Source organism: Ruditapes philippinarum, unplaced genomic scaffold, assembly GCF_026571515.1.
Source record: "Ruditapes philippinarum isolate M1 unplaced genomic scaffold, ASM2657151v2 ctg3621_1_1_1_1, whole genome shotgun sequence".
In the NCBI taxonomy this organism is placed as follows: Eukaryota; Metazoa; Mollusca; class Bivalvia; order Venerida; family Veneridae; genus Ruditapes; species Ruditapes philippinarum.
The window spans coordinates 8,027-80,115 of NW_026857481.1; the positions used below are offsets into that span (position 1 = coordinate 8,027).

General features: G+C 32.5%; 4 protein-coding genes across 4 annotated transcripts; 2 read left to right on the forward strand and 2 right to left on the reverse strand.

The window, feature by feature from the left end:
- Positions 1-3,874: 3,874 nt before the first annotated feature.
- On the forward strand, positions 3,875-4,684 carry LOC132749878 (monocarboxylate transporter 14-like). The gene has a single exon (XM_060739791.1). The coding sequence runs from the start codon at positions 3,875-3,877 to the stop codon at positions 4,682-4,684; it is 810 nt and encodes a 269-aa protein (XP_060595774.1).
- Positions 4,685-5,398: 714 nt separating this feature from the next.
- On the forward strand, positions 5,399-8,170 carry LOC132749880 (monocarboxylate transporter 12-B-like). The gene is made up of 3 exons (XM_060739793.1): positions 5,399-5,555; positions 5,706-5,831; positions 7,863-8,170. Exons 1-3 carry the CDS (start codon positions 5,423-5,425, stop codon positions 8,012-8,014), a joined length of 411 nt encoding a protein of 136 aa, XP_060595776.1. The 5' UTR covers positions 5,399-5,422; the 3' UTR covers positions 8,015-8,170.
- Positions 8,171-11,350: 3,180 nt separating this feature from the next.
- LOC132749879 (uncharacterized) lies at positions 11,351-34,839 on the reverse strand. The gene is made up of 21 exons (XM_060739792.1): positions 34,746-34,839; positions 34,578-34,616; positions 34,182-34,261; positions 33,919-33,987; positions 33,519-33,654; positions 32,797-32,925; positions 31,911-32,081; positions 30,822-30,992; positions 29,059-29,232; positions 26,230-26,670; positions 24,944-25,031; positions 17,821-17,852; positions 17,656-17,694; positions 17,189-17,268; positions 16,425-16,493; positions 16,108-16,243; positions 15,448-15,576; positions 15,000-15,170; positions 12,502-12,672; positions 12,008-12,181; positions 11,351-11,781 (listed from the first exon to the last, which is right to left on the reverse strand). Exons 1-21 carry the CDS (start codon positions 34,759-34,761, stop codon positions 11,351-11,353), a joined length of 2,946 nt encoding a protein of 981 aa, XP_060595775.1. The 5' UTR covers positions 34,762-34,839.
- A 23,404-nt stretch (positions 34,840-58,243) lies between these two features.
- On the reverse strand, positions 58,244-65,862 carry LOC132749881 (IgGFc-binding protein-like). The gene is made up of 8 exons (XM_060739794.1): positions 64,699-65,862; positions 63,412-63,512; positions 63,053-63,124; positions 60,250-60,340; positions 59,992-60,092; positions 59,668-59,736; positions 59,124-59,250; positions 58,244-58,768 (listed from the first exon to the last, which is right to left on the reverse strand). Exons 1-8 carry the CDS (start codon positions 65,855-65,857, stop codon positions 58,764-58,766), a joined length of 1,725 nt encoding a protein of 574 aa, XP_060595777.1. The 5' UTR covers positions 65,858-65,862; the 3' UTR covers positions 58,244-58,763.
- Between the last annotated feature and the right edge of the window lie 6,227 nt (positions 65,863-72,089).

The following is a 72,089-nucleotide window of genomic DNA, read 5'->3' on the forward strand; positions in this document are numbered from 1 at the left end:
ATGTTGAATACTTATTGACGATAATTTAGCATTATAATCTTCGGTCAAAAATGTGTGTATAATTGTAAAAATGATTATATGAATAATGAAAAAAGTCCTTTAATTACTGTTTAATATATAAATGGTAAAGAGTCTTTGCATGATTATAAATCAACAAATGTAAGCAATTTGTAACTTTTTCAACCTGGACATGGTTGGAGTGTGCAACGCTGAGTTTCTTCAGAATTTCCTTGACAATTTTGACCCCCTCCTGCAGGGACTGGCTCTGTACACGCCCTTTTACGCGACTGGTGTCCGTCTCCACAGGTTACGTCACAGCCAGACCAGGATAGCCATGATGCCCACTGACCATCAACTGTTTAAATACAGGACTGGGAATCAGAACTGCGCCGTATCATATTTTATTTTCAATTGCATCTTATCATTTCGTACAAAAAAAAATCTTGGAAAATAAACATGTGTTTTACAGAAATTGTAGTTGATGCAGAATTATATTTGGAAAACTCTGAAACGACTATTCTGTAGATTTGACTGAAAAACCAATGGATAAAGCAAAATGAGTTGCGTTGTATCCACAAAACTTCATAACAATTCTAGCCCGCTTCGAGTTGTAAATTTGTTATAACTTTTGTTTTACCAAACAGTTCTGCTAGTTACATTTACCAAATGAAACGGAAAATTATTGAGCGTGTTAATACATATATCGGGTTTTCAGTCATTTCCAACAAAACGAATTATACACCAAAATATTTATTTTTCATCCAAAGATGGCGGTGTTTCTTTACAAATTGAAGGATACGACTCAGCCCTGAAATAGTGACTTAATAAAGTTACAGAATTATCAGTTGTTTCAATTCAAATGTTCCGACAATATTGCCCATTTTCTAATTGTATATATATAGTCTTTAAAAACCTTGAATTGTTATAGAACCTTCAAGTTTTAGTGTTCATAAATCTTCGACCTTCCAATATATAAAAAGGAAACATACGAATAATAAAACATATATTATATTGAAATTGTCGTGTTTTATTTGTGGAATTTAAGAAAAATTAATTTGACCAAACAAACCATACCGTAGCTACATAATCCACAAAATCGTCGACAAACTGACAAAGCTCTCTGTGTATCTGCACATATATTTGCAAAATTGTTCTCAGGGGGTGGCACAGCCTACGTTTTCTCTATCTGAACACTCTTTTAGCGAATCTTGAAATTACAATCGAACAATATCTATTATTACAACCTATAAATGACATGTCGACGTTGGATATCTCGCTTACATTTTTTCCTGACATATTGTAAAATATAGTGACTGATATATATTTTAATTAATTTTATGTTTGAATACATTTCTGCGAAATACTCAAAGTGATTTAGCCTAACATCGTATATGTAGTGAAATGTGATTCATTTTTTGACAAGGGTAGGTCCGTGCCCAATGCGATTAAGGTCATTGCCTTCAAAAGCTTTTGTCTTTCATCGCTGTAGGTTCGAGCCGCACAAGAGTCTATGGATTATTTCATGTGAGAAAGCTATCTAAATAGCTTACGGAACGTAGTTGGTTCTAAACAGGTGCCTGTTAGTGCCTGAAGTAACGCACAGAGATACACTTACTCAACCAGTAAAGCTGAAAATGCCATTTGACTTATACCAGTACGCCCTAAACCCCAAAAAAAACAAAAAAATTTGACAACAAAATGTAGGGTCGTGGCAACAAGGGACAAGAAAGTGTTCCTTAAAATTTTGCCCTTTCAACATTTTTGGGGATCACGAAACTACTTTTTGTTGGCATATAGTCTATTCAATGATGCTCTTGCAGCACTGGGGAACATGGTGACCAGTAAAAGAACCCCTAAATGACGTCCTTTGTCATTTTTCCGTATTTGAAACAACTGATGTACAGTTCTGAAATATACATTCAAGTGAAAAACTAAAATTTCAATACACGAATTAATCAGAACTTCCAGGTAATTTGATTCAAGTAATTTATTAACCTTTAGCAGTTCATATTAAGAATACAAAATTATCATGAAATTATTTATGAAATCTGAGGTAATCTACTAAATCATTAAAAATAACATCAGTCTGAACATTTTTATTTATTGCAGTAGGGGACATATAAATAAAGTCTGAAAGTTTTAAATATGTACACATTTGAAAATTGTAAAGTCCACTTACTGTCTCAGATCGACATCCAAATGAATACAGTGTCCCGTTTCCTTGTGGTCGGAAGTCAGTAAAGCATATCTAAAATAAAGAGGTAAATAGCAAGAAATTAAGTGCTACAGTAATTAAGACAGTACTTTCTGATTACCAAGTATTTGGCCATGGAACAATAGCACTAGTATCAATTTGTTGTTGCTATGGCATTTCAGTTATCATATTTACAACATTGATATAACAGAGCATTTCAATTTGTTTGTTTGTAAGAAATTTACCTCATCAGCGTTGCACGTTTTTGTAGTCTTACATTCAGCAACTGTCTGGACACTGCTACAGGCAAAACACTCAGTTGCCGCTAAATGGAAATAAATGTATAATTCCATAAGAAATCGACCACAACCCTCACATAAGTTTAAATATATTACAGATTTGTACTGACAAAATATCTTTTCTTGGTTTTGTATTGTTTTGAATTTCTGTTAGTTCTGTGCAGCCTTAACGTTAATTTATAACAATTCTTTTGATGTATACACCAAAAGTATCATTTTTAAAAGTAACGTCAATGAATATTGAATTATTGTAAAGCAATATAGTTAAGAATCTTCAAATCTAGCGTAATATATCATATTATATATTTGTGCCAAAGCTATTGACAGGTACAATTAAACTTACAAGATGTCGAAATAACACCAACAAGAATGATGCAGATTACTGAAAAAGAAAATTAAATGTTACAGTTTAAATAGCTAATAAAAGTATATTAGACAGTATGTAAAATACGTAAATAAGACAACTTCATAATTTTTAACATAATATTTTTAAATATTATTAATTCTATTTACCAAAAGAGATCTGCATCGCTTCGTTATTTCTTGTACAATGTCATTCAATTTTAATGCGTCTTTGATAAGAGCCGTTTAATGTAAAATGTTTCCTAATCAGTAACAAATTAAGATCATAAAATATGTCATTCCGGTCATTTACAATTAACATTTGAAATTAGTAGGTTATTGCGTTGATTATGATAAAATGTGTCAGTTGAATACGGATCGTTTGTTTAAACATATTTTATTGTATGTATAGGTTATATGTTAAATATATAGTTTTAAGAAATTAATTTTCGAGCGAACGAGATGAAGCGAGAAAATTGGTTTCCTCAAACTCATGCAATTAATCTTTAACCAACAACACATTTAGCCACGGATTCAATTTAAGTGCATTTAAATAGGCTATTAACGTAATCAATTTTTTTTATACATTACAGTTGACTTACAGCACATGCCGTAGAAATTTTCAAATCATTATCCTTAAATCCCTTTACCCTTATCCCATTTTCCCTTCAAAATAATTCTTTTTGGCAAATTGGCCCTCAAAATGTGTCAAAGCGGGCATAAAGAACTATAAAAACTTTATATTCATTAATAGAATTTAGTTTTAATTACCATTTGAAGATTTTTTCACTTTTATTGCTTTCGTTGATCTGACTTCTTTAAAGAATGTCAAATTTTATGCCCTTTTAGACTTTTACCTAAAAGTGGACATTTAACAAGTACAGTTTGTCTTGTAAATGGCTAAAAATAAAATTCATATGCATTTTATCAAGAACATATAGTATATAATTTAAATATACTTATTTTACGCTAGCTTGATTGTCCGAGATAATGCATTATTTTTATACATTATCATCAATTTCAAGATATTGGATTTGGAATGGTTTTCCTGTCCGGATTTGTTGCTACCGGGAAATATTTCAGAAAAAGGAGGACATTTGCTGTAGGGATTAGTTTCTCCGGGGGAGGTGTAGGAACATTTGCATTCATTCCTTTTGCAAGACTGATAATTGATACATTTGGATGGCGAGGGTCTGTGTTTGTATTAGCTGGTGTAACTTTAAATGGATTTGTGTTTTCATCGTTTTTAAGACCATTTATAGACGATGAATCAGGACTCGAAGTTGTAGAAGAAATTGAACAAAAATCTGCGTCAAATAAAGAGAATGGTAAAGATGACACGAAATCAGTGATAAGAGAAATATCAAATACAATGGACGAGCATGATAAAGCCGGTAATAAAGAAAAACAAACTATTTCCTTGGCTGTCATGAAAACATCTGAACTAAATACGGACACTGTTATCACACATTTAGAGTCGTCACAATCTCAACATTTGTCTAATGCTCAGGATTATGGTCAGGATATTTCAAAAGAAGTTACGATAGGACCATTAAGATATGAAACCGACACGTTTAAAGATAATGAAGAATCAAAAGAACTTAATCTAAAGACCCCGCAAGGTGATAATAGCGAACAAGACGGGTTTAGAAATGCTTTCATAGAAAAGTTTTGTCCAAAAAGGCTAGTGACAAATAGTAATTTTATTATTCTTATGCTATCTATCGTGTTTATAGCTTTGCCAGAGTTTGTACCATTCAGTATGTTACCAGACTTTGCATTAAATGTAAACTGTAGTTCAGCACAAAGTACCTGGATGTTGTCGGCAGTTGGTGTAGGAGGTAGGTAACTTTAAAAATTAAACCATTTGTTGTACCAAGAACTTTGGTTATTACGTTGGACGAAAATAAGATAGTACAAATTATTGACAAACAACGCAAAGGAGCTTGAAAACACACACTTTTTTCATAATGCTGTCGTGGTTTGTCCTAATAAACGAAATGTACAGTATATACATGTATGTAGATAAATAAATAAATAGTTAAATGAACCTTTTTACAAGACAGTTTATATGACACAGACATTTTCAAAGTGCGGCCGTCTCAATGAACAAAGTAAATTTTCATTCATGTAATACATGTGTATTGTAGTTGGTTATCAGGTTCTGTCTTCTTTGTGTGAGTTATGTAAATAACAAATGAACGTGTGGGTTTGGTTTGTGTATCAATATTTTGTGTCAGAAAATTAATTAATTATACACAAAAGCGGATGAAACATAACTTACATTTGCTACAAGAATCAGTAGAGATAAAACTTCACAAAAACTTACATAAAAACAAAATAGATTTCTAGATATCTTTATTGATTCATTTTTCTGTAAGCTTTCTGTCTATGAGTCAAATGTCTTGACTTAATTTGAACCGTTGCCTAGTAACATTAGGTTTTGAGTACGTCAACTTAAAATATAAATGCAAACTTCAAAATAAACTTACAATTATAGGTTTAATTTCCCCTTTAATACTAAATTCGTTTTATCCACATATTCACAGGATTAATAACCCAAACTGGTGCCGGATGCGTAGCTGATATGAAATGTGTTCATAAACTGAGTCTTTTAGGTGGTTGTCTTTTATCACTCGGTGTAACTACAATGACTGTTGCTGTTATCCCAATGTTTTGGACGCTCAGAACATATTCTGTTCTTTATGGAATGCTTTCAGGTGCGTAATTTACACAGCGTTTGATTATTTTTTTTTGTATGCAAGCATTTAAGAATTTCAATAGTTTATTTACATATGTGTAGGACTATTATTATTTTATGCTGCTGGAAATAATATTTCTCTCTGTAGGAAATTTTATATTTTCACCAGGAGCTATGTACACGGTTCAGCCAATTGTATTATTGGAGTATATAGATGAAAAGTATATGGCGACAATGCAAGGGTTGACCATGTGGGTGTACGGTATTTCAGGATTAATTGGAAGTCCCGCCGCTGGTAAGTGTGTTTTATTACATACAACAAGAGGGGTGGGGTTAATCTCGTGGTAAACGTTCTGCCTGTCTACCCAGCGTTAAGGGGATAAGGCGTTGCTCTTGTCACGACATACATCCTTAATAAACACCAATACTTGTTTGTTTCAGGAAGCGGACTCGAAAGTGACTGCAATACCTTGTATCACAATCGTCCTTCAACAGATACATTTGAACTAATTACAATGAACACTTCATTTGAAGATATAAATCATCAAGTACACGAAGACATACCAGATATACTGTTCAAAATATTGTTTAGTAAAATTTGGTATTTGAAAATTTTGATACATTTAAAAAATTCCACACCGTAGGGAAACACAGAATGAAGACATAGTGTCATTAAAACTGGTATTTGTTCTAAGTAAGGACCAAATTAACTTGACATGTAATTAGAAATGCAGCCTCCCAAATAGAATTTGTGCAGTTTCTTATTCAAATTAACACCTATTCAGTAAGAGTTTCCTTGATTCCACTTAATTTCTGCATTATAAATTTTTAAGTTATTTACTCAAATATGAAAACATAGGATATCTTTAAACCAGTTAACTGTTAAATACGTACTTTATGAGTAAAAAGGTAAAGTCACAAAAATATTGTATTCAGGTTTGATGAAGAAAAACAAAAATCAACAAAATTAAAATAAATCATAAATAAATAAATAAATAAACAACCTCTCTCTGAAATTGAAATAGGCACGGGCATACTACAGAATCCAAATGTGTAACTGTTAAATGTGCTCTGTGGCCTACCACTAATGCATAAATTGCGCATGTGAACGTTGTTTTCATTTGATTGACTGTAATGTTTTAATGTGCTATTTGGTTTTAACATGTTTGGTTTCAACAATTATAAGCTAGTATATTGATTTCAATCAATGAAAGTTATTCTTCAGTATTATGTTTAGTTACAAGGAGTTTTGTTGGCAGTTTCTATGACCAATTATAAACAGTTAAAATCTTACATATGTAACTCGAGCTTCCGGGGGGGAATGTACGTGGGCTATATCATAAATTCGTAAACAGCTTAAAGCCATTATATTCACAGGTAACACTTCAAATGTTGTGGTGTACCTATACATAAGAACTGTTACTGTGTCGCCTGATGCATACGATTTTCTCGTACTTGATACGCATCAGTTGAACTTGTGCTAATGCATATTTTAGCATGCTAAAACATGGCGGATGTTTTTGTTAGAGCAAATGGTATACTGTGCTATTCTGAAACCAATATCCATGCAGGTTTACAAATAGTTTATGAAGACAATGTATTATAATATGGTGCTGTTGCAAAATGGGTCCGTTGATTTAAATAAGTGCGCGAGTCAGTTGAAGTTTATGAAAGACGAGGTCGTCCAATCTTAGCTTCATCGGAAAAAACTGATGGAGGAATTGATTGATACTGATTCCAGATATACACTGGAAGAATTCTATTAGTTTTTTTATATATGCATGGTTCAGTTCTTTAGTTAGTACTTAAGTACCACGGACAGACACACGTGACCTTTACCTACTCCACGCCAATACGCGCGCTCGTAAGCACACATCTTGCAGGAAATCAATCTTAATGTCAAGTTGCTTCCACTTTATAGATCTAACCTTGCTCCGTGTGACTTTTGATTGTTTCCAAAGTTTAAAGAAATGCTGGTAGGTCATCATTATTTTCTTATCAATATACGCAACATACATCCGTTTCAGGATCTTTGTGACGTTTTCCGAATACGGATAAACTTTGTATACAGGTATTTTCTACAAAGGGGAACTACTTTGAGAGACTTACAGAAAAATAAGTATTTTGAAACACGTACAGGAAACTATGGCTGTTTTATGAATTTATGAAATGTACATTTTGTATATTGCAAATATGTCGTTCATAGAAGTTTTGTTATGTATATTTATTTTTGTGTGTGATTGTAAAATGCTACCTGATATTATTTTTGTATTTTGTTTACAGAAAACTATACATGTATGACGCAGAAGTTATTTTTGTATTATAGGTTGGTTGTTTGACGCTACCGGAAGTTATACATCAAGTTTCTTGGCAGCTGGCGGTTGTTTTGTACTAAGTGGTTGTATCAACTTTCTAGTCTTGTGTACAAAACGTAGCAGAACAGCTAGAAAACTTAAGAAACTAAAATCTGATCCATGAGATGACCTAAGGATTCTGATATTGATTCATGACATTCTTTACAAAGGTTCAACGGACCATTTTAGTACAATACCAATTGATATTTCAACTTCAAATCTTGAGGACTAAGTTTAAAGTGTATAAAGCTATATATCTGATACAAAAATTATTGTTTGATTAATAAAAGAGAATACTTCCAAAAGGTATGTATGAAATCAATATGGCAATAAATTGCCTTAAAGCGTGTGGTACATGCACACAGTCATTGTTAAACGGATAAAAACCCTACTTAAAATAGCAAAATAATATTTTGTTCCGTAACGTTTTATTCTGTCTACGTACAATATTCATATGCGTTAATAAATTATGTAACAGAGACATTCTACAACGTTTTAGGGAATCAGTCCAATTATAATGGAACCAATATAATTTGTCTGTTAATACATTTATAAAAAATATTTCTTAGGATATAGATTTATACACTTTAAGTTATTGAATTAATTGTTAACGTTAAGTTATACGATTTTTTTTAATACGTGGAAAAAGAACAAAATATGACTTATATATCATGTTGATTTACTCCATATATTATCTAGACCTTTATGGTCAAATGATTGAAATTAGTCATTAATTTATTCATTTACAGATTTGATTTATAATCATAAAAAGGAAACATGCTATTAGTCTCCTATCGGTACCCTGAGGGATCTTTGAGTTTACCCTCCCTCCCTCCAGCCATCTGTCTGTCTGTTTGTCCGTCAACAAAACTGGATCCCATGATAACGCAAAACGTACTTAAAATATCTTTATGAAATTTGAGATATAGATAGATGGCAGTCTGGAAATTATGCACATCTCTTTCCCTTTCTTCCATGTTGTAAACTTGGTTGCTATGGCAACAAGTAGACTGAGAATATGGCGAAGTCAACGCATAATTTGGATCCAGTTACAAGACAAAGCGCACTGAAAATATTTTTATTAAACTTGAAATATTGATAGATGACCTGGATATTATGAACGTCTTTCTTTCCTTCATATGCCGAACAATTTGGTTGCTTTGACAACCAATATGCTTAAAATATGATATATTTAACAATATTTGTGATAACTCCTGAAAAGTCCTGACAATATTTCTATGAATAATTGATAGATGGCAGTATGGATATTATGCACATTATTTAAAGATTGACTGTAGGGAGTACATTTAGAGCTGTTCTACTCACCCAGCATCGGCTACTATGTCAAGATTTTTTATTCAAGTTTTTACGCAGTTAAATCTTTTTCATTATAACTTCTTTGTTTATAAGGTATTTACTTCAAACTTGAAATATACTTTTGTGATCATCAAACAAATCATTTGTGATTAGAAAGATAAGTCTAGTTCCTTGGTTTCCATGATTATTTTTCATTTTAAAATTCAATTTTATTATAAAATTGTATAATCTTTTTTTAAGTTCTCTTCTTTGTTACTATAAATGGTATATATTTGTAAATTGTTATTTTTCACTTTTCTTCTTTGTCCCTAAATGGTGTCTTCTTTAAACTTAAGAAAAGTGTTCTTTGTTACAATAACACGTTATGTATGAAAATGTACTGTCATCTTTATTTCAAGAGTTAATTCCCCTTTCGTTTAACAAATTTGCTTGTAAAATTGTGTATGTTTGTAACAACTAGGGATGTTTAAAGTTTAACCCTAAGTGTGTCATTCAGTCCGTCTGTCTGTCCATTTTAAACTATTTCTACTTAATTTTGTCTTCTGACTTATTATCTGTGATATGCAGGCTTCATTCTGCGGATGTTTCAAAATTCTAAATTTTACGAGTTCATGTTAAATGTTGAATTCTGCTAAAGCCGGTGCTAGGGGGTGTGGACGGTAGTTTGCACTTGACAAGACCGTCCATGAACAGGCTCAATCAAACTGAGCCTGCAATATTTTTAATTTTGCCGCTTTGAGCTTTCTTTAGAGATTCTTATTTCACTCTATTTTATGATCACTGAACCTTCCATTTTATTTAGTTTTGCCCATTATTTTGTACGTACTTGTTTACTTGGAGACCATATGCCGCTTTTTATGGAATAGCACTCATGTCATATCAAAGGTTCATTGATAACATCTGCGCATGTCGATAATTCAATCTGCTTACGCCTATGTTAGGGGCATGGTCGGTAGCTTGCAATTACCTCTACGGTCCATGAACAGGTTGAAATCGAGCTTGCATCATTTTTAATTTTGCCGACAGGGATTCTGTTTTTCTCTGTTGTATTGGTACAAGAACTGAAACATTAAAACAAATGAACGGGATTTTTGATGGGTGCATCCATAGTGTGTTATTAAAATATGTACTATGTTCAAAGCAGACAATTTACACTCATTTATATCATTTAACTATTGAATTATTTTATATTGGACAGTGACCTCCGCTTATGACTGAGGGGGTTGCATTTTAGGGTAGAGGCATCAGAATGAAAGCCACTGGTTTTCCCTGCCTATCGAAAGAGGCGACTTAATGGGTTCAAACTAGTATAGGCATCTCTTAGCTTCGGCAGGTGTTTCTTTAAATTTACAACACCCAAGGTTAGGCAAAATATTTAATTTCATGTTGCCGTGCCAAATGACATTAGGTGTGTTGATCCGCCGAAAAAACGAACAAAACAAAAAATGGACGGTAACAAGTTGATATTGATCTGTAAAATCTGCAGCATCTAGAGAGTAAATAAACACATGTTTATAAACTTTAACAATGATAGACTAAAATTTTCTTTTGAATTAAAGAAACCGATTTGTCCACATATTACATCATAAGCAAAAAGTGATCCATCGGAAGGATTAAAGCAGCACGCCTTCAGATTTATGTTAATTTTTATGAAAGTTTTAGAATGTATTTGAAAGTAAAATATTTGTGAGGTGAACAAAAATAGTAATTTAAATACTGCAATCGGCACTTACAATCCAAGAAAATTACCAAAAAGTGGTCAACATATGCAAAAAGAGCCCTTACTGCGTTCGTTACACATAATAAAAATCGAGATAAATACTGCAAAATCAGTCTTAAACCGCACATAACATGTTAAATACATGTATAACTTAGATCTTGACTGTTTTTACTTTTTCAAAATTTTAGTACATTTTTCTCAATATTGATTTTCTTGAAATATTTTGGCTCCTCTGGAGGCTTGCAACTTAAAAACACCAAAATTACATGGAAATTGTGTAGACTTGGTTATGAACATGCTATGCTAGCGACGTTAGATAGCCGATATGAAAATTTTGAGACTTTCGTTCATTTTTCGTCATTTGTATGCCACTTTTAGAAATTCATAAGGAGCTAGATTGGAAGTCATTTTAATCTTATGTTTTTAAGTTGAAGATGGCTCTAAATGGTCAGACAAATGCTGACAAAACAAGGAAATCTTATCACGAAGCTGGAGTTGTAATGTTATCGTTGCAAATCCAAACACTATAGTCTCTGACTGATTCTTGATAATTCTTGCAATGGTGTGATCGTTCTTTGATATATCACAATCAATTGTAGATCCAGCAGAACTGATTACCGAAGCCGTAAAAACATAAACACCTGGATAAGAGCACGTAAAGTCGCCAGTCGTACTGTTGTAGGAAGACCCTTCTTCAAATATTTTACTGGTAAATGCAATGGTAGAACATGTAGGTAAATGTATTGATGAACCAATTACAGTGAACTCATAACACACCATTGACCCTTTTTTACCCCCGTATTGCAAATGCCCAACACTTACTGGATGAGAGTACGAAAATGACGAAAGCTTTCCTGAAAATATATTTTGTTATAATCATTGCTGTACGTATATCATTATACACAATTCTCAAGAAAAACAGAACTATTTTGTTTCAAGAATTACTGTTCATCTTTAAATGATGCCAATTTTTGAAGAAAATAATGTGTATAGGAAATCGTTGTTTTATTATCTTAATAATACATTCTCTAAGACATATAACTACTACACATTTAAAAGATTAAAACCAATGGAACTTACGGGGGCAATTTTGCTGATTGCATGCAGTCATTTCTTGTTGAAGCCCAGTACAAAGTCTTCCTCCTGCAGATGGCATAGGATTGTTACAATCCCTATAGTGAGACTTTACCCCTCCCCCACAACTTGCTGTACATGTTGACCATGAGGTCCACTTGCTCCAAGCACCGTCAGTAACTATGTAACAAAGGTACAGTAGTATGTCTTATTTTGTATATTAAACTTACTATATTGCCTGGTGAGCCTCTAAATAGAAAATAGATCTACAGTGTTTTTTTTTTTACATTTAGGCGATTTGCCCTCTGCATAAGTCTGACAAGCTAATGCAGCTAATTGTTAAATCGCCATCCATCAATCAAGATCCGGAACTTCTTCGACTAGTATTTTTATACATCTTGTTAAATAATATGGCTTGGAGGGGGTGACAGTTTGTTATTTTTGAATATTAGTACACCTTTTTTGTTTCACTAGCTAATGAAATACATGTATCATATTACCAGGACAAACTGCATCTACACATAATCTATCATCTCTTGAATCACCATAACAATGGTCTCCAAAACGTGCAGGATAGGGATTTGAACATGTTCGGTCTCTACGTTGCATTCCAATACCGCATGTTGTACTGCAGCTTCCCCAGTCACTCCATGTTGACCAGTGACCATGAACTAAAATATGAAGTATGCTATTTAGCGTGTTTCTGCAGCTGTAACGCTGTTTCGAAATTGCATTAAATATTCCCTAACATTTTCTGTTACCATGGCAACGAAGGGACATCTCAAAATGCCAAAAATCACTATTTTGCGTTGATTTTTTCCATCAAAATTGATTTCAAAGTGCTGCAACTTCTCAATGGATTGAGATAGAGTCAAATGCTTTTCAGCGTTGTTTACACGTTACCTTATGATCGATCTGGGGTCATTTATAGCCTCTCACAAGTCCAAAATTGTCTTGGCGATAAGGGGGACTCTGCCCCCTTCAAACCTCCTAAACAGAAGGGGGCACATCCCCCTTCTGGCAACCCCCTGATGTATCTTTTGGTTGAGGGCCGCGCCGAAAAAGAGGTCACTTTTTTTAACAACATTTCTCAAACAAAAACAAGTGTTGGGGACCTAAATAAGGCATTTTTTTCACCATTTGAGACAACAAAAAGGGGGGGGGGGAGTCGAAAAAGGCGTTAAAAGGCGAGTATATCACGTAATGGGTTAACAGAAAATGATGAAAATACTTGAAATTACCGTTAATCGCGTTTTTCCATGTTTAAACATGGCCTGTCATATAAATTTGAAGAAAAATTGTTGTTTTGTAGATTTTTTTGATTTTTTTCATTAACCCATTACTTCATGAGCATTTTGTGAAAAATGGCTGTTTTCATTGAAAAGTCTCCCGTTACAAGTTCAAATTGCTATAATACTATAAAAACTGCTTCACACTAATCAAACTTGGCACAAATGTTGACTGGACCCTTGCCCTTGCAACAACATGCTCAGGCTCAAATTTTCTGTTACCATGGCAATGAGGGGACATCTCAAAATTGCCAAAAATCACTATTTTGCGTTGATTTTTTCCATCAAAATTGATTTCAAAGTGCTGCAACTTCTAAATGGATTGAGATAGAGTCAAATGCTTTTCAGCGTTGCTTACACGTTACCTTATGATCAATCTGGGGTCATTTATAGCCTCTTGCAAGTCCAAAATTTTCTTGGCGATGAGGGGGACTCCGCCCCCTTCAAACCCCCCAAACAGAAGGGGGCACATTCCCCTTCTGGCAACCCCCTGATGTATCTTTTGGTTGGGGGGCCGCGCCGAAAAAGAGGTCACTTTTTTTAACAACATTTCTCAAACAAAAACAAGTGTTGGGGACCTAAATAAGGCATTTTTTCACCATTTGAGACAACAAAAAGGGGGGGGGGGGGTGAAAAAGGCGTTAAAAGGCGAGTATATAACGTAATGGGTTAACAGAAAATACATGAAAATACCCTAAATCGCGTTTTTCCATGTTTAAACATGGCCTGTCATATAAATTTGAAGAAAAATTGTTGTTTTGTAGATTTTTTTGATTTTTTTCATTAATAGAAAAAGATGAAAACACTTGAAATTACCCTAGATCGCGTTTTTCCATGTTTAAACATGGCCTGTCACATAAATTTGAAGAAAAATTGTTGTTTTGTAGATTTTTTTATTTTTTTCATTAACCCATTACTTCATGAGCATTTTGTGAAAAATGGCTGTTTTCATTGAAAAGTCTCCCGTTACAAGTTCAAATTGCTATAATACTATAAAAACTGCTTCAACACTAATCAAACTTGGCACAAATGTTGACTGGACCCTTGCCCTTGCAACAACATGCTCAGGCTCAAATTTTCTGTTACCATGGCAATGAGGGGACATCTCAAAATTGCCAAAAATCACTATTTTGCGTTGATTTTTTCCATCAAAATTGATTTCAAAGTGCTGCAACTTCTCAATGGATTGAGATAGAGTCAAATGCTTTTCAGCGTTGCTTACCCGTTACCTTATGATCAATTTGGGGTCATTTATAGCCTCTTGCAAGTCCAAAATTTTCTTGGCGATGAGGGGGACTCCGCCCCCCTTCAAACCCTCAAACAAGAGAAGGCACATCCCCCTTCTGGCAACCCCCTGATGTATCTTTTGGTTGGGGGCCGCGCCGAAAAAGAGGTCACTTTTTTTAACAACATTTCTCAAACAAAAACAAGTGTTGGGGCCTAAATAAGGCATTTTTTCACCATTTGAGACAACAAAGGGGGGGGGGGGGTGAAAAAGGCGTTAAAAGGCGTGTATATAACGTAACGGGTTAAGATGTTTTAGAGTTATTATTTTGTCAAATATGTGTGTGTATGCATGTAAATGATTTTATGAATACTAAAAAAGATAAAAGTTCCTATAATTACTGTATCATATATAAATAGTTTAACAGTTTAGAGCCGTTGTAAGATAACTTTAAGAAATATTGGCATCTTGTAACTTATATTACCGGGACATGGCTGAAGAGTGCACCTCTGAGTTTCGTCAGAGTGTCCTTGACAATTATGACCCCTTCCTGCAGGGACTGGCTCTGTACACGTTCTTTTACGCGACTGATTCCCGTCTCCACAGGTTACGTCACAGCTGGACCAGGCTAGCCATGAGGCCCACTGACCATCCACTGTCAAAATAATGACTCAGTAGGGTTATAGAAATATCATTTATTTCAATCGAACGCATCGAATCTAGCGTATCTTCCGACAATATTGTTCGTTTTCTAATTGTATAGTTTTTTAAAACAATAAAGTTGTAGTGTTACAGTACATAAAAATTCGACCTTTTATTTTATGGAAAAGGAAACATACGAATAATAAAAACATATCAATAGATTTATATTGAAATTGTCGTGTTTCATTCGTGGATCGTTAGAAACATTAATTTGTTGAAACAAATCATACCGTATCTACATAATCCGCAGAATCGCCGACAAACTGACAAAGCTCTGTGTGTATCTGCACATATATCTGCATATTGTTCAAGGGTTGCACAGCCTACGTTTTCTCTATCTGAACACTCTTTAAGCGAATCTTGAAATTACAATCGAACAACAATAATATATTATTATAACCTTATAATGTCATATCAATTTGATATCTCGTTACATTTAAATTTCCCCCTTGACATATCGTTATAAAACTTTGAAATGATACACATTTTGTGATATATTATGTTTGAACACATTTCTGCGAAATACTTAATTGATTTTGGTCTTACGTCGTTTATGCCTCTCATCGCTCTCGGTTCGAGCCGCGCAAGAGTATAAGAATTCTTTACTTTGATAGCTTGCGGAACGTCTTTGGCTCTTCTCAGGTGCCCGTTTTTGCCTGAAATAACGCACATTGGAGCACTTAAGGTATTCATCTACCAGTAAAGCTGGAAACTCGCCATATGACTTATACTGTTTTAGTGCGACGAAACACCTATTAAAACAAACAACAAAACAGGCAAAATTGACAACGAATTGTAGCCTCATTTTACTCGTGATGAGAAAGAGGATCAAGAAAGTATTACATATAAAATGATTCTTTTCAAGTATTATTGGGAAAACGGTAACTCACATGTTTCTTGGCACATATGTCTATTACAGTGATGCTCTTTGCAGCACTCGGAACATGATGACGTAGGCAAAGAGCGTCCTACCAATAACGCTCCATTAGTCATATTTCCTGAATATGAAACAACTGATGAACAGTTCTGAAATATACATTAAAATCAATACTGAAATTTCACTACATGAATTAATTTGACATATCACATACTTTGACACAAGAAATAAATGAACCCTCAGCACCATTTGATATCTAGTACAGAATATTATATACTTATATAAGTCTGAAGCACATTTGATAAACGAGTGAAAGAGAACTTCATTTACTGTCTCAGATCGACATCCGAATGAATACAGTGTCGCGTTTCCTTGTAGTAGGAAGTCAGTATAACATATCTGAAATATATCAAGGGGTAAATAGCAATGAAATTTAGTATAATTCAGACATTACTGTTAATAAGCTAGTATATGTTCGTAGAACAATATCACTAGAATCTATTATGTTTTTTTGCTGTATAAAACGATAAGGCATTTCAATAATCATATTTACAACATTTATATAATAGAGCATTAGGACTAAAGTTCAGATTTATGTATTTTAACATGTAGATCTGATTACCACCGCATATGTTTCGCCTTCATTATGATTCGGATTTCTTTAAGCCATGCAATCAAACCGGTTTGTTAAGATAGACATTAAAAGAAGTATAAAAATATCGTTGTCCGTGGAAGTAAAACAATTTGTTGATTTTTGTTAGAAGAAAAAATGCTTGAAGTTATTAAAAACATAATAGACCAAAGTTTTTATGGGCAAGATTGTTTTGCCAGTTTACCTGCATAGTATATGGAAAATGTCGTGTTGCTTCTTTTGAAATCGTGAAAACTACCTACTCAGTATTGGTTTTCCAGCGGTTAAAATTGAAAAAACGAATCGCTTTCAAAATTGTGAAAGCTCGCCGATGATTGGCTGTTTGAAAAATCACGAGAAGGTTGCAACCTATTGGTGATCGTCAGATCCTAATGTGTAGTGTTACTTAGGAGCCGGTTTTAATCAGATTGATAACAGAGCATTTGAATTTGCAAAAATATACCTCATCAGCATTGCACGTTTTCGTAGTCTTACATTCAGCAACAGTTTGGACACTGCTACAGGCAAAACACTCGATTGCCGCTAAATCGAAATAAGTGTATAGTTGCATAAGAAATCGACCACAACCATCATACAAGTATAAAACATATAGTCAATATTGGCACAATTATTCCAGAAATATAAATCACATTAGAAATTTGAATCGACAAAACATCTTTTCTTAGTTTTGTATTGTTTTGAATATCTGTTAGTCATTGGCAGCTTGACCTTCCATTTATATCCTTTCTTGTGATGTATATACCTAAAGTATCATTTCAACAGTAACGTTAATGAATATTCAATAATTGTAAAGCAAGAAAGTAAAGAATTAACTGATCACATCTTCAAATCTAGCATAATAAATTGTAATACATGTATATCATATTATATATTTTTGCAAAAAATATTGAAAGGTACAATCAAACTTACCAGATGTCGAAATAACAGCAACAAGAATGATGCAGATTACTAAAAAAGAAAATTAAATGTTACAGTAAAATGGCTAATAAAAGTATATTAGACAGTATCAAAAATACGGAAATTATACAACTTCATAATTGTTAAACATTATATTTATAAATATCATTTATTTACCAAAAGAGATCTGCATCGCTTCGTAATTTGTGCTACAATGTCATTCAATTTTAATGCGTCTTTGATAAGAGCCGTTTCCTAATCAGTAACGGAATGAGATAATAAAATATGTCATTCCGTACATTTACAATTAACATTTAACAAGTGAGTAGGTTATTGCGTTTGATAATGATAAAATGATTCAGTTGAAATATAGCCAGATCATAAGTTTTATCAAATATATAATATTATATATACATAGTAAAAAAATCATAAAATTTCACAATAATACACAATTATACATAAATACGTTAATGTAAGGGGGCGTCCGTGGCCGAGTGGTTAAGGTCGTTGACTTCAAACAACTTGCCCCTCACCTCTGTGGGTTCGAATCCCGACAGGAACTTGGATTCTTTTATGTGAGGAAGCTATCCACGTCGGTGGTTCTACTCAGTTGCCCGTTCGTGCCTGAAATAATGCACGGAGGGGCACCTGAGGTCTTCCGCCACCAGTAAAGCTATATGACCTACACTGTGTCGATGTGACGTAAAACCCAAACAAACAAACATTAATGAAAAATATACAAAAGGTTCACCGACAGGATTTGTGTCCCTTAACAGTGCGGATATTTTGACATTTTTTTTTATATATGTACGGTTACAATCGAAACTGTCATTTAACAAAAATTCCAACACGTCAACATATTTTTTCTTTTTATTTTCGAATTCATTATTAAATTTTACTTATCATACAAAAAATCTTGAAAATTCTATGGAAGATATTTTTCGGTACTTTTAATAATTTACAGAATTGATGTTTATTTGTCTTTAAAGAAATATATTCAGATTATCATTTGGTCCATATAAAACATTAGATAAAGGCATCTTTGTATAAAATTGTGCTTGTTGAGTGTATTAAGCTGTCATATACATGTTTTATATTTTAATACACAGTATGGCTATTTTGACAGTTTTGAAATATACGGTTACCATGACAACTGCCATTTTACAAAAAAAAATCCAACGCTTCAACATATGTTTTTCTTTCTTTTTTTGAATTCACCGTTAAATTTTACTTATCATACAAAAATGTTAGAAAATTCTATGAAAGGATTAAATTTTTCTAAAGCTGTAGAAAATGTCTTTAAAGATTTATCTTATTTCTGTTGCTTAGACCTATGTTCATAAACAAACAAAACAAAAACAATCAAACAAATCAAATATAAAAAATTAAAACACTAAATAAATAACAAATATCCGTAATAACAAAGATCATTAACAATATTTATGTTAGTCGATATATATTTTTAAAAAGATCGAGAAAAAAGAATCCCCAAAGGAAGTACAACACAACAAAATTGAAAATGTTGGGTTTGATTGAGCCTGTTCATAGACGGTACTAGAAAGTGCAAGTGACCGTCCACCCTAAAAACTCGCAAATACCTTTTCGTAACATTTATAAAGTTATATGATATATCTTTCAACATAACTTTGACACAATTCTAATAATTTCCACGAAAATGTCTCCGTATTTACCTGTACATTTCTCCGTTAAAAAGTCATTATCGAATATAATCATTTTATTCCTCCAAATATACAATAAAACAAGAAACCTTTAATCTGGTGAAATTCATGATTGCCAAGTGTGTTTTTATTATTTCCCTTTGACTAGAAATATAAGATTATGTCATCATTTTACTAAAACCAACTGTAATGTTTGTAAAAGATACGGTAAATATGTTACTAAAATAAATAATAATGCAGTAGTAAACCAAAATTTCATTAGAATAAAAGATCTTAAATTAATAAATAACCTGCACTTTCAGCCAATAAAATAGTTCAATGTATGTTAACATGTTTTAGAAGTACAGTAAACTCCGCTTATAACGAACTCATCGGGACATTCAAAATATGTTCCTTATATCCGGAGTTCCTTGTAAGCATATAGCGAATTAGTTCCTTGTATCAGGAGTTTTTATAGCGAACAGATTTACATATAACGAACTGATTGTTTACTATCTTCCGTCATTTTGAAGAGCATTTGATTAAGAAAAATTAGTCATTTATTTCTATTTATGACACAATACCCGAGATTGTACTTTTTTGGAATTTTTTATGAAAATCCTTTGCTATTTCAGTTTTAGTTTTACTCCCTTTCTCAATTTCTCATAAAATATCATATTTTCTTTCTAAACTCAGTGCTTTTTGTTTTCTTTCCATGATGAAGAATAAACAAGTTCTTCGATTGTTCTTTCCTTTTATATTGAAGCTCTTCTATTATATTTTAATGAAAATATAGATTTATTTTCAATTCAATCAAGCAAACTTTGTACTTTTCAATGGATTATGCCTACAAGCATGCGTGATTCTGTATAAAACCGATTATAAATGATCATAATTATTTACTCGAGCAAAATTATTAAAGAAAAAAAATATTACAATAAAAGGAATAACTGTTTTATCTTGGTGACAAGAACTCATGCTAAAAGTATCCTAAATAGAAAACTATTACGTACTAATGCGGAATCTATTTACGGACAGCCGGTATTTTAGTGTTCGTTATAAAAGTGTAATTTTCTGTACTTTTAACTAAATTGGGACTTACAAATGAGTTCCTTATAAGCGATAATTCGTTATAACCGTATTCGCTGTAACCGTATATTTTTGTATTAAATAAAGAAGGGCAAAATTCGGGCCAAAATAAATTGTTCCTTATAACCGGAAGTTAGCTATAACCGTGTTCGCTATAAGTGAAGTTTACTGTAATTTGCAAACAATTTACGTTTTAACAACAGTTATTAAACTTAAGCATACTCAGCATACTTCTTGCATTTCAAAGTACATATTTTGTTTATTGGTTAGTAAAGCTATTTAAAACAACGACAATTGTCCAAGATGAAACTCAACAAAATATTGTAGTTATCTATGATCACAAAATTAATCCTTTTACGGCTTAAAATACCAATTATAGATGGGGGATTAAGGATCAATTCCGGCATTTAATTTGCAATTATGTGAATTTTTTTTTTCAGAAATCAGTATCGTGAAGAACGAATCTTTACAAGTATGAATTTAATATCAGTACTTGGCTGTCGTTTAAAAAGTTTTTTTGTATGTTTGATTTAAATAAAAGACACTGTTTGTCTTATATCGAAAAAAACATAATTAAAGTTTGTTATAGAATCATTTTAGTATATCAAAACGTTATTAATGTCCTCATAAATGACGTCTGTTTCTGGAATCATCATTAGGTGTATAATATGTCCGGAGATAATGACTACATACATTTCCACAAAGTAAGAGTGCGGAAACTGAAAATTTCAATTGTTTTCAAACGTTCAAGAGAGATAACTTTGTCCAAAATCTTCGAACCATGACCAAATTCAAACATTGCCTGCTTTTTCCTAAGATGTATCTATATGTAAAATGTGAGGTGAAAGTGTATAACCGTTGGGGAGATAATGAGCGGATACTAAAAAATTCTTATTTTTCCATAGTTCAAGGGCGATAACTCTGTCAGAAATCATCAAACTATGATCAAATTCAAACTTGAGCAGCGTATTACCCATAACATACATTAGAGTTTACATACTAGATTGTACAAATAAAACAAGAAACCTTTAATCTGGGGAAATTCATGATTGTTATGTGTGTTCTTATCATCTCCCTTTGACTAGAAATATAAGCAGCAAAATTGTAACCATGCGACAATGACTAATTAGTGCATGCCCTGAAACACTTAAACAATAACAGCATATGCTGTTTTGGTTGGTGCATCAATAGTATGTGTAAGCAAATATTAATCAAATGCAAAAGCGGATGGGGAAAATCAATTAACATTTACTAGCTCCAGTAGAGAGAAAGATTTACAAATGCTTACATGAAGTTTTAATGGATTGCTAGATATTTTTAATGATTCATTTCCTTTATATAAGCTTTTTGTTTATGTTCTTTAATTTGTAGTCATATTGTCTTGACTTGTTTTGAACCGTTGCCTAGTTACATTAGATTTTGAGTACAACTTAAAATATAAATGCTAATTTCAAACAAACTTACAAACTTGATAGGATTAATTTCTTCTCGAATATTTTAATCATATCTGTCCACATATTTACAGCATTAGTTAGCCAAGCTGGTGAAGGATGGCTAGCCGATATGAAATGTGTTCATAATCTGAGTCTTTAAGGCGGTTGTCTTTTATCAGTCCGTGTAACTACAAGGCTTGTTGCTGTAATCCCGATGTTTGGGACGCGCATTACATATTCTGTTCTTTATGGAATGCTTTCAGTGCGTAATTTACACCGCTTTTGAATATTTCTTTTGAATGCAAGCAATAATACTTCCATTAGGTTTTATATGTATAGGTCATATAGTATTTTATGCTGCTGGAAAAAAAATTATCTCTGTAAATTAAGATATCTTAGCATTTTGTAACAAAGATCTTTAAAAATAATACAATATAAGAATATCGGTTATTATGAAATTTTATATTTTCACCAGGAGCTATGTACACGGTGCAGCCAATTGTAATATTGGAGTATATAGATGAAAAGTATATGGCGACAATGCAAGGGTTGACGATGTGGGTGTACAGGTACGGTATTTCGGGATTAATTGGAAGTGCCGCCGCTGGTATGTGTGTTTAATTAAAACAATAGGGGTGGGGGTAAGCCTCGTGAAAAATGTTGTGTCTGTCTACCCAGGGTTAAGGCGATAAGATGTTACTCTTGTCACGACATACATTCTCATTTAACACCAATACTGGTTTGTTTCAGGAAGCGGACTCGAAAGTGACTGCAATACCTTGTATCACAATCGCCCTTCAACAGATACATTTATGTTAATTACAATGAACACTTCATTTGACGATATAAAGTACAATCAAACTTCACGAACAAAGTACCAGATATACTGTTCAAAATATTGTTTTCTATAATTTGGTATTTGAAAATTTTGATACATTTAAAAAAATTCACGCCTTAGGGAAACAACACAGAATGAAAACATAGTGTCATTAAAACTGGCATTTGTTTTAAGAAAGGATCAAATTATCATGACCTGTAATAAGAAATGCAGCCTCCCAAATAGAGTTTGTGAAGTTTCTTTTTCAAATTTACACCTATTCAGTAAGAGTTTCCTAGATTCCACTTAATTTCTGCATTATAAATTTTTAAGTTATTTACTCAAATATGAACATAGGATATCTTTAAACTAGGTGACTGTTAAATACGTACATTATGCGTAAATAGACAAAGTCACAAATGTATTGTATTCAGGTTTGATGAACAAAAACAAAAAACAACTAAATTAGAATAAAAAATGAATAATGAATAAACACCCTCTCTCTGAACTTGAAATATGCACGGGCATACTACAGAATCCAAATGTGTAACTGTTAAATGTTCTCTATGGCCTACCACTAATGCATAAATTGCTCCATGTAAATGTTGTTTTCATTTGATTGACTGTAAGATTTTAACGTGCTATTTGGTTTTAACATGTTTGGTTTCAACAACTACAAGAAAAATATTGTAAGAAAGTATATTGATTACAATCAATGATATTTATTCTGCAGTATTAATTTTAAGTTACAACGAGTTTTGTTGGCAGTCTCTATGACCAATTATAAACAGTTAAAATCTTACAAATGTAGCTTGAGCTTCTAGGCGTATGTACGTGATGTATTTCATAAATTCGTTAACAACTTTAAGTAACACTTCAAATGTTGTGGTATACCTATATGTTAGAATTGTTACTGTGCCGAAGGACATTTTGCTGGATGCGCAAGCTTTTCTTGTGCTTGAAACGCATCAGTTTTACTTATGCTATTGCATATTTTAGCATGTTAAAACATGACGGATTTTATGTTAGAGCAAATGGTATACTGTGCTATTCTGAAACCAATATCCATGCAGGTTAACAAAAAATTTATGAAGACAATGTATTACAATATGGTATTGTTGCAAAATGGGTCCGTTGATTTAGATAAGAGCGCAAGTCAGTTGAAGTCTATGAAATACCAGGTCGTTCAATCTTAGCTTCATCGGAAAAAGAGATGGAAGAATTGATTGATACTGATTCCAGATATACACTGGAAGAATTCTACTAGTTTTCTTATGGTTCAGTACTTTAGTTAGTACTTAAGTACCACGCACAGACACACGTGACCTTCACCTACTCCATACCAATACGCGCGCTCAAACATCTTGTAGGAAATCAATCTTAATGTCAAGTGGCATCAAACTTATTGATCTAACCTTGCTCCTTGTGACTTTTGATTGTTTCCAAAGATTAAAGAAATGCTGGTAGGTCATCATTATAAACCAAGAACTATTTTCTTAGCAATATACACAACATTATCCGCTTCAGGATTATTGCGACGTTTTTATGAAACGGATACACGTTGTAAAAACAGGATTTTTCTACAAAGGAGAACTACTTTGAGAGACTGACAGAAAAATAAGAATTTTGAAACACGTACAGGAAACTATGACTGTTTTATGAATTTATGAAATGCCCCATGTACATTTATATATTGCAAAAATGTCGTTCACAGAAGTTTTGTTATGCATATTTATTCTAGTGTGTGATTGTAAAATGCTACCTGATATTATTTTTGTATTTTGTTTACAGAAAACTATACATGTATGACGCAGAGCTTATTTTTGTATTATAGGTTGGTTGTTTGACGCTACCGGAAGCTATACATCAAGTTTCTTGGCAGCAGGCGGTTGTTTTGTACTTAGTGGTTGTATCAACTTTCTAGTCTTATGTACAAAACGTAGTAGAGCAGCTAGAAAACTTAAGAAACTAAAATCTGATCCGTGAGATGATCTGAGGACTCTGATATTTATTCATGACATTCTTTACAAAGGACGTTTTTAATACAATGCCAATTGATATTTCAACTTCAAACTTAGAGAACTAAGATTAAGTTATTGAATTAATTGCTAAGGTTAATGTTATACGGATTTTATAAATACGTGGAAAAAAGAACAAATATGACTTATATATCATGTTGATTTATTCTATATATTATCTTGAACTTTTAGGTCAAATGATTGACATTTGTCATTACTTTATTCATTTACAGATTTGATTTATAATTATAAAAGGAACATATGCTATTAGTCTCTTATCGGTACCAGGAGTGGTCTTTAAGTTTACCCTCCCTCCCTCCAGCCATCTGTCTGTCCGTCAACATAACTTGATCCCATAATAACGCAAAGAGTACTGAAAATATTTTTTATGAAACTTGAAATATATATAGATGACAGTCTGGAAATTATGCATGTCTTTTTCTTTTCTTCTATTTTGTAAACTTTGGTTGCTATAGCAAAAAAAAAAAAAAATAGACAGAAAATATGGCAAATTTAACACATAATTTGGATCCAGTGACAACACAAAACATCCTGATTTTTTTTAATGAAATTTGAAAAACGGAGATCTGGATTTCATGCACGTCTTTTTTCTTCCTAAGTTGAAACATTTTATTATTAACAAATGTGCTTAAAATATGACAAATATAACAATATTTATTATTACTCCAACAGTACTGACAATATTTCTATGTAACCTGAAATATTGATAGACGTCAGTATGGATATTATGCAAATCATTTTTAGCTTGACTATAGGGAGTATATTGATAGCTGTTCTTCTCACCAATCATCCGCAACTGCGACCAGATTTCTGATTAAAGATTTTATGCAGTTAAATCTTTTTCATTGTTATTTTTTATTTTAAAGGTGTTTACTTTAAACCTGGCATATATTTTTTGTGATCATCAAACACATCATGTGTGATAAGGTTCACTCTAACAAAAGTTGTTTGTTTTATATAATTTCTTAAAATTTTATTGAATCTTCTTATTGTTTCCTTATCATCACCCATCATGCTATACATAAACATCATATTTGCTTAGAATTATGCCTGGATTTCCATGATTATTTTCATTTTGAACATCAACTTTAATTGAAAGTTGTTATTGTCTTTTTTTTAGTTTTTTTGGTTACTTTAAATGGTATGCATTTGAAAATTTTTATTTTTCACCTTTATTGTTTGTGCCTAAATGGTATCTTCTTTAAACGTAAGTTAATCGTTTTTTTCTCACATTATGTATGACAATGTTCGTTAGTTTAGCATCTATATTTCTAGAGCATCTTTATTTAAAAAGTTGGGGATCCAGTTTATGTGTTTGGTTACTGTTTAAATTGAATGTCTAAGATTTGTTTGTAAATATATATAAACAAATATTTGTTTTGTTGCAAAATTGGATTTTTATCAACAAAACGTATTTTGTATATGATAACGATATATTCATCAATATATAAGTTATAACAACTCATTTCATCCTTATTAGTTTTATTACGAGAATCGGAGTTGCAATAAGGTGTATGATAAATCTAAAGTTAATTAAGTATTTTTTTAGCTGTCAGAGTGCAAAAGAAATCCACTGAAGGTGGAAGCTGAATCTAAATCGCCATCAAGATGTTGACAAAACAAGGACACTTTGTCGCCTCGCTGGAGATGTAAGGTCACCGTTACACTTACTGATGCTTTCCAATTACCAAATTCCTTAACAATTTTCGTTATTGATTGATCGTTTTTCGAAACATCACAGTCAATACCTTCATGAGGAATACTGATTAATGAGGGTGTGAAAACATAGACGCCCGGATAATTGCATGTAAAGACACCAGTAGTACTATCGTAGTAAGACCCTTCTTCGAAAACCTCAGTTTTAAATGCGATGGTACCACATCCAGAATAAAGCAAAGAATTAGTACACTTTATCGATCCTTTTGAGTCAGGAAACCAATACCTTCTTCCAACATTGACCGGATGAGAGTAAAAAAACGACGACAGCTTTCCTGAAAAATATATTGATAAGAATACGTATACCATTATGAATATTTGTAATTATGAATATTTGTACATATTGGTGTCAGGTTTAAGATGATTAAAAGACATAATCTGATGCTTGTGAAATTTCTATTGTTCCCTTTAAAATCCAAGATTTATTAGATTTACAATGCACTGACGTTAAGTGACACCCAAAGAATAACATGACCCGAAAGAAAACAAAAACATTTTTTCTTTTTTCCTTTATGATTATTTTTTGCAGTGTTAAGAACTACCCAAATGCTCACAAGACAAATAATATGACCCCGGTTTGAATAAATGACCCCCATTCATGAAACCTTTATACGAAAGTGAAAATAACCAGTGTCTATAAAGAAATAATTTGAGTTTAGAAATAGAGTCACCCTGCGTTGCGAAACGTTTAAATATGTTTTTGTAAGAAATTCAACAACAAATGTAAAAAAGGAGTAAACATTCTTTTCGAAAGAACATTTCACAAGAGGCTCCTGTTTTCAATATCTGAGAAAAAAGAAAAGTATTCATGATTAACCTTGAAAAAGGATACAATTAAATAATTCAAATTCAGATACAAATAAGTGGAAATTGAAACCAGAACCTTCTGTTTTGTTACATTTTGACAACGTGTCTTATCAACTGCGGTTAATGATATAAAGTATATCATTTTCATAAATGGTTTTAAATCTTTTTTTGAATTCATATCATTCTAATGTTTTTTTATCTAATTTACCGGCTAGATCTGATTTTTGATAGTTGCATATGTAAGCAAGAGGGTCATGATTGCCCTGAAATCGCTCACCTGTATATAGGCCCCCGGGGCGGTGCCAATTTTAACCCAGGGACATTTATTTGAACAAACTTGGAAGACACCCATTTGAAGATGTTTAATGACAAATATCTAAGCTCTAGCTGTAAGAAGATTTTTTTAAAGTTTTAACTATAAACATAAAGGGAAAAACAATGACCCCCTCTAGGGGGGGGGGCAATTTTTTTCCCAGGGCTTTTATTTGAACAAACTTAGTAGTCACTCACTAGAAGATAGTTCATGCTTAATATCTAAACTCTAGCTCTTTGCGTTTTTTAAAAGAAGATTTTTAAGTTTTTACTAAATACATATAAGAAAAATCAATGATCCCTGGGGCGGGGCCAATTTTAACCCAAGGGCCATTATTTGAATAAAAATGGTAGACGCCCACTAGAAAATGTTCCATGCTAAATATCTTAGCTGTAACTCTTAGGGTTTTTTAAAGTAAGATTGTTTAAGTTTTTACTATATACATAAAGGGAAAAACAATGACCCCTAGAACGGGGCCAATTTTGACCCCAGGGCTTTTATTTGAACAAACATGGTAGACACCCACTAGAAGATGTGTCATGCTTAATATCGTAGCTCTACCTATTTAGGATTTTTAAAAGAAGATTTTTTAAGTTTTTACTATATACATATAAGGAAAATCAATGACCCCCTGGGGCGGGGCCAATTTTATTTCCCAGGGCCCTTATTTGAACAAAAATAGTAGAAACCCAGTAGAAGATGTTTCATGCTAATTATCCTACCTCTAGCTCTTAGGATTTTTTTAAAAGAAGATGTTTTAAGTTTTTATTATATACATAAAGGGAAAAACAATAACCCTCTTCGGTAGGGCCAATTTTTACTCAAGGGCTTTTATTTGAACAAACTTGGTAGACACCCACTAAAAATGTTTCATGCTCAATATCTAAGCTATAGCTATTTGAGCTTTTTAAAGGAGAATTTTTAAAGTCTTTACCATATACAAATAAGAAAAACCAACTTACCCCCGGGGGCAGGGCCAATTTTGACCACATGGCATTTATTTGAACAAACTTGGTAGACACTGACTAGATGTTGTTTCATGCCAAATATTAAAGCTCTAGCTTTTTCGGTTTTCTAAAAGAAGATATTTTAAGTTTTTTCTTTTGGTTGCCATGGCAACCAGAGTTCCGCGTGGAATTAAATTCTTTTGACAATTTTTAATGTTGACTACCAAAGGAACTTTCCTGTGAAGTTTGGATGAAAATGGCTTAGTCGTTTATGAGGAGATGTCGTTTAAAGTAAAAGTTTACTGACGGACAGACGCCGGACGAAATCGATCACAAAAGCTCACCATGTCACTTTGCGACAGGTGAGCTAAAAAGCCTGAAAAATGATAGTATCGTCAAAGTAACAATCTAGAATTGTTTTAAAAAAAGTAATATGTAAGGTACCTTAAAGGTTAGATTTGAAAATTTGAAAATGTGCAAACAGCTTTGGATTTTGACAACGTTCAAGAATGAAAGTATATGTATCACTTAAAGTATGTTTCTCCAAACCACCTTATTACTGTTATGTTATATTAATCAAATCAATTGCAACGTACGAGGGCAAGATTGCTGATTACACGATGCCACTTCATACGGAGCTCCCGAGCATGGTTTCACTCCTGCAGATGGCATAGGACTGTTACAATCCCTATAGTGAGACTTTATCCCACCTCCACAACTTGCTGTACATGCTGTCCAGGAGGTCCACGTGCTCCAACCACCGTCGGTAACTATAATGTAATATTTGAATTAGAGTCTGAAAATAAATGCATGTACTTTTTGACATCCCGTCTGAGCTAGAGGTACTCAATGATAAGCTTTATTTAATTTTTTAGGAAATATCGACGTCTACAATAGGGTTGTAAAAATATACATAGATGTCTAGGTGTTCATTAGATCGTCACTAAATGTTTTCAGAATGTTTTCTCTTAATGGTATTCTTAAAAGCTTCGAGTATTGGTCTCTGAATAATCTTGATTGTTTTAAAAGAAACTTCCACAGTGTCTTTATGATTTTAGGGTCATGTTTAAAAAAGGTCATGTGAAATCAACTACACTTAACAAAAGTTCTAACCGATCACTTTTTAAATTTTGATTATTTTATAACGGGTCAATAGATCCTTATAAAATTTTGCAGAAGTGATTTTTGTGTCATTTTCAACCGATTTGTGGAATGAAAAATAATTTAATACGGTTCCATGCACTCACGCGGGAGACAGGGCGCGGTTTACACATTTTGGCACGAAATGTTCGTACAGAGCATGGTGAGTATTAAATTTTACATTGCATAAATCCTTGTTAACTTTATAAGTGAAAAACATAACACATGGCACGAATGTTGATGCAGGATCATGCCGTAGCAGTTGAAATGTTGAATGCTGGAGCCTCTATCAGACAGGTGAGTGGCTGTTCATAAAAAAAAAAATTTAAATATCGATAAAGTTTTATTTAAATAGAAAAATGTTATATTTTATTATTCTCAATGTGTTCATTCTCTTCGAAATAAAATAAAAGTCGGATCTATTGGTATTATTCTTTTTCATATATAAGCGAAAACTCAGGGTGATCGGTTAGAACTTTTGTTCAGTGTATAAGGGCATTAGGTTAAATAACAGAAAAAGTTGTGAACGCTGTAGTCGTCTTTTGCTTGATAAGTGGGTCTCCATCAATATTTGTTGAAAATGCAGTCTTATTTAAGTCTTACACAAGCGGGTACAGAGGGGTGGAGTTTTCAAATTAAATCCACACATACATGCCATGTATATTTTTTGCATATTCTAACATATTGTATTTTTCCCTTTATTAATCTAGTTTTGAAAATCGTTTTATCTGTTATTGTTTCATTCCAGTAGCGTATGTACATTTGTATTTACAACTGCGTTCATAACAGCGAAATGAAGTCATCCTAGGCACGCAATTTCATTCTTAAATGTGCCAAAAATACGTAAAAGCAGTTCATTCATAAAATGCGCAAATTGACCTTCTTTTAAAGCACATGGCTTATCTGGCACATTAAAATCAGATATAATTTCCAACATGGATAAAAGTAATGGAAACGCAAGGAGCACGTTTATAAAAAGTCAAAATCAAGTGAGATTATTGATGCTTTTAGGATTAAACTATGACATAAAGCCAATGAAATTTTGGAAAATACTTTTCGACATACATGTATATATATGTTTGCACTCTACTGAGAATGAGTTGCATATTTGGTCAGATGAGCGACATAAAAAGCCTCTTGTGTCTTATTTGAAAGACGCTGAAATGGATTATTTTGATACTGTAATCTTTCATGCAATCATAAGGCGTTAATATTTTACCTGGACAAATTGCATCAACACATAATCTATCATCTCTGGAATCGCCATAGCAATGGTCTCCAAAACGTGCAGGGTAGGGATTTGAACATGTTCGGTCTCTACGTTGCATTCCTATACCGCATGTTGTACTGCAGCTGCCCCAGCTACTCCATGTTGACCAGTGACCATGTACTTAAGATACAAAGCATAATATTTTACGTAAATATGTTGCTATAACCCTATTCTAAAACTTCATTGAATATTACCCAACATTTAATTGGTTTTTGAAGAAAAAGAAAATTTTAATACATTTTAATCGTTAATAAAATAATCAAAAGTATTAGTTTTGGGTGAGAAAAACGGGCATTTGGGTTAACCGAGCGTTGTTTGGTTGAGCCTTTAATGAGTGACCACACTGTAAGAGTACGCACAATGTTTTCATACAATAAGGGGAAATAAAGAATCCTTAAAGAACGCACAAAACGACAAAATTAAAAATGTTGCAGGCTCGGTTTGATTAAGCCTGTTCATGGACGGTACTGGAATGTGCAAGTTACCGTCCACGTCCCCTAGCACCGGCTTAAGCAGTATTCAACATTTGACATGAATTGGAATTTTGAAACATCCGCATATGTGTTCATATGGCGGTTATCATGGAACCTTAAATGTGACAAGTTAGTGCCAATCAATGAAAAGCGGCAAATGGTCCTCAAGTAAAAACATTTGTTTGCCCTAAACGAATATACAATGGGTGGAACTGGAATTTTGAAAGGCGATCAGAGGTTATGAAGCCTATCAGAGCACTGCCTGTGGTTATGTTAAGCGGAAAACTGTCTTTACAAGCGAGAACAACTGTTGGGGTTTTCAAACCACAACATTTTAAGTACAATTGTCATGTTAATCGAAGCAAAGCATGGGGGTCAATTGTACCATTTATCCAAATTAATGTACATTTTCGTGAGATGTTTTAGATTAAATAGATGTGTGTATGTGTCGAAATGATTTTATAAATAATATAACAATATTTCCTGTAATTACTGTATGATATTTAAATTATTAAGAGTTATAAGATAATTATATTAACAATTTTTGGTGTGTAACTAATTCAACCTGGGCATGGCTGAAGAGTGCACATTTGAGTTTCGTCAGAGTGTCCTTGACAATTATGACCCCCTCCTGCAGGGGCTGGCTCTGTACACGTTCTTTTACGCGACTGGTTCCCGTCTCCACAGGTTACGTCACACCTGGACCAGGATAGCCATGATGCCCACTGACCATCAACTGTTGAAATACAGGACTGGGAATCATAACTGCGCCCTATCATATTTTATTTTCAACTGCGTCATTTCGTACAAATCAATATTTTCTTAGAAAATAAACATCTGTTTTACAGAAATTGTAGTAAATGATGCAGAATTATATTGAAGCTTATGGTAAACTCTGAAACGAATATTATGTTGATTTGAATGCAAAACCAATGGATAAAGAAAAATGAACTGCGTTGTATCCACAAAACTTCAAAACAATCTAGCCCTCTTGGAGTTGCAAGTTTGCTATAACTTTTGCTTAACCAAACAGTTCTGCTAGAAACATTTACCAACTGGAACGGAAAATTGTTGAGCGTGTTAATACATATATCGGGTTTTCAGTCATTTCCAACAAAAAGAATAATACACCAAAGTATTTATTTTTTATTCAAAGATGGCGGTGTTTCTTTACAAATTGTAGGATATGAAATAATGACTCAATAAAGTTACAGAATTATCAGTTATTTCAAGTCAAATGTTCCGGCAATTTTGTTCAATTTCTAATTGTGTAGATTTTAAAAAACCTCCTTGAATTGTTTTAGAATTATAAAGTTGAAGTGTTCATAAAAATTAGACATTTTATTTTATGGAAAAGGAAACATACGAATAATAAAACATATGTTATTTTGTAATTGTCGTGTTTTATTTGTGGAATTTAAGAAAAATTAATTTGACCAAACAAACCATACCGTAGCTACATAATCCACAAAATCGCCGACAAACTGATAAAGCTCGCTGTGTATCTGCACATATATTTGCAAATTGTTCAAGGGTGGCACAGCCTACCTTTTCTCTATCTGAACACTCTTTTAGCGAATCTTGAAATTACAATCGAACAATAATATATTATTACAACCTATAAATGACATGTCGATTGGATATCTCGTTACATTTTTTCCCTTGACATATTGTAAAATTATAGTGACTGATATATATTTTAATTAATTTTATGTTTGAATACATTTCTGCGAAATACTTAATATGATTTAGCCTAACATCGTACTCGTATATGTAGTGAATTGTGAAAATTCATTTTTTTGACAAAGGGGTAGGTCCGTGCCCATGCAATTAAGGTCGTTGCCTTCAAAGCTCTTGTCTTTCATCGCTGTAGGTTCGAGCCGCACAAGAGTCTATGGATTATTTCATGTGAGAAAGCTATCTAAATAGCTTACGGAACGTAGTTGGTTCTAATCAGGTGCCTGTTAGTGCCTGAAGTAACGCACAGAGATACACTTACTCAACCAGTAAAGCTGAAAATCGCCATATGACTTATACCATGTACGACGTAAATCCCATTAAAACAAACAATATTGACAACAAAATGTAGGGTCGTGATGGCAACAACGGACAAAGAAAGTGTTACACTTATAATTTGTCCTTTTCAACTATTATTTGGATCACGATAACTCACATGTTTGTTGGCATATATGTCTATTACAATGATGCTCTTTGCAGCACTGGGAACATGGTGACGCAGTCAAAGAACGCCCTACAAGTGACGCTCCATTTGTCATATTTCCTGTATTTGAAACAACTGATGTACAGTTCTGAAATATACATTCAAGTGAAAAACTAAAATTTCAATACACGAATTAATCAGAAATACCCGATAATTTGATTCAAGAAATAAATTAAACTTCACTGTTTGATATCAAGATATCATGATTTTGTTTGTGAAATCTAAGGTATTCAACCTTATTATTAAAAATAACATCAGCCAGAACATTTTTATTTATTGTAGCAGGGGGCATATAAATTAAGTCTGAAAGTTTGAAATATGTACACATATGAAAATTGTAAAGTCCACTTACTGTCTCAGATCGACATCCGAATGAATACAGTGTCCTGTTTCCTTGTGGTAGGAAGTCAGTAAAGCATATCTTAAATAAATGAAGCGGTAAATAGCAACGGAATTTAGTCTAATATAGAAAGTACTGTCGATTAGCAAGTATTAGTACATGGAACAATAGAATCAATTGTTTTATTGCTGGGATAAAGGCAATGACATTACAATTTTTAAATTTACAACATGTATATAACAGAGCATTTAATTTAATGTCTTTCACAAATCTACCTCATCAGCGTTGCACGTTTTTGTAGTCTTACATTCAGCAACTGTATGGACACTGCTACAGGCAAAACACTCAGTTTCCGCTAAATGGAAATAAGTGTATAATTACATAAAAGAAATCGACCACAAGTTTAAGAGAAATATTCAACATATTAGAAATTTGTATCGACAAAACATCTTTTCTTGATTTTGTATTGTTTTGAATTTCTGTTAGTTCTTGGCAGCTTACACTTTCATTTATAACAATTCTTTTGATGTATACATCAAAAGTATCATTTCAACAGTAGCGTCAATGAATATTGAATAATTGTTAAGCAATATAGCTAAGAATTAACTGATAACATCTTCAAATCTGGCGTAATATTCTATAATATATTTGGGCCAAAATATGGAACTTACCAGATGTCGAAATAACACCAAAAAGAATGATGCAGATTACTGAAAAAAAAAATTAAATGATGTTACAATTAAAATAGCAAATAAAAGTATATAAGACAGAATCAAAAGTACGTAAATAAGACAACTTCATATTTCTTAACATAATATTAATAAATATCATTTATTTACCGAAAGAGATCTGCATCGCTTCGTAATTTCTGGTACAATGTCATTCAATTTTAATGCGTCTTTGATAAGAGCCGTTTAATGTACAATGTTTCCTAATCAGTAACAGAATGAGATAATAAAAAGTCATTCCGGTCATTTACAATTAACATTTGAAATAAGTAGGTTACTGCGTTTGTTAATGATAAAATGTTTCAGTTGAATGATATCCAGATTGTTAGTTTAAACATATTTTATTGTATAAGATAGACATAGTAAATAATTACATAACATTTCACAATAACACACAATTATACATAAAAACTTTAAAGCTTCAATCCAACACATTGTAGTTTGGGTGTTTCTTTTTAGATAAAATGCTATTAAAAGATATAATTGAACCATAGGCTTGTACATTTATGTGGAACTAGTTGATTTATATATGTCTTGTACGATAACAAAACATCTTAGTTAAGTTTTCTGCAATATTTATGCTGAAATTTTTGAACTGTTGAAACGTTTTATTTTGTAAATATTGACTAAAATAATTAACACACCCGTTAACTGTTTGTGCGTAGATTCAATGGTTGCGCGTAGAACAGTTGTGTGTTTGTTGTTTATTATTCTGCAATCGATTGCTGCTTTATATATCATATGTCTATGAGAAGAGGTAAAAAGAGAGGAACATATCTCGAAAGTCCGGTTTAGAACTAAAATTTATATAGTAAGTTCTTACTGCATCAAGCTGTCATACTCGCTACATGCTAAAGGCCTCAACAGACGATAGGATTTAGTTGTACAAAACTCTGGAAACAAAGTGATCCCTCAGAAGCATTAATCACAACAAAATTGCAAGAGAATTGCAGACTCGGTTTGATTGAGTCTGTACATGAGGGATAATGAATACGTGCAACATCCCTCAACACTACAACACTAATTAGAGATAAGAGGTACAATTTCACTAAGCAATACAGCACTTGCATTCAGACCGTTATTCTAAATTGTAGGAATCATCTCAGGTTTCCCTAAAAAAAAAAGTTCTCTCCCAATTGATTTCTTACATACTTTACTCACTAAATATTTTTTTCCATGAGTAATGATTAAAACACCTCCAATTTTTTTTAAATTGTTAATTTTGTTTTTGTAATGTGCAGCCTGACCGAGACTCAAACCTGGGAACCTCGGAATACCGTACTGCGGTTGTACTGACTGAGCTATCTGGCCGCCTACAAACTAACTCCCCTGATTAGAGAAAAGTTCAATACCGAGACATAACCATTTTCGGAACAATTTGGGATTCGAACATACCACAACTTTGGGTCTCCTGAAGAGTTTATCAACATCATTTTTACCTCATTTTTCTACTATGATTACCTTTTAGCCCTAATTGTTCTGGAATTTCATTCATTACACCCATTATCAGGAGATAATTTGGTAATCTGTTACTTGTCATTGTGGGAAGTCTGTAGAAATCTGTTTGACAAGATTTTAAAAATAGAACATGTTCTATCCCTTACATCTTGACTTAAGGTTTACAAATTCAAGAAATAGTAGCCTTCACACATTAAGATTTGCTTGTTCATCTTATTTTTAATTTGTGTTGTACTTCAAAATCCTACCGTCTCTTGAGGCCTTAACGGGCGTGATAAAAGGGGTGTTTGTATCTTTGTCAAGTGACACATGACAACCGTTAGGTCACAGTTATCTCGTGCAAACTACAAAACTAACTTATATACTTATATGCGTATTGAATAATTGTCCGTTTTGTGAGGGACTGCTATTTTAATAATAATATACATAGGGATTAAGCTATAAGTTATAACAACATTATCGATTGCCCTCCCCTTTTGTATCATAAAAAGTGGCAGTTATTCAATATATATGTTCGGAATTAAAAAATAAAATGAAGAAAAACAAGATTTCCATAGACAGCCCAACACGGTACTAGAAAGTGCCAGTTACCGTCCAATCACAAACTCGCAAATACTCGCACCATGTATGTGAGTTTATATGATTTATGTAAAGACTGCCTATCTTTCAACATAACTTTGACATAATTCTAATAGTTTCCACGAAAATTTCTCATTATTTACCACCAAACAAACATTAGAGTTTACATACTATATTGTACAATTAAAACAAGAAACCTTTAATTTTGTGAAGTTCATGTCTTATTATCTACCTTTGACTAGAAATATTAGATTATATCACAATAGAATGAAATAAGAATCCCTAAAGTAAGCCCAACGCGGCAAAATTGGAAATGTTGCAGGCTCGGTTTGATTGTTCAAGGACGATACAGTCAAGTGCAAACTACCGTCCACGCCCCCTAGCACCGGCTTAAGCAGAATTCAACATTTAACATGAACTGGTAGAATTTAGAATTTTGAAACATCCGCAGATGTGTTCATATGGCGGTTATCATGGAACCTTCAATGTGACACGTTAGTGCCATTCCATGAAAAGCGGCATATATTCCCCAAGTAAAAACATGCGTATGCCCTAAACGAGCAAACAATGGGCGGAACTAAATAAAATGGAATTTTGAAAGGGGATCTGAGGTTATGAAGCCTGCATATCACATGTATAACGTCAAAACACAAATTTTAAAAGCAGGCCTCATATCCTAAGGGTGATTCAAAAGTATTCAAGTGAGGAATACTGGAACCACCCAAAAAGAAAGATGCCGAATGGATAGAACTAAAATACCACAAGCACAACAATAGTGTCTTTAAGGACAGGAAATATAACATCCCTGATTGAATATATCACAATTTCACTAACACCTTATCTCCCTTTGACTAGAAATATTAGATTATATCACACTTTTACTAACGTGAACTTAAATGTGTGTAAAAGATACATCTAATATGCTCTGAGATAAAAATGAAGAAGGTAACTCTAAATTTCATTAGAATAAAGTTCTTAAATTCAAAGACTCTGCATTTTCAACCAATAAAATCGTTCAACGTATGTTCGAAAACTATCAAACTTGTTTATGAAGTAATTTTCATACAATTTACGTTTTGACAACAGTTAATATATTTATGCATTTTCCTTCGCATTCCAAATTACATATTTTGTTCATTGGTTTGGAAGGCTATTTAAGCCAATAAATGTAAATTTAGATTTTTAATTACTTTGTAGACTATATTAAGTAATGGACACTTGATTATTAATCAAAAGGTTTTTTTTCTGAAGATGTACTTTTAAAATATTATATATTAATAGACTTTATAAATAAATTGTCCATTATGAGCTAGTTAATTAATTGAATTTAACGCTTGTTAACCCTGTATTTTTACAATTAATATAAGCATAGTGATAAGGTTTTGATCCAACACAATAAACTTTGCATTATAATTAATATGCGTTATTAGATGCGTATGAATTCAAATGTCAAGATATAAATAAACAAAAAATGTTATAGTTTGCTACTATCATAAAATTAATTCTTTTACGGCTTAATTAAAAGATCACTTGTGGAGGATTAATGATCTTCTCCGGCATTTAATTTGCAATTATGTGATTTTTTGTTTTTCAGAAATCAGTAATGTGCAGAACAAGTATTTGCAAATATAAATTTAATATCAGAACTTGGCTGTCGTTTAAATGTTGTTTTTTTTGTACGTTTGATTTAAATGATAAATTGTTTAAAATTTACCGCTCTTATATCGAGAAAGAACATAATTAAAGTTTGTTATAGAAACATTTAAGTACATCAAAACTTTATTAATGTCCTCATAAATGGCGTCTGTTTTACTTTCTGGAGTCATCATTAGGTTATTATATGTCTGGTTTAAGCCTTAATGTTTCCTTCTTTTATAAATAGCATATTGTTTATAAATGTTAGCATATTTCTGCTTGGATCGTCTTTTCATGTGTTTTTATTATACTTTAAAGCAAAACTGTTTACAACATGTTCAAAATAACAAATTCTTAGATATCACAGACACAACGGGTTTATTTGATATAATATAATATATCAAAATATTTACAGTTTATCATATTTTCAAACATCATACGTTTTTGTTGAATAAAAATTAGCAAGAGTTACAAAAATGATGAGTATTGTTTTGCGCAGTATGTTTTTGTCTTCTTTTTTTCAAAATTCAAACCCGAAAATGGAACAGCCGACATCATCTATTTTACTCTGAACAAGTTATAGGTAATATTAAATTTTATGATTATATATTTTCAGGATCATCTTTAAGAGAACATTTTTCAATGCAATGATTTTTAAAGAGCAACAACAACGACGACGACTAGATCTACTACTACTACTAAAGTAATGATAATGATTAATAGTAGAAATTGTTTTGATATAACCTTATTCAAATGAAGAGCATGATTTATATAAAACGTAAATTATAACGAGCGAGATTAATTATTGTGTCTTGTAAGAAAGATTGCCTGAAAGCCTTGCAAATTATAGAGCAATACTTTGACAATATTTACAAGGTACATTTAAAAGTTTTGACAGACACAATTTTAGTAATGTATTTTAATATGTTTTGTGTTTCAAAAGAAATAGATTTTTCTATAAGTCTTAAACAGTCAATCTTTAAGGAATTCACAGTGCTCAACAATGTCTGTAACAACCTTTTATTCTTTATAAGAGTCAATTTTTAAACATCATACTTTTTTGTTGAATAAAAATTATCAAGAGTTACAAAAATGATGAGTATTGTTTTGCGCAGTTGGCGCTTTCTTAGAATATGTTTTTGTCTTCTTTTTTTTCAAAATTCAAACCCGAAAATGGAACAACCGACATCATCTGTTTTACTCTGAACAAGTTAAAGATAATATTAAATTTTATTATTATTTCAGGATCATCTTTAAGAGAACTTTTATTCAATGCAATGACTAACGGTTGGTTCCAAAAGGAAGTAACAAAAGCAATAAAGTTTTAAAGAAATATATTCATAGACTGTGAGTCATTGATTTATGTATAATATATTTTTGATATGTATTTCATTTAACATTAACATTTTGTAATTTGTGAATCATTCTTTATAACGTTGAACGTGAATTTCTTTATAAAAAGGATTTTTATGTGTCTTTTTATGATATTATGGTGTGTTTTTTTCTGTAATTGTCAGTTGTTAAGTTTTATTCTGCCAAGTTTACATTCAGTCATCTTATACCGCACTTCTGTCTGCTAGATACAATAATTTGATGCTTGAAGTATGTATTTGGACTATAAACTACAAAACACATTATCATTATTTTAAGTATCTGACAAAGCCACCGGGACAGTCCGGGTGTGGACCTCGTTTATTATGTAAATGTCAAATAACTCCTTCTATCGTTCAAGGAAATCATTCGGTAATGACCAACTTTGAGACAGGCGGAATTCCAATAAGAATCGATGAAGTGATTCAAATACATGAACTTAAGTACCGTCAACAAAAAAGGCTTAACTAAACATTTAAGTATGCCATTATCTTAGGAAAATTTACAAAACATAAAATTATATAAAAGTATTCAGTCACAAACTCTCTAAAATACTATTATATATCTACTAGCTTACTTGTTGATAACCTTACAATAAAATATCACAGCTTTGAAAGGTAAATGAAAACATTGAGTACAATTATCATTTAATGTATCCGAAGGAAAATTTTACGTCTCAGCTAAAAAAGTGCAAGGAATTTCTACCAGACATTTTAATCGGTTGCAGCCATTTTCAATTATCCCTATAGGTTGTGTTTAACTGAATAATTAGACAAACCTACATGAACAATAAGAGATGTTTCTCTAATAAAACTATGTTTTTAACTATTTTGTTCAATTTTGTTTTCGGATTATATTTATAGTTGAAATCAATGATGCTGATATTACAGACAACTATTCCGTGTGATGTTTGTCTGTTCCCAATTTTAAAACATGTGCAATATTTATTTTGAAATGCCCGAAAAAACCTGTGGACCTAAACTAAGATGATTTTCCTTACGCCGTCTTGCTTCTGACTAACATTGACGTACAAATCTTATGAGAAAATTGAACGGTTGATTAAGTAAACAAGCAGAAATGAAGGCAGACAGCTAAAGTGGAAGTTGTCATGCAAAAGAAATAAATCACATTGAGACGACAAACCAATCAATTCCCCCGTCGTTCTTATTCAAACAGAAGATCTGAATTCTTTACAATTCGTTCCCGTTATTCAAATACTCTTATACAGGCTACGCCAATTTGTATATCAAATTTATTTATTGCTCTTCTTTCCTTTGAATATATATCGAAGTATTTTCAAATGTTTTCGTCACATAATACAATATACTTCATTGTGCGTACTGTATTGCGAATAGCAGTACTTAAGTTGGGACGAAAAAGAGCAGATATTTGCGGAACATTTTGGATGACAAATTTAAAATATTTCATTTTAAAAACAGTTGTCATAAGAACTAATAGTGTATTTGATGAACACATCCTCAGACAGATATTTTCATATAATATGCCATTGTAGTGCATAAAACAATGATATGAAATTATGTCAATAATATACATGTATTGTGCTTTTCTAAAATTTAATGGATTCATTAAACACTTACTTTCATATAGAAAAGTTTGAAACACACATAAAACTATTTTGCTCGTGACATATTAAATCCAGTTGCAAATTATCTAAGTAATGTTATATTATTGGACAGATAATACTTATTTCATAAATATAAACAGTATAATTTAAGGTATGTTTAATACAATCGTAAGTGGTCGCACTTCTAAATTTTCTTTTGTTTTGGATACAAAGGATTTGCTTCTACTGTAGAAACATATTAAATTTGAAGTTATAAAGTTTAACTAGTCATTCGGAAGAAAAAGGTTTTACTTCTAAATTATTGTAGTCATAGAGTGTAATACTATTGAACAGGTTATTGTGTAAGCGGTCCACATTTGTATCCAATCAACGATTCCTTGATTTATTTAGAATGCATACATAATAATTAATTAATTATTCTACTTTCATTTAACACAAATTACAACTGAATGAAGAAGTAAATCGCAATTTTTTACTTTTCGACGATAATTAAAACCATTTCAGTTGTATTTATAAATTATCGATGTGAAAGGTGCAAATAACAATGTCTGTTACATAGACAAATATTATTTCATATATAGTTTCTGTATGTTATCACAACAATTGCAGAAGATATCTAAAGTGTTGTTTAGTATGTCTTCAAAACTTCTGACCCGATTTCTTATCCCAAATACTCACCTTTAAAATCATTGCATTGCTTTAAACTTTTTCTCCATTTTAAACTCTCTTAAAAGTGACGCGCAAAGTTTGTGTCCCCAGAAGAGGTTTGACTTAATGAGAGTTACATAGAAAGACAATTCCAGTTTATTTAGTCAAGCCCATTGTCTCTACTCGTCACATTGATCGTTCAATGTTAGTCGTTTTATGAGCATAGGTACGGGTGTTACTAAACTCAATATTGCACCACTTTTCATGTTTCAATGTTGACTAATGTCTCAAACCATACTTGAGAGAATGGGCGGTAGCTTTCGCTTATTACCAAGTATAATGAAATCGACTTCATTTCGGCTTTCACTTTTTTGGCGTTCCGTAGGGATTTCCTTTTTCCCTATTGTATAAAATCTTTATACACAATTAACTACTTTAATTGATAATAAATATAATATATCAAAATACAGGTAATGTAGGTCAATATAAAGATGTAGCCAGTTTAAAGAAGTGTATACGCTTGTTTTATAATAAACGTCGTTTAATTCGTTTTAATGACAAATCAGTACGTTCACCTTGTAAAATGTGCTCACTAATATAATCAGAGACTTTTTCAAACATATTTGATTTTATACATTAAAAAAGAACACACACACGCACGCACGCACCAACACAGGCAAGGGCACGCACGCATACAAACAACATCTTTTATTAGTACTATAATCCAAAGCAATCAGACGAAAATAACTTAAAGTATTCAGAGAATAGCATACATTTACTTCAGCATATCATGAAACATTGATGACGTAAAAGCGTAAAAAGTGATATAAATTAGTCAATGTCAGTCATAAAGAGGTTCAAAGAAACAAATTACAAAGTATAAAATTTTTAATACTTCAAAATAATAAAGATCGCAATATAAATGTCGAGAATTCAAGGCGTTATACAGAGAAACACAGAAGATATAAATGGTGCCTGTTTTCATATATTGCTTTTTATTTCTAAGGAAATTAGCAGAAACAAGTTTTATATGCATAAACGTAAAGTTTGCTAATTTAGACTTAGTGTATCAAGTAAAAGGCTATAATCAAAGAACCAAAAACGATTTCAACCCTACTCTAGACTTAACAAAGCTGTAGTTAAATAGGTAAATGTACACACGAACAAAATAATACTTCGTTACTTTTATTTGTATATATTTAATAAAATACAATCGTTAATAAAGTGAAATATGAAAAAAACAAGATTTACAAGGAAGTGCGGCATTTAATGAACGTCTCCCCTAACACAGAACTACTGGCAAGGAACCCAGCAGGACAATAAACACGACAGGGCACAAGGGCAAACTACACGTTATTTTAAATTATTCAAATAAGGAAATCATAGAAACCTTCAAGGTAATTAAAGAAGAAACATTAAAGACTTACAAAAGGAGAAGGTTGTAGGGGGAGGGAAATACACAACACGTGTCACCTAAATTGCATGTAACAATACCCTAGAATAACGTAGAAGGGTGCTGATTTGTAATCGTCAGACGCATAGATATTTTTGGGAAGTTAAAACCGGCTAATGGTGAACCAAACTTCACTCTTAGCTCCAGCATGGTTCTTTTAACTGAGACAATGTAAATAAAATGAATCCCACCAAGCGAACTTCCAACAGTTGTTATGATTACAAAAGGTGAAATAAGTGAAACACAGAAATGATCATGTGTATACATACAAAACGTAAACCAAATGACCTTTACAAAAGAACTCAAAGTAAGACATAACAGCAAGAAAATTACCTACAAGGGCCTCACAACGCAAGGCAGATGACAAAAAAATCAGAGAATTCAGACCCGATGATTTTTAAGAACTGTCCATCATAGAATCTTCCATTTTGTTCGTTAGATGTAATCAAAAGAAAGTCTAACATTTTCGCATTTTACTTAAAAAGTAATATGATTGGAAACAAAATGAGAAAGGTTTAATAACATAACAAGAATAAAGATCAACAAGGCAAAGGCAACGATCACAGGACGCTGCCCCAGGATCCACCCAAGTAGGGCACCCAGAAAGCACCAAACAAAAACCTGGAGTGGACACAAGGGCGAAAGGAGTGGGACATGTAATGTGAAATAATATAAACAAAAACGGGCCCATAATAAACCATTTTGTCATAAATGTTTTCAGAATGTTTATCACTGAGCTATGTATACAAACGTTGGAATTGAAATTTTAGTTTCATGATTAAATACTTGATTACTTGATCTAAAATTTAATTTTTTGAATAAGTAAAAAAACACCACACAAACATTGATAAACTTTAATGTGAACTCGTCTTTATTGAAATGTATACAGAAACTGACTTTTGTTTCGAAATAAATGGTCATAAAATCCAGTACATTTACCCAATTACAGTGTTTATATTTACTTCTCCAGCGCATAGTTTATGTTACTTTTTATGTCAAAACTATGTTAGAGATGTATTTCAAAGTACTTGCATATGAATGATTTATACATATTCAATCAAGTCTGCAATTTTCTTGTCATTTTTTTGTGGTTAATGCTTTTGGGGGATCTCCCTTCTTCCAGATTATTATATGCATCATTAAGATGTAATCGATCTTTAACATTTTGTATCTTGAATTATATTGTTTTGTTTAGACAAGAGCTTTGTCGATTTATTTTACACTTTAATCGTGAGTAAATTATTCACTATTTGATTTAAAAAAATCACAGCCCTATTGAAATGGATTAAATGAATATCCACATGTGTTTAGTATTCAAATATTTGCTTTTGTACATGTAAGAAATTACATTTGTCTGTGTACAGGCAAGTATCCAAAAAATAGGAAAAAATGATTATTTGGTGCGCCTTCTTATCCAAATTGATTTCTACAAGAATAAGACGTTTCCTAATACTGTATGTGTGTTCCTTTACTGTTTGAGTGTTAACTCAAGTCTGATTTCAATTTTGTATTCAGACAGCATGACAATGGTTTATTTTGTTGAAGTTCTACCAAGAGTAATTGGCAACTACAGTTTTCATCTTGAAGCTATAAGATTGTATTATATTGTTTGCAAAATTTAACGGTTTGTCATTTTTATCGCTACAGATAACTCCATATTTGTTCTTGTTCTCTATGTGGAGAGGAAAAATCATCACAAAGGTTATGAACATACAAGGAAAACACCATTTCACATTTATCACGCACTTGATATACCCTTGTAGACAAAAATATCAGATTTTGTATAAATAATTAATTTACAGTTATTTACAAAAGTACAATATCTATATTTCAATCAATGATATGCAATTATTATTAATGCTCGTATAGAGGAAATGTCTGGTTTTTTTTAAGAAATCCAAACGTTTTACTTCTGACACTCTTTTATCTCTTATAAACATATTGAGAGGTTGATTAAGTGAACAAGCATACATTGTAAATGAAAGCAGACAGCTAAGTGGAAGCTGTCATGGTAAAGGAATAAATCATGTTAATTCGGCAAACCAATCAATTTTCCCAGTCTTTCTTACTTAAACTTTCAATCTGAACTCTTTATAATTCGTTCTTTTAATTTATATATTCCTATACATGCTATGCCAATTTGGTTATAGAATTTACTTAGTTCTCTTTGAGTGATTTAAAGCAATCTTGTATTGCTACAGAATAAGGAATCAACAGCTTGAACTGGAGCCTTTAATAATATCATTGCATGAATAACGGTCCAAAATAGAAACAAGGAAAATGAAAAATATCCCTGGAACACTTTTAATAATAATAATAATAATAATAATAATAATAATAATAATTATAATAATAATAATAATAATAATAATAGATCTAATAATAATAACAAAATAAATAAATAAATACATAAATAAATAAAATAAAAAAGAAAAAAATCATGTTTAAAAACTTTCTATATATTTGTAAATATGTTTCCTTTTCCGTGTTTAATTTTTTAGCGTGAAACATTAATATGTAATTGGCATTATGTAAAATACTAGTATTTTTGTAAGAAAACATAAATTGATTCAGACGTTATCTAAATCTAGACTGTGCTTGTACTAAAATTAATTGCATTTATAGTAAAATAAAATTTATCCTCCAAATCGTTTTATGTGTAAATATTTCTTGCATTGATATGATCGGTTTTCCTTTATATTTGTTTAATAGTATGATTTTACATGTTATTTCTCAAAAATTGTCTGCGATTTGTCTTTAATCGATTTCAGATTTTTTGTATGAGACTTAAAATAAGTAATTGATACAAGTGAAATAAATGGAATGCCAACAATTTAAAATCGTTAACAAATGCTTTAGCTAAAGTTCCTTTTTGAAAATTAAAACTAATATTCGGTCTTCCAGTTTATCCATCCAATTCAATGTTTATAAAAGAATTTATTGTTTTTCCTTTTCAGTTCCTATGCTGATCCTATTATTTAGAATTAATTAGAAAAAAACACTTCTAAAGTCCTTGGTCTTTTAGTTTTTGTTTGATGAATTATTTATGTTACCATTCATGTCAAAATTATAAAAAAAAATATTTAAAAGTAAGATAGATGATTTTATGAATAAATAAGATGCAAGTATTATAAATCAGTTTATTTCTTTCAATTTCTTTTTTTTTTTTGCTTAGACAAGGGCCTTATCGCTTTATTATATGTCATATAAGTAATCGACAATTGAAAAAAAAATATAGTAAGATTCACATTTTAAAATATTTGATATATGACAAATAACAGCCGTGTCTATATTGATAGTATGACTGTCTATATTATTGAGATGGTTTTTTTTTCAAATTTTAAAGACATCACACTGATGTGCCTAAACCGAAATGATAGTGGAAAGCGAGGAAAAATGATTGATCGTTACTGCTTTAAATCCAAATTGCTTTCTTTGAGATGTATATTTTTAATATGTGTGTGTTCTGTAACTGCTTGACTGTTTACTCAAGTCCTGTTCCAATTTTCCATTCAAACTGTTTTATAATAGCTAACTAACTCTGTTGAAGTTTGCGTCAGAATAATTGGCAGTTCCAATTCACGTTATTAGATTGGGTTATACTGTTTGCAATTTTAACGGTCTGTGATATTTACGCTACAGAGTATTCCATATTTTCTTCTTAATGTGTAAAAAATACATAAACAATAAATAAATAAAAAAATAAATAAATCAATAAATAAAAATGTCAATACAAAGATATCGAAACAGGGAAAGATGTCTTTTATATGATATTTCAAATTGATTACTTATCTTCCGCAGTTCTATCTTCTTCCCATTCAATTCATTTTTATATGCAGTGAGTGAAGAAAAATAATGCACCGTTTTTTCAATACCCCAGATGCCTTTTCTATTTATGTAAGGCCATGCCTAAAATGGTTCGGACATATCTAAACTCTTTTGATTGAAAACTCTGCATCGTGTTTAGAATGATATTTCTCTCCCTCATAAACTGTATGATCACCTTCGACAACTAGGACACGGCTGCCGACATGTCAGTATTAGCGTGTTTTGATACCGGATAATGTTTGAATATCCAAAAAAATCGCTTGATAATCAAAATATAAAGCCAATATTTGAAACAAATTGTGCGTTTACGAATCAGTTTAAGCTTGTAGCAATTCCACTCTTTGAAACAATTTAGACGTCAATATCGAATGTTTAACTACTTTTTAATGAATATTTTATACAGCATGGTTCAGTCGTAATCTTGTTTCTACTAAAAAGAAGCTTTATTAAATCATTAAAGTTAGATACTTTATAAATCAAATTAATGAACGAAGACAAAGTTCTTTTCGTACTCCATACGTTATGAAAATTTAATGAAGAAATCTAAAAACAGAAATAAATTAGTAAATGAGAATGGTAAACGAAATTTGAAAAAAAACACTCTCCGATCCATATAACTAGGTATTTATCGTTTAATAAAAGTGAAAGTTCTTGTTTTGAAAAATTATTTTAATTTAGATAGTGAAATGAATCTTTAATACAGCGGAAAGGAAAAAATACATTACTTTCCTAAATTGATAAATTGCTTTTAAATTGTTTCTTCAAATAGAAATGAATGTTTACTATGTGTGCAATTATCATTCAACATTTAAGATAATATATATTTTGTCATCGATTAAAAAAGAGTATTTTTATCAAAGATTTTAAATGACAATACTTTAAACAAAACCTTAAGAAAATGATATGATGCATTAACTATAGAAATCGGTGTATTGATAGAACCTTTCATTTGAATAACAATAAATTTACCCACAAACATTCACATGTGCTATTTTGTTAACAAATATGCTTGTGGTGAAATTATTATTGTATCCACTAATATGATAATTAGAATTGGACAGGTCAGGGATCTATGCATTGGTGAACGGAATGGCAATAAAATACAGTAACCAATAAACTTAAACTGGGAACTTTATCAACATTTTCTTTTCAAACATTATCATTAAGGAATATCCAAAAGATACATCTCTATTGTTTTTATCAATATTTGAAATATTTATGAAAATATGACCCTCTTCACATAAAAGTTTAAAGACCCGACAGATAATTGAAAACTGTCTCGACATTTCCAGTTTGTTTTAGCCAAAGGTGCTTACACATCCCGATATCAAACGTATGTAGAAAATGCGTGGAATATCTTTTTAAAGTACTTGAATCGATTGCACTCATTTTTTATTATCTAGCTGAGTAATAATTGATAAAACTGACCAGAAAACTTTCTTGTAAAAATAAAGAGTATTTGCGAAATCCATGTGTGCTTTCAATGACATTTTGTAATGTTAAGCATCATATTGGCCAATGTTTTCTTGTACTGTCTAACAGACTATAGTCAAAAAGACAAAGACTCCGCGTTGAACTTTGTTCTTTTGTATACCAAATTTTTATTTACAATACACTTTATTGGGATACTTGCAAAATATTTTGACTCAAATTAGCATTTTATTTAACGACCTCTTGCTTCCGACTTATGATTACATTCGTCTCCTATAAGAAAATTGAACGGATGATTAATTTAACAGGCAGAAAAGAAGGCAGACAGGCTTAAGTGACCATGCAAAGAAATACAAGTCATGTTGAACGCACAATACACACTGTTTTTACAGGTTTCGCTCTACTAATTCCTATATGGGATAGCGAGGTGCTGGGTAAACAATATTGTGAAAATAATTTATTTATTTTACTTCGATTGGTGTGGTTCTTGATTAATAAATCAAAAGTTTGAATTTGAGCGTTGTATAACATTGCATGTATACATAACTATTTGTTGTTTGGCCGTAGTTTAATTATAATCTCACCACATACCTTTAAACCTGTAACGTAACAATCTTTGCCTTCTTTCTCTAAAAATTTACAAGACGAAGCAACAATCGAGAAAATGCACTTTGGACATTCTCTCTGCTACATCCCGCTCCCGGGTTTTGCTACACGATCAATCAGCCCACTTACCATACTAGCTTCTTCCATTCCTCTTGCAGCCTACAGACAAAAGACTCCAGTTTACACTCTTAAACACCTAAAACAAGCTTTCATTGTGCTAATCTCGGCTGCACACCAATTCCTCTCACTTTCTCTCTTCCTTCTACAGCTTGACACAACAAAGCGGAACTATTCTCAACTCGAACCATCCCCGCCCGACTTTCTCACAGTACAACTCGTATATTGTTAATTCACACCTCCTGTTCTCCCTACCTTTATTCTGCTTTGTTGGTGCTCCTTCTCTTGGCAGGACACCCTACTTTCATACTCTGCTATACGCCTCCTGATCAGTCTACTCACTTTCCGCCTAATTCTGCATTCCGCCTCCGCACATCCCGGCCTCTCCCACATACATCCCTCCTCAGAACCCGACCTCATACACGGCAACCCGCCCCCCAGCGCTAACCCCCTCCTCATCCAATCTTCACTCCCAACGCTCCAACCTTTTTAATCGATCTTATTTCATATACGATACCAATACGCATACTATCTCGGTCCCTCACCCGTAAAAGAGCTTTAAATTTTATCACTTAAATATTGTTTTTTACCTTAAAATTGTAGATGAAATCTAGCATTGAGTCTTATGTTGAGTTCTATAATCTAATCATGATACTATACTCTCACTCATATTCTCTCTCACTCTCCAGCGTCGTAGTATTTAAAAGTTTTTATTAAGAAAACATATAATACTTATTGTTAATTGACATTGGACAATGTTCGCTATACGATTTCTGAATAAACCTCATCTAAGACTAGTGTTTAAATCGAAAATAAATTCGTGTCTATTATATCTTTTAAATGTCATCTTGCTTTTAGTATTTTAATGTAATACCTAGCCTGATGATATACTCGTGTATTCTCTTATATGGTTTAAATAGTTTTTGATATGTATGTATATCCGGCACTCTCTTCCCTATTTCTCCAAAATTGTTTTGCAATTCGTCTAATTCAGGATTCGATATCCTTTCAATTTTTGACGATATAAAGAAACATTTCATTTTGCTTAAACGTGAACTTAAGTTGTTGCACTGTACGTTATCCTACACATCAGCTTTAGAGCCAAATTCCTCTCTCTCACTCACAACAAACTGAATCAAGCACTCTCTCAGACGGGTTCTTGTCCTCCGATCATTTAATATTTATAAGAACAACAAGGTATTTACTTTCAGTCCAGGGGCGTTGCTAGTTTTACTAAAAATACATTTAATATCCTTTTGTATATTAATCTATTGTATTTGTTCCTTTTAGTTGATACATTTCATCAGATTTACTTTTGTAATATATAATATTAGTCTGTTATTCATAGTACCTTTGCTCACTGCGCAGAGTAGAGTCAAAAACATCGTAAGATTTGGCTATTAAATCTAATCAACACAATCAAAAACAATAGTATCCAACAAATAATAAAAGTTACATTAGCATGTTTAAATATGAAATATGACATTAATCAATTTTCTAGTAGTAGTCAGCAATTTGTTTATGTAATTCTGCTTTCGATCTGATTTTCACAAACCGTTTTTGGACACTTATATTGCTGAACACTGAATAGATCATATTTGACACTTGTTTGATGATGTTACACTCACATAAAATTCTCATCGCTCTACGCGCACAATCCCTAGAGTTCAAATTAGTTTCCAAGCGTTTCACACACTTAAGCCAAAACTACCTCATCGCTCAAACACATCTTGCTGCGTTTAGAAATCAATTTAATCTGTGCGTTCGCTCCTACACAATATTAGAGAACGTGCAAGCATCAATGACGGAATGGAAGAAAATTTAACAAACAAAGTGAATCTGAAGAAAATTCTATCGATCTGATTGCTGTGGTAATAAGGAAGAAGCCCCGTAGCTGACATAAAGAAATTAACTGAATATAAAAATAAACGAGTTATAGCGATTTCGTGCTTTTTATTCAAGACGTCATGCGCAGTCTTAAATGAAGAAAATGATATTATAAAGGAGATATAATTCACTCAATCAATGTTAGCGGAATTTAATTTTCCACAGTTAAACCCCAAAAAGCCCCCCCCTCTTTTTTTTAAAAAAAGGTTTTACCCCCCACCATTTTTTTTAAAAAAAATTTTTTTTAAAAACCTTTTTTTTTTCTATATCACTTTTTAAAATCATCCCGGAAACCACCCTTCCAAATCAAAAACCCCCCCCCTTTTACCCCCATTTTTAAATTTTTTTTTTAAAAATTTTTTTAATAAATTTTTTGGAACCCCCTTTCCCAAACCCCCTTTTTGGCCCTTTATTCTAACCTTTAAATTTTTTAACCGGGAAAATTTTTTTTCCATTTTCCCCCCCTTTAAAAAAAAAAAGGTTTCCCCCCTTTTTAAAAAACCCCCCCCACACTTTTTTTTAAAAACTTTAAATCTTGGCCCTTTTCCCAAAAAATTTGGAACGTCCAAAAAGGGGGTTTTTAAACCAAAAAAAGGAATCAAAAATTCTATATTAAGCTTTTAAAAAGGGAAAACCCCCCCCCAAAAAACAAAAAAAAACATTATCATTTTTTTTTTAATTAAAATATATTTTAAAAAAAAAAAAGGGTTTTTTTTATAATCCCCTTTTTTTTTTTAAAAACAACCTTTTTTTACCCACAAAATTTAAAAAAACCCCCCTTTTTTTTAAATTTTAAAAACCAAAAAAAATTTAAGGAAAAAAACCCCTTTTTTTACCTTTTTTTTTTTTCCCCCCCCCCCCCTTTTTTTTTTTTAAAACTAAATACCCCCATTTTAAAACGCCCCCCGGAAAAAACCAAACATTTTTTTTTTTTAAAAATTTAATTTTAAAAGCCCCCCTTTTTTTTTACCCCCCTTAAAAAAAAACCCGTAAAAAAACCCTTTTAATTCCCGAACCCTTTTTGTCTGATTAATAAGGGCAATAAAAAAAAAAAAAACAAAAAAAAACATTAAGGTTTAATCCGAAAAATTTTGTGTAAAATTAAAATCGGGGTGTATTTTAAAAAGGTAAATTTTTACCAAAATCGAAACAATTTCAAAAATTTATCCCCTTTCTTTTTTGAGATTTATAAAAACTTTGTTTTTTCCCCATTTTTCATTGGGGGGGGACTTTTTTCAAACGGCAAAATCCCCCGGGGATAATGCAAATTAAAAAACGGTAAAATTACGGTTTAAACAAATGGATTTGTCGGCAATAATTTCGGTTTAACATTTTCGTATGATTTTTGAGACATGCTTTACTGCAAATTAAAATGAACATTCTGGTAATAGAGCGTAGGGAGAATTCAATGAATTTCTCTTAGACATTTTAATCGATTGCAATCATTTTAAATTATTCTGCAAGGATGTGTTTAATTGAATTAATCTGGTAAACCTGCCTGAAACGTCTTCTGAAATTCATCTGCAACCTTAGGTATTACATCAACGCATTGTAAAATGTTTCTTGTCTTATTTAATTCTTCAAAACTATTCTACATTTAGACTTTTTTGACAAATTGCACATTTAAGCAATATTCATATACTATGAAAACTGCAGGCATCAATTGACATTCTTAAAGCTGTCTTGTTTTGTACCGTAGTTGACTTTCAACTATTCCGAGAAAATTGGAAGGTTTACTAAGTGGACAAGAAGCAATGAATGAAGATACCTAAAGCGCAGAACAAATAAATCATTTCGGGCGGATATGAAAACAAATTTCGCATTGTAAAATTGTCGATCTGAATTCCTAATAATTCGTTTTCCTTATTCTCCAATATTCCAAAACAGGATGCATAATATATAAGTTTTTATATTAAATTCATTTAATTTACTTTGATTAAAATTTGGTGTGAAGCCTGTTGATTAAAAAGGGGGAAATTACCCCACATACGTAAACATAACATAATAACTAACAAAGTATAGAAGGGAGAAAAGGAAAACAAAGTTTGGGACATTATACAATAAGAGATGCATCATCCTCATGTACATGTTACGAACAATTTTATAGCATTTGTACGATAGCATGAACCAATATTGGTGTGTCCCTGTGATTCTAATTTTATACATATTATTGTAGTTGCGACAAATGGATGATTGATTTAAACCTTGCAATAGATTTATAAAAAAACATTATAAACAAGTGAACAGTAATCCCTTGTTCATATAAACGATAAAATATAAAGAAAAGAATTACACGAGTGCAAGTTTGTGGCATTTCATTGTTATATAACAGTAGTACTTGCAGTCACTGACTAGATGGAATGAAATATAGCTAAACCGTTATATGAGATATTGTACCACTACTCTATATACTACTCTATATACACTCTACTGCTATATACGTGTCTGCTTCAACATAATCTAATCATTGTACTAAGGAAATATCAATTATCAATAAATGAATGCAAAGAAGAGGTTTTCGCATATGAACCTCCATATGCCATGAAAGATAAAGGAAGAAATAAGAATTTAAACATGAATTAATAAGTTAATACTAGCATCAACCAGATTGAGAAAAACAAACCATCTATTTTCTAAGTTTCTGGGAGTTATTAAGGTTAATTTCAATTAAGGCAAGAGTACCGATGAATAATATATAATGATAAAATACAATTGCCTGCGAAAAGTTACAATATAATATTTGAAACCAAACCTTATTATATCTTTATTAATTAATTCATTGAATGATAAGTAACAGTAACATACAATGCATTTCTAGATAAACTGTCTGTAAGACTGCAAGTAACACACTGGTATTAAGTTTTAAATGTTACCATTTTATTTGCAATAAAATTGATCGTGAACGTAAAATTACGATAATAAAACTGTAATTAGATACAATAATTCAAATGTTATTGGATTTAGTTAGCAATAATTACTGCTTAAGAATTCCTCCTGCTTTTTGCGACTGGATTTAGTGAAAATCAAGTGTAGGAAGGCAATTAAGACAAAAAATAATCTTTCATTTGGTTTGTTATGTGTGCCGTGTAACGGCCGTAAAAATCGCAATGTTATCAAAAATGTTACAGCATGACAGAACTATTGTATTTGCATGTTTGTATGTGGTACTTCTATTTCATCTTTAACCAATTTTGCGTTTCCAGTATGCCAACTTGAATGCTGTAAAATCACCTACGGATATGTTGCATGCATTTTATTTTGTCTTTTGACGTCTAAACTTTATGTGCAGGATCTTCAAAATTCCATTTTATTTAGTTCCGCCTGTTGCTTTCTCGTTAAAGATCCTGTAACACAATTTTTTCATGGTTTTATTTCATAAATTTGATGCTCAAAATATTGTAAGTTCCAATAAGCATTTTTATAAAAAAAATACCCAATTTAACATTTCATGTTAATAAAGGGAGGTAATTAGAAATTTATTTTCTATAAATTCTAATTCAAATTTTCCAATAAGAAATGAATGCATGTAATTTATTGATTAAATATAATGTGCACAAATATTTGCAGTACATATTTTACATATTCTTCGATGTTTGAAAATTGTTTTATTTGCATAATTATATACATAATTATATAACATTTTGCAAGTGTGGTATACACACAAGGGGCCTCCGTGGCCGAGTGGTTAAGGTCGCTGACTTGAGATCACAGGTCCCTCACCGCTGTAGGTTCGATCCTCACTCTGGTCGAAATCTTTCATGTGAGAAGCCATCCAGCTGTCTTACGGAAGGTCGGTGGTACTACCCAGGTGCACGCTCGTGCCTGAAATAATGCCCGGAGGGGCTTCTTCCTCCACCAATAAAGCTGGAAAAAAGTCGACGAAAAATCTCGGCGGGACGCTCTAGGAGTGCTCGACTTGAGTGTACGGTCGCCCATATGGGCTTTCCGGCGATTAAAAAAAGTATACACACAGTAACAATATCAATCACAAAACATACAGGATCGAAAGAGAAATACAATTTAATAACTCAAGTTAATTAATTTGATAATTACAACAAATGTCAATGGTTAAATGGAAAAGAATTATGTTATTTTTCAGATAATTGCGTTCTTAAAGCAATTCGATGTTATACGTGCTACTGTTGATTTTCATCATTAAAATGTAATCATAGTGCATAATCATTCTTATCAGCTGCAGTGAAATACCATTGCAAAATGAAAATGAAACGGAAGTTATGTGATATTTTGATGCATAGTGCTACTGTCATAACATGCAACATAGATTTTAACCGATCTACGACTATGTCAACGATCAAGACCGGTAAATGGTGTTGAACAATAAATAAACATATCACAAATTTGGCATCTTCAAATCTGCATTGTTAAATTTGAATTCTGTGTCCATTTATTAACATATTAACTTCTGTTGAGGCTTCTCTAGACATGCAGAGCAAATATATAATAGAGAAAAAATTAGCATCAAAACTAACAATGCGATTTCACCAGCAGAAAACGTCTGTCCAATAATTTTAGTAGTCAATAATTCTTAAGCAGGCTTTAAAGGGACTCCACTGAGGTTTAAAAGCCTAACAACATGATATTTGAATTTCTTACATAAATGAGCTGGGGCACTTTAAACAGAAAGATGCAAAGATAGCTAAGAAATATACTTTGAAATAAATTGAAAATCGTATTTTTATGCTTGTCTTAGCGCAATTTGAGTGAAAAGCGTTTAAACGCTTTTCATTTTGGGTCAGTTTTTTACAATTTGAAAAATTATTCTGGAAAAACGAAGTGCGCGAATGATCTTTAATTTTGCACAAAGATTACTGGTCTAAACCTACATCAAATGGTACACTTATCTGGAAAAAAATATTTTCAGTCCAATCATGTCAAACAACCTCAGTGGAGTCCCTTTAAAAGGGCCAGCCGTTGTCATAATGTGGGAATACAAAATTAAAACCAGACTTGAGCAAATAGACTAGTATTTAACAGAAACGCGAAAAGTATAAGAAAATGTATTAAAGAAATTAATTTGGATAAGAAGCGATACCAATGAATCATTTCCTCTGATTTCTCAGCTTTCATTATTTACAAGCAGAATGCAATGATTTCTTTAAAGTTTGCATCATTAGCTGAAAAAAGTCTCAATTATAAAGAATATTCAAGAAAATGCGGTTGCGATTTGTAATGTTTACAATTTATATTTCTTGAACCGAAATTCTGCAAATATAGTATTAATCACAAAGTCAAAAATGACAAAAATGACTCTTGAATGAATAAATGAATACTCTTGGCAAATCATTAAAATAAAATTCTTTTCGAAATATTGCATCTGGAAACATGCATACAAAGATTCTGTACATTTGTTATATTAACAAAATTCTAACTTGCAGTTTTGGTAGAACTAGAACTAGGAAGATTTTCACTTTCTGTTATTGCTAAAGAATGGTCACTTAAATTTTGGTTAAAAATAAATAAAAAAACTATCAGTTCACCTTTTTACGAAATTTATACGGATCAATGTGTAAACGTGACTGGCCTTAGCTGGGCTAAACGGATACATTCTATCATTAATCATCTTTGATTTTCAGATTTATTGCACCATCTTGATACAATTATCAATAATTTGCCATTGATTAAGGGGACATTGCGAGATCAGTACATTCAAGAGTGGGAAACATGTTTAAATAAATTCGATTACTATAGAATCTTCAAAACTACAGTTTGTTATGAATTATATTTGGATAAAATATCAAATGATGAATTAAGGAAAACTTTCACAGGATTAAGATTATGTTCACAAAACTTAGAGATTGAGCTCGGTAGATTTCACATGTATAATTCGTAAATGGCCAAAGCCAATTGTTTTTGCTGATTTTGCCAATAAAATGAAACTTAAAAACATAAAAATTAACATTTATTTATCTAAATTTAATTATTCTTTTTCACGCCTTATGCTAAGAACAAAATTGAAATACTTTTGGGTTAATGATCAAGGATTATTTAGCAATAAGTCAAAAAACTAAATCATGTTAAATTATTGATGATTGCTGATAACAACTTCCTTTACAATCAGATGAATAGATAATCAAATGGTCACCCTTTGAAGTAATTATTTAGTTAGTGTTATAATGGTTGTTTTCTGCTTCATTCTTCATTACACATATCACTAAAAAACAGTAGCAGCAGCAACAACAACAACAGCAACACTCAACAGAACTTTTGAAGTATTTTCTGTTCTTTCAGTACTTTTTTTGTTTCTTGATTTTCTTTTACATTTAACAAAGGTTCGTTTTCCAATTTGATTCGGATTAATATACCCAGATGATGCTACATTGTGTAGTTAATGCAGCACTTTATTTTTTTAACCGGATGTTGTTTAAGGCAAAAATGAAACATCTATCTTCTTTGTACTTCGAATTCAAAAGCAAACATTTTTTGTAAGATATAAAGAGCAAATATGTGGTGTACTTTCCGCCATATAGTTTGTTTTCTGAAATGTTTGCTTTCTTTCATTCATTTTTTCGTTTTCAGTCAGAATATGACTAGTAAGAAATGTCATTGTTCCCCTCCTTTTAACTAGATTGAAATAAAACATTCTAGATTTAGTATTAATTTAAATAAATTTATACAAATGACCAAACATTCTGTACTTATACACGGGGCTGCGTCCTGTGTACTTTGCCTTGTTGATCTTTGTTTTTGTCTTTTTAGCACATTTGAATAATTCTTTCATTTTTCTTTCCGTTGTTTACAAAAGAAATCAAACCAGAATATTATATCTTCATGTCTGATCTTTCTTTTCAAGTTATTTAGTCACGTGAGGTACTTTACTTACAGGATACTAAGCAGTTCAATCGTATACAATCACTTTTCTCAAACTTCTCCTTAATTTATAAATATAAGCAATCAAACGTAGCATTCAAAATTGGGTAAAAATGTGTTAGATGTTACCAACGTAATACACGAAAACGCATACCATAACATAAGTAAAGAAACAGAAGAACATTCAGTTGTATTTATTTTCTGGTTAGGTGATTACTTCTTTAACAATATAAATTCAGAGTATGTATACAAAAGGCTTGCATTAAGCAAACAACCTAGTCCATACATAAACAGAATGGTTCTTATAACTTGATCATTTTTATAGCACAAATAACATGAAATGCTGAAATATCAGCACACCCGTCTATATATACAATATTTCAAATACATGTGAATCAAAAAGATGACGATCTAAATACAATAAATTCTTTTACATTGCAAATATTTCAATTTCCAATCATAAAACAGCAAATCAAGAAAGAAACAAGTTTGTGTTGTGATTAAGTACATATATGGCTAGAATCTTCTATAAATTTGAAACAAATATGATAGATGTCCTCTTTTGATGATAAAATTTTATGAACGTATACGGGCACATATCTTACTGGAAACGTCATTTGAAATCGATGGAATTGATATAGCATTCTGGTTATAATTGTTTTTATATAAAATAAATTATGGCTGTTATGTGGTTTTCTTTGGTTCAACCTGTAAAATATAAAGCAATTTTAACATAATGTTAAGATAACATCAAAAACTAAGATTAGTTTGTAACTTTAAAACAAATACATATTATTTTCTGAATAATAGATACGGAATATTTACCATGGGTTTTCTAAGACAGTAAAAACAAACAATTGTAATGTCAATACTTTAATGTCATAAGCAATGAAACAGTATTAAAATGACATTTGGTTGATACTTTGACAAGTTTTGAAACGTTTTATATAATGAAAAAAAAAGTATAAGATTTGGATACAAATGTATATCCTGTTCTACACGCGGAACCAAAAATATTTAAAATGAACAAAGTTCAATGGAGCTGTATAGAAAGTGTACAAACCGATTATAACTGGATGACCATGCTCTGATCCCAAAGTGCAATTAACATTGCAGAAATCCTCAGAACAACAAGTCTGACATATAGGTGACAAACTTCTTGGCAAAATAGAACGTGTGACAGCGTGACACTATAAATTAAAGGATTGTATACAATATAATACATTACAATACAGTATATCCATCTGTAATGTGACCTTTAATTTTGGTTTTTGTACTTGAAGTTGTATGTAAGAAGTCCTTAAAAAATTAAAAATCTTTGTCTCGTTACAAGAATTAAAGATCTTTGTCTCGTTAAACGTGACGGTTTTAATGCAATGTGGCATTCATTTTGAATGAATAACCTTGTTATTGGCACCACTTATTATGTTTATATTCTTATGGGTATTAAAATTAATGATCCAGAACAAGAAGCACTAAACAAGCACGAAACAGTAGAAAGGTTTGAAAATAATAAAGATCTCCTTATAAGTTTTACCGATTTTATAAACAGGTCAAGCTTATAAACATAAGTATCTTTATATGAATAATTTAAAAAGTATTATTACCGAAGCGTGGGCACAACCCATTTTGAAATTACTACTGGTCCCCCATTTAGTTTCTTCAATTCTGCAAAGCTATGATAATCATAATAGAATTATTATATATAATCAAAATTAAAAGTATGTCTAAGGATGTCTTTACAGGCTGCGTCCTGTGAACGTTGCCTTTATCTTGTTGATCTTTTTCTCGTTTTTCATAAACATGTCTGCATGAGAATACAAATTATGGTATTATGATATTTTTAAGTAATTTATTAAAGAATTTTGTCTAATATTAAAAAACAAACAGTTGCGATATAAAAAATAATGGTGATAATGAAAATTAAGTACTTGTCCATCGTCACAAAGTTTCAGTGTGTCACATTCCTCCGGGGTAAACGCATATTCACAATCAAAACATAACGGTCCACGAAAACTTCTTCCTGGTAAGCCTAAAAACCGGAAAGAAAAATCCAACAACATTAACTATGACTATAATTCGAAAAGGATATATAGAAGAAAACTTAAAAACCCATTCAGTAAACCACACGTAAAGCAAATTAAACCAAATGAACAGAAATGGCATAAGATAAGTGAAAAAAAAGTTACCTGTCTCTCCACAACCTTGATGATTACAATAGCTGCCGACACAGCATTCTGTACATCTATCATGGTCACTTCCATTAGCCTCTTTGAAACATATCTAAACAAAAAAGAAAGAAAGAAATAAATAAATACCATGTTATATTGTACGGATTAAGTTCACTTTAAAGAAAGTTAGCTATAAGTATGTTTCCTATTAAATGGTACAGCTTAAACAAATCACGTTGATATATATTTTGTTCTGTGAAAACGTCATATCGTGACTGCAGATCATCATCTATGATTTGTTTAAGCTATTTTCAGTTTTCGTGTCGTTGATGTTGACTTTGTTTTAATAAAGGTCGAGTCCTTTTAATCAAAACAAATTGTAACAAGCAAATTCGTTGAATTTATATCCCCCGCCAAGTACTGGTTATTATTAACACAACAACTGAAGACATAAGGCTTTATTTATATATTAATCATGGCATAAACAGTAATATTCTTTGAACTTGATAAATATTCAGGGCAATAACAGAGCCATAACTTTGTGTTAAATAGTAAAATCTGGAAATGCCAATGAGATGTATGCATACTACATGACTAATCAAGGGCCATAAATCTGAGTTATAAGTATCTGACTGGAACAAGGCGACTATATGCATATCTCCTCTTAGTATCCCATAAAGTTTCATTGAATTCCAGCCAGTAGTAGCAGAGAAGTAGAGAGGAAACAAATATTTTTCGATATGGATACTGCATAACTAATCAAGGGCCATAACTCTGAGTTAAAGTGTCTGACCGGGACAAGCTGACGATATGCGCATCTCCTCTTGGTATTGAAGGTTCTCGTTTCGTTGAATTCCAGCCAAGAGTTGCAGAGAAGTAGTGCGGAAACGATTTTTATTCTATATGCATACTAAATAAGTAATCAAGGGCCATAACTCTGAGTTAAAGGGTCTGGCCGGAACAAGCCGACGATATGCGCATCTCCTCTTAATATTGATGATTCCCATAAAGTTTCGTTGAATTCCAGCCAGTAGTTGCAGAGAACTACTCCGGAAACGATTTTTACTCCGTATGCATATTGCATAACTAATTAAGGGCCATAACTCTGAGCTGAGTTAAAGTGTCTGACCGGAACAAGCCGACGATATGCGCATCTCCTCTTGGTATTGAAGGTTCCCATAAAGTTTCGTTGAATTCCAGCCAGTAGTTGCAGAGAAGTAGTGCGGAAACGGTTTTTACTCTATATGCATACTACATAACTAATCAAGGGCCATAACTCTGAGTTAAAGTGTCTGACCGGAACAAGCCGACGATATGCGAATCTCCTCTTGATATTGATGTTTCCCATAAAGTTTCGTTGAATTCCAGCCAGTAGTTGCAGAGAACTACTCCGGAAACGATTTTTACTCTATATGCATACTACATAACTAATCAAGGGCCATAACTCTGAGTTAAAGGGTCGGACCGGAACAAGCCGACGATATGCGCATCACCTCTTAATATTGATGATTCCCATAAAGTTTCGTTGAATTCCAGCCAGTAGTTGCAGAGAACTACTCCGGAAACGAAATTCGGACAGACGGTCGGACGGACGTTCTAACAGGAGAGTAATTATGTGGCTACTCTATTGTTCTCTCTATTGTTCTTTTTAGCCACACAAAAGAAAATAGCCACATAAAAGCATTACGGAATGAATGACATCAAAGAGAAAGAACAGTTACCTATTCTCCCTCTAGCCACATAATTACTCTCCTGTGAGTGCGGAGGGACGGACGGACGGAAGGACGGACGGACGGACGGACAACGCCAAAACTATATCCCCCTCCCGATTCCATGTGAAGTTTGGTTGAAATACCACCAGTTGTTTTACCTGTGAAAGCAGGATAAGAGTTATAGATTTTAGCTCAGGTGACAATTTTGTGCAGCGAAGAGATATATGCCAATGATGTGCACAACTAGGGATTGTATTGGATCACTCCTGTGAAATTTGGTTGAAATCCTACCAGTACCGGACAACTCTAAAAATACTATATATTTTATCACACAAAAATACCTAGGTGCACAACTACACATGCTGATCAACATTCCTATAAAGTTTCATGACTCAGGTCAAAACCTTTTTGAGTTACATGCGACACAAGTTGAAAATTGCAAATTTTTACTAAGTCAAGGCCAATAACTCTAAAAATACTAATATATCCACACACAAATACCTAGGTGCAAAACTACACATGTTGATCAACATTTCTGTAAAGTTTCATGACTCTAGGTCAAATACTTTTTGAGTAACGTGCGACATAAAAAAGAAAGGACGGAAGGACTGACGGAAGGACGGACGGACGGACAAGGGTTAATCTAAATGCCCGCCACTTAAATGGGGGCACAAAAAATAAATAGACGCTGTTAGATGAAAAGTGAATTGAAGAAAGTTTATTTATTTTATTACACAATATGATTGCAATTAAAGCTATTAATCAATTTCAGCTTTGGTTACTTACAAACGAACCTAGTGATGTCTGAAATTTTTAGCGAAAATAAATGCTAGTGACAGCAAAGGGAACATTTTCAAAAAGGAAATGTTTAAAAATATATTTTGATAATTTCCAATGTGAAAATATGATAAACAAGATCAACAAGGAAAGGCGGCGTTCAATGAACCATCAACAATAATTTTTATGAATTATTCAGCTATCCACTCACAAGCATACAAATACGGTTATATTTTTATCCATGTATCTGTTTTCGAAGTGCTTGCATGTATAGCAAATATATTGGAAAATAATCAAATGAGATATTTGGGCTATTTTAGGTAAATTGTACTTATCTGTTCATCCATACAACCGGATCGAAATAGCTGTTTTCCATGCATCATGAAACGTTCAAGAAAGCAAATCTGTAGAAGCATAACGTATCATTTCACAAAATGAAATATGCATGGGTTTTAATCTATTTGCTATCCGTATGACATTTAAGAAAATATGATAAACAACATCAACAAGAAAAGGCGGCGTTCAATGAACGCAACCCCAATACGACATATGAAACACATGCAATCGTAAAGATTTAATAGTTATTGACATATTCCTGTAATGTCATATAATATTGAATCAACGTTTATTTAAAGATGATAATCTTTTTTTATTTACAACGCTTCTAGAATAAAATGTTATACACATTTACCTCATGTCCCTGGCATCGTTGAACAACATTGCACAATTCTATATGGTGCATGTCTTCACAATTGAAACATACATTCACATTCCTAGCATCAGGTTCATTTTCTAAAACAAACATACAATAATGAGAAAAAGGCTGTCATTTATTGATAATATTCTGTTGGAAAAGCTTCTTAAAATTTTGATGGTAATGAGACGCCGATATGTAAATATTTAAGTCAAATGTAGACATTAACAAAAACAAAACGTAAAACTAGAAATGTGTCCATAGGACACGGATGCCCCCACACGCCACTGTTCTGTCAATCTTATGACTCTAGGTCAAATATTTTTTGGACTACATGTGCCACAAGGTGAAAACTAAAAATCAACAAAGGGCCATAATTCTGTTAAATTTGGTCGCAGCAAAAATTCCATCTTTTACTACTATCTACACATTAAGGTTGTTAATCCCTGTAAGTTTAAGCAAAATCTGCCATCTGGTTTAAGAGGAGTTGCGTTCACAAAATTTCTACATAGTATATAATGAAAAAATCAACAAAGGGCCATAATTCTGTTAAATTTGGTTGCAGCAAAAATTCCTTCCTTTACTGCCATCTACACATTAAGGTTGTTCATCCATGGAAGTTTAAGCAAAATCTGCCATCCGGTTTAAGAGGAGTTGCATTCACAAAATTTCTACATAGTATATAGTGAAAAAATCAACAAAGGGCCATAATTCTGTAAAATTTGGTCGCAGTGAAAATTCCTTCCTTCACTACCATCTACACCTTAAGGTTGTTCATCCCTGTAAGTTTAAGCAAAATCTGCCATCCGGTTTAAGAGGAGTTGCGTTCACAAAATTTCTACATAGTATATAGTGAAAAAATCAACAAAGGGCCATAATTCTCTTAAATTTGGTTGCAGCAAAAATTCCTTCCTTTACTACCATCTACACATTAAGGTTGTTAATCCCTGTAAGTTTAAGCAAAATCTGCCATCCGGTTTAAGAGGAGTTGCGTTCACAAAATTTCTACATAGTATCTAGTGAAAAAATCAACAAAGGGCCATAATTCTGTTAAATTTGATCGCAGCGAAAATTCCTTCCTTTACTACCATCTACACATTAAGGTTGTTCATCCCTGTAAGTTTAAGCAAAATCTGCCATCTGGTTTAAGAGGAGTTGCGTTCACAATATTTCGGGACGTACGGACGGACGGACTGACGGACGGACGGACTGACATACTGACGGACGGACGGACAAGTGCAACGCTATATGCTCCCACATTGTGGGGGCATAATAACTTCGTACCTATATGTTTTTGAATTCCCAACGGGTACCCATACCCTTCGTTATAAGCACTTCCGTACAGAATAGCTCCGAACTTTACAGTTTCATTTCTGTGAATTAATATATGATATCCAGCTTGAACTTTTGAAATAATGACGCTGTAATTATTGTACGGAGATGGCACTTTAATAACTTGGCTAGTGGTTAATGAAAGACCATCAAGACGTAGTCCGTGTATGTCGGCCGAGGGAGCTACTACCGCTATGTAATTGTTATACGATGCATATGTTGACGGGACGACAAAATAATAAGTGTTCATAAAGTTTCCAATGCCGGGCACATTCGTCATGAATGGACCTCCTCCAACTCCGTACGCAGTAACGCCAATGAAACTGTTCGATGTGACAACTACGGGTTCTGATCCTGTCATTATCTCTAAAGGGTCCGGATAAGGTATCTGTTTACATGAAGAGCCGTTTCTTATGTGAAAACAAACATCTCCAATATTCTCTGACACAACACGAATCAAATTTCCATTTCTCGGTGGCATATTTGGAACGATGTATTCTTTTTCCCATGCATTCGTAGGAAACATTTGTTCAACTAAAAATCCGCAATCCATAGTAAAGTTAGTTGGTACACGCGCGCATGATGTGCCAGCAATTACTGATAGAGATGAATTAGATATAACCATGCCACCTGATATATCAGATAAAGATACAAGTTGTTCGGAGTTAAGCCAATTCAACGACTGAGCTTTTGTCTCCCCATTCACACTCATGTTTACATTTGCAGATGATTCTTTCGCATTACTTACAATAAGAACTTCCGAATATTCGCCTGGTAATGGTTTAAAGGCAGATATAACATACTTTTTACCAGTAAATATTCTTGGTAGAGCTAAGTATGATTCAGTTATACTACTTAGGTATAACGTTACATAAATTGCAACAAGAACATCCGTCTGCAAATTAATACCTCTGTTTTCTGTAAAATTTCCTCTTTTTATTAGGCTATTGTTAATAGAAATTGTGGTTTGTCCATTATTGAGAGAATAGGTTTTATTTATGTTGAGAAATGGTATGAACAACTTTGCCTGTCCAGTTTCGTTGGACGCAATATCCAAAATTATATTTGGATTATAAGAGTACATAGGTACCATTCCTAAATCAAAATCCATCCCGTAGTGACCTGAATAAATATAATACAACACACTTATGTCAGAAGTTTTGAATACAAGGATAAATTCAGTCGACACATTTTCAATGATGACAAAAACAAATAAATACGATGTTAATATGTTTGTCAAAACAAAACAATAAAAATTCCTTTTCTCAAAAACTTAAAAAGAAATTCTGAAATATTTCTGTTTTCTTTAAAAAGTAAAGACAAGGTTATGTTTTCTCTTATAATTCTTGTTTTCTCTCTATAACTTTATTATATGGAAACGAGAACTCATAAAATGTTTGTAACCTAAAAATGAATTACATTGATAACAACAATTACAAAAACAATTACGATCATGATATGATGGCAACACCTTACATTGGGAATAATAACATAAAAGTATACTCACTCGAATATGTCGTTGCACAGCAAACCTTCACCTGTGAGAAGATAAAATAGTTTTATCAGATATTTTTTGTAAACAAGAGCACCGCATAGGCGGAGCAGTAAACGAAAGAACGTCAATTTGTTTGCGTAATCAAAAGAAATCTCTTGGAAAGGTAGAGACACACTCAAGAAACATGTCTGAAAAAAGGTTTTATCAATTTAAAATATGATAAACAAGATCAACAAGGAAAGGCGGCGTTCAATGAACGCAACCCCCATATGACCCAGCAACAAGAACCAGTGGCAAGGAGCCCAGGCGGATCCCAAACAAAAAGCAGGGCAGGGCAAAAACCATCATTTTAATGCAATATGACCCCTAAGGTGAAAAAGCATTTTGTACACAAGTGTATGATTCTAAAACTTTTATGGAGGCCACCTAGGCAATGCTATATGCCATATATAGGCATAGTATGCCCTTTTACTTTGTGAGCCTATAATCTATCAATTCTTTGTTTTCTTTCATTTCCTTGTCTGTACTATTATTTTTAAGTATCATTTATGTGATTATCCTGTCCTTGCTCTGCCTCCTGTCCTCATTTTGTTTAGGGTCCTCCAGGGCTCCTTGCCGCTGGTTCTTGTTGCTTAGTCGTTTAGGTTTGCGTTAATTGAACGCCGCCTTTCCTTGTTGATCTTGTTATCCCCCGCCGATGGAATCGGGAGGGGGATATAGTTTTGGCGTTGTCCGTCCGTCCATCCGTCCGTCCGAATTTCGTTTTCGGAGTAGTTCTCTGCAACTACTGGCTGGAATTCAACGAAACTTTATGGGAATCATCAATATCAAGAGGAGATGCGCATATCGTCGGCTTGTTCCCGTTCGACCCTTTAACTCCGAGTTATGGCCCTTGATTAGTTATGTAGTATGCATATATAGTAAAAATCGTTTCCGGAGTAGTTCTCTGCAACTACTGGCTGGAATGCAACGAAACTTTATGGGAATCTTCAATATCAAGAGGAGATGCGCATATCGTCGGCTTGTTCCGGTCCGACTCTTTAACTCAGAGTTATGGCCCTTGATTAGTTATGTAGTATGCATATAGAGTAAAAATCATTTCCGGAGTAGTTCTCTGCAACTACTGGCTCGAATTCAACGGAACTTTATGGGAATCATCAATACCAAGAGGAGATGCGCATATCGTCGGCTTGTTCCGGTCAGACACTTTAACTCAGAGTTATGGCCCTTGATTAGTTATGCAGTATGCATATGGAGTAAAACTCGTTTCCGCGCTACCTCTCTGCAACTACTGGCTGGAATTCAACGAAACTTTATGGGAACCTTCAATACCAAGAGGAGATGCGCATATCGTCGGCTTGTTCCGGTCAGACACTTTAACTCAGAGTTATGGCCCTTGATTAGTTATGCAGTATCCATATAGAAAAATATTTGTTTCCTCGCTACTTCTCTGCTACTACTGGCTGGAATTCAATGAAACTTTATGGGATACTAAGAGGAGATGCGCATATAGTCGCCTTGTTCCAGTCAGATACTTATAACTCAGATTTATGGCCCTTGATTAGTTATGTAGTATGCATACATCTCATTGGCATTTCCAGATTTTACTATTTAACACAAAGTTATGGCTCTGTTATTGCCCTGAATATTTATCAAGTTCAAAGAATATTACTGTTTATGCCATGATTAATATATAAATAAAGCCTTATGTCTTCAGTTGTTGTGTTAATAATAACCAGTACTCGGCGGGGGAAAAATTCAACGAATTTGCTTGTTTATCATGTTTTATTGTGTTTCCTTTTAATCAAGGGACAAAGGGTCGGGTAAATTTTGACCCCAGGGGCATAAATGATATTGTTGCGAAAACTCTTTTGTGAAAAGCTTTGTTTATTCACGTTTTTCGCTTAAAAGTAAACCATTTCTCTATGCTGGTATAATGAACAAGTCAAGTCCAAGTGAAAGCAGGATTATATTTATTGCAGTAAATCAAAATAATGCATCATTTTATTTTCTATCAACAGTCAAAACCAAAGTAAAATTCTTAACAACTTCAACAAATACATTTCTTCAATTACTAACTCAAAAACTAACCAACTCAACTCCAACTCAAAACCCCAACTCACTCTAGCTCAACTATAAAAGTTCCCAGCTTATATACCCTTCTGTTTGCGCAGCTAGGGTGGTGTGCAAAAGTAGACTGTCGCGCGACCCACTTGCGCTAACCAGTTTGGCACACAACTCATTGCGCGACCTGAATGTGCTGACAATGCCTTAACAATGTTCAAAATGGCCTGCAACTGGTTCAGGTATACAGACTGTTGTACAATACAAACATAAGTACAAAAATACATAATAGTTATATTAATTTACATGTTAACACTCAATAGCATAATTATTATCTGTCCAATAATGCAACTTAATACATGTAATAGTGCAAAATACACTTGTATAAATAAAGATATATGTACTATATATACCGCCTCCGTGGTCGAGGGGTTAGAGTCGATGACTTCTAATCCAGTTACCTCTCTGGCGTGGGTTCGATCCCCGGGAGATGCTTTGGTAGTTTAGCGCGGAGGAGGGTAGTCTAGTACTGGTGTAACTCTCCAGGACCGTAGGTTAGGAAACTACCCGCCTATATGACTGAAATACTGTTGAGAAAAGGCGTAAACTGAAACAAACAAACAATGTACTATATATGGCTTATAAGACCAATACACTTACTACTGATTGACAATTCTATAAACTTATAATACTGACTGATAATTCGTTAAACAACAGAAATATAATCTCTCCAGCTTTACAACATATAGCTCAACATTTGAACCAAGTAACCTGTACATAGATAAAGCAGTAAGGAATCCCATTCATAAAATCTGATATGACCAAATTATGCTTTGTAAACAACAATAGAGATGCTGAAGGGCTAAAAATAACTTAAACCTTGTACTTTTAGTCTGCGCGACCTTTTATTGCGCGACCTCTCCATATTTGGAACTAGCATGCCTGGGAAAACTGATTCTGCGCGACCTTTCCTATTGCGCGACTTTAAGTGTCGCGCGACCTTTGGCTGCGCGACCTTACCAAATTTGGAATGAGGTATGCTCATAATCTAAAAATAACTGAGCTGTGCCAATATTCTGGACTGTTAATGACTCAATTGTTTTACAACAAAAAATGAGTAAAAGTTAACATTTTTACCAGCTTAGAAATGTTGTCCAGATATACCATCCTGAAAGAAGACTCTTCTAGTAAAAGACTAGTTTCAAATTTCATAACAATATCAATATTGCAAACGTTCAAAAGGTAATGTTGCATGCTAAATATCTTAGCTCTTGGTATTGTAGTTTCACTAAATAAGACTGGAATGTGTTTCTCATTCATGAACGTATCAACTAATTGATCCCTTTGGTGACCCCAACATTTACCGAAGCGGCATGTCCTAGTTATGTAGTTGCCAACAAGGCAATGCTTCAAGTCAAATATCTTAACTCTAGGCATTGTAGTTTCACCAAAATAAGACTTAAATATTTTCCCACACAAACATACAAAAGCTAAGGGACCCCCGGACAGGACCAATATTATCCTAAGGGACATGATCTATACCAGTTATTTTGTTGCCTCCAAAGTAATGTTTAATGCCAAATATCTTACATTTATACATCGTAGTTTGACACAATACGTATCGGCTGTGAATATCTTATGTTAGTCTATTAACTCCATCAGCCAGGGACAATATTTAACCAAGGGGCATGATTCATTGCAGTTTTGTAAAGGTCAATAAGGCAGTGGTACATGCTAGATACCTAAGCTCTAGACATTGTTGTCTCACATAAGGAAACTTTATTGTGTTTACCTATATAAATCAAGTTGGCCAATTCTGATTTCAGGAGATCCTATATTCTGCACACCGTCTCATTATACTTAATATTTCTGCCAAAAATTTTTAATTCCTTTTTACCGGTTCAAAACGGATACCAAATTGTGAAATTGATGAGAATGACTAAGAATGACAATGTCATGTCAAATCTACGTTCTGCATATCATCTCATTACGAGTGACATTTCTGCCAAGTAGTTTCACTTTCTTTTCAATGGTTAAAATACAGACCAACATGAAAACTGCTAACAGACGGACGAACGGACGACCAGATGCATTATATTATACACCGAAATACTTTGTTGCGTATATTCTAAAATTTAAACAAGCTTGATACTTACATATACCAGGATTGTAAACACAAAACAACACTTCATTTTTAAACTAAATTTTCCATACAGCCTATGTAAAAGTCGGATGATATAAAACTGTTATGCTGAATGTACTTATTCTATATTTAAACAAATACATCGTAGAAACAAGTATGCTTTTTATAATCGCATGCAATCTTAACAACCATGTTATTTGCTCGTGATGAATTAAAAAGGGAAAGTTAAAGGGGAAGTTCTTTTTAAATTCGTGAGATTGAAACTTAGATTAAAAAATATGTACACTTCTATAGCTGATAATGACGCCTATAAAGGTTGACTTAAATTAGACGGAAATAGAAACGTGATACAAAAACTGTTAAATCACAATAGCATTAGTTTCTTAATATAATGAAACACCTCTTTACAATGGACAATATCAGTGTTTCAATTTCAATTAAAGGAGTCGGACAGAAAAGGATTTTAGACAATCACATAATATAACAAAAGTAGTTCATTGCTTATTACTCCTTACTATTACCATGTGTCATAATGGAAGGAAACATCAATAAAATATTTGTTTAAATTTAAAAACCGTAGATCACAAAAAATTTCCTCTGGCCCTTTCTCTCATATTTGCAAGTACAAATGTTGCTCAATGCAGCAATTGATAAGTTCCGCGCAAAAAATGCGCTTACCAAATCATTCCTGCGCACAGGTCATTTTCTATTTAGATAAAGAAATAATGTACATTATTCCGGATGTTTTATCAATTATTTAAATTTGCATAATTATACTTAACGTATGCACTGTCCATGAGAGGGGGCCAGATTGCTGGAAATAAGAATAATAAATGTATTTTTTTAAACATACAAAACAGTAGTCAAAACGAACAATGTTTGCTTTTTTATTATTATAACTGTAACAAATATACAAACAGTATATAAAAATAGCAACAAAAAAGGTTGATATCAATTTACATTACATGTCCCACTTCTTTCCCCTTATGTCCGCTCTAGGTTTTTTGAGTGTGTCGGGGGCCGCGTCCTGTGAACGTTGCCTTTGCCTTGTTGATGTTTATTCTTGTTTTTTTTTATTGTAATATAACATGCTTTTTCCGATCAAATTTAGAAAAATGGTTTCTTTTGATACCTTGCACTCAAGATACACTAGCTTCTTTTAAGTCTCAGATAAATACTGAAATATGATAAACAAGATCAACAAGGAAAGGCGGCGTTCAATGAACGCAACCCCCACATGACCCAGCAACAAGAACCAATGGCACGAAGCCCAGGCGGACCCCAAACAAAAACAGGAAAGTAGAACACACACTGGGATGAATTTCAAAAAGACCAAATTCAAAAATAATGGTACATTTAAAATCATGAATAAATTTGCATGGCATGTTGATTTATTGAAACATTATTTATCATTGTATAAAAGTTTGGGGACCTTTCTGTTGAAAATGTGTCAGACTTCGTATACGATAAACATGCACAGTGCGTTAACTGGAGTGCCGGTATTAGTTAACCGTACTCCAGAGCATGCCCATTGATTGGCTCATTTTTGCTGGGGTTTACTTATTGTGACGGCATAGAAAGGGAAGTATATCATATTCAGATGCTCGTTGATTGGTTTCTTTTTTTCTGGGGTTTCATATT

Bases quoted from the DNA above. Each gene is read 5' to 3' on its own strand.
- LOC132749878 (XM_060739791.1), top strand. From the start codon at position 3,875: ATGGTTTTCCTGTCCGGATTTGTTGCTACCGGGAAATATTTCAGAAAA.
- LOC132749880 (XM_060739793.1), top strand. From the start codon at position 5,423: ATGAAATGTGTTCATAAACTGAGTCTTTTAGGTGGTTGTCTTTTATCA. The intron at 5,556-5,705 runs GTGCGTAATTTA...TATTTTCACCAG, and splicing joins TCTTTATGGAATGCTTTCAG to GAGCTATGTACACGGTTCAG. The intron at 5,832-7,862 runs GTAAGTGTGTTT...TTTGTATTATAG, and splicing joins AATTGGAAGTCCCGCCGCTG to GTTGGTTGTTTGACGCTACC.
- LOC132749879 (XM_060739792.1), bottom strand. The intron at 33,988-34,181 runs GTAGATTTGTGA...CATTTATTTAAG, and splicing joins AAACGTGCAACGCTGATGAG to ATATGCTTTACTGACTTCCT. The intron at 15,577-16,107 runs GTGAGTTACCGT...TGTAATTTCAAG, and splicing joins ACATATGTGCCAAGAAACAT to ATTCGCTTAAAGAGTGTTCA.
- LOC132749881 (XM_060739794.1), bottom strand. From the start codon at position 65,857: ATGGATTTTGATTTAGGAATGGTACCTATGTACTCTTATAATCCAAAT. The intron at 60,341-63,052 runs AGTACAATTTAC...TTTGTTTAGATA, and splicing joins GTTGTATGGATGAACAGATA to TGTTTCAAAGAGGCTAATGG. The intron at 60,093-60,249 runs GTAACTTTTTTT...TCCGGTTTTTAG, and splicing joins TCAAGGTTGTGGAGAGACAG to GCTTACCAGGAAGAAGTTTT.